The sequence below is a fragment of the Bos indicus x Bos taurus genome, unplaced genomic scaffold (genome assembly GCF_003369695.1).
Source record: "Bos indicus x Bos taurus breed Angus x Brahman F1 hybrid unplaced genomic scaffold, Bos_hybrid_MaternalHap_v2.0 tig00002614_arrow_arrow_obj, whole genome shotgun sequence".
Taxonomy (NCBI): domain Eukaryota; kingdom Metazoa; phylum Chordata; class Mammalia; order Artiodactyla; family Bovidae; genus Bos; species Bos indicus x Bos taurus.
Window position 1 is genome coordinate 6,511 of NW_020867554.1, and position 72,089 is coordinate 78,599.

General features: G+C 37.8%; 1 protein-coding gene and 6 pseudogenes across 1 annotated transcript; 2 read left to right on the plus strand and 5 right to left on the minus strand.

Moving 5' to 3' along the window:
• The first annotated feature begins 4,811 nt into the window (after positions 1 to 4,811).
• LOC113888863 lies at positions 4,812 to 5,753 on the plus strand (annotated as a pseudogene).
• A 4,296-nt stretch (positions 5,754 to 10,049) lies between these two features.
• LOC113888858 lies at positions 10,050 to 11,012 on the plus strand (annotated as a pseudogene).
• A 13,198-nt stretch (positions 11,013 to 24,210) lies between these two features.
• Positions 24,211 to 25,161, minus strand: LOC113888859 (olfactory receptor 5AL1-like). The gene has a single exon (XM_027535837.1). It carries the CDS (start codon positions 25,159 to 25,161, stop codon positions 24,211 to 24,213), a length of 951 nt encoding a protein of 316 aa, XP_027391638.1.
• A 3,142-nt stretch (positions 25,162 to 28,303) lies between these two features.
• Positions 28,304 to 29,331, minus strand: LOC113888864 (annotated as a pseudogene).
• A 14,118-nt stretch (positions 29,332 to 43,449) lies between these two features.
• Positions 43,450 to 44,401, minus strand: LOC113888861 (annotated as a pseudogene).
• A 14,792-nt stretch (positions 44,402 to 59,193) lies between these two features.
• LOC113888865 lies at positions 59,194 to 60,141 on the minus strand (annotated as a pseudogene).
• An 11,869-nt stretch (positions 60,142 to 72,010) lies between these two features.
• The window catches only part of LOC113888860, a 937-nt pseudogene continuing 858 nt past the window's right edge, over positions 72,011 to 72,089 (minus strand).

Below are 72,089 nucleotides of genomic sequence, written 5' to 3' on the forward strand. Positions count from 1 at the left end.
ATGTTTTGGTGAAACAAACAAATAAATAAATACATAAACAAGATCAGTATACTGAAAAGTACAAAGTGCTGAGTAACAAAACCAAAGACAAATTGAATGAGTTGGTAAACTTACTCACTTCACATAGTTTAATACTGAAAACAATCCACATGTCTTTCAATGAGTGAATAAGGTGTATCACCATGTAATAATATTCAGCCCTGGTAAAGAACAGGCATTGATATACAAAAAGTCTGAATGCACTTCAAGAAAATTATCCTGAATGAACACAACCTATTGGGAAAGATTACACGTGGTATTTTCTTTATAAAATATTCAATTGTTAAAATTATAGTGATGAAAGCTGCTTAGTATTTTAAGGTAAAATTTTTATTTTAGTATTTTAAGGTAAGTATTTTATTTTATCTTTAGGTTAAAGATAAGAATTAGAGGAGAGAATGGGCGTGACGATGAAGGAACGACATGAGCGATATCCATGGTGATGAAGTAAGTCTGTGTGCTGACAATAGTGTGGTTATACAACTGTGCACATATGATAACATTGAGGAGGGTATGTGATTATATAAATGAAGATACACAAATCAGTGCGTGCAAGTCTGGTGAAGTCTGAACAAATTTAGTCAATTTTACCAAAGATAATTTCATGGTTATGATATTGTAGTGTTTTATGCAAGTTGTTACCGCTAAGAGAACTAAAATGGACAGAAGTCTCCATGTTTTCTTTTTGAAACCTTCTTGTGATCCTATAATTACTTCAACATAATTTTTTTTTTTTAAATCAAGTTTAAGGCTGCTTGGAACAATATGGGATAAGAAAGAGTAGTCTATATTTCCATAACTCTGGGAGATGGTTTATATCAAAGAGTGCTCTGCCTATATTTTCTTCTAAAGGTTTTATAGTATCCAGTCTTACATTTTGACCTTTAATCTACTATGTATAGTGATAGAGAATGTTTTAATTTCATTCTTTTACACATAGTTGTCCATTTTCCCCACCACCATTTGTTGAAGAAACCATCTTTTCTTCATTGCAGTGTTATTTTCTACTTGGTTGTAGATTAATTGGCCATAAAAAGAATCAATAAAGAAAAAATCCATGAATTTTGAGTTTAATGAATAGTGAAAAGCTACAGCATAGATAAACCACAAATAGCTACTGAATTATATTCAACAATGCACATTTACAGCTCAATAACAAGTTATATTGTTGTAGAATATGTGGATTACATGAGACACATGAAAACATATGTCAAGGTAGACAAGCAGAATTGGAGAGGATTTTGGACATGATGGAAAAGCAAGAAATATTGAAATGTGTTAAAGGTAAATCCACTCCAGTATCCTTGCCTGGAGAATCCCATGGACAGAGGAGAGCTGGCTAAGGTCCATAGGGTCACAAAGAGTCAGACATGACTGCTCCATAGAGTTAAAAAAAGCAAAGAATATATATACAAAATTCTGCATATATATATATATATACACACAAAATTTATTATTTGTATTTCATTTAAACATTTTAAATAATGCCATAGAACAGTAATTTAGCACAGCATTTTGAAATCCACTAGAGAGACTTTTGGAGAGCTGAAGGAATACTGACAGGCTTGTCTTACAGATGAGATATATTAATCCAGATTCCTATATGGTCATATTAGAGTATTGCAGGGAATATAATATAGATATATGATAGACAGATAGATAAATAGATTTATTTAAGAAAGTGTACAATGTTATAATGGGGGATGGTAAGGCAGAAATCTGTGGGCCAGGGTGGCAGACAGCACTAAATGATGCTGAGCACAAATGCAAGAAACCAAGGCAGACTTTTTTTGTGGCAATCTGGAAAAATGATTCCTTTTTCTTTGGGGTTTCTCACTCTTAATTGAAAGAGTCTCACCATATTCTGGAGGGAAATATGCTGTACTCAAAATCTACTGCTTTGAAAGTTTATCACATCTAAAAAAGTATCTCTGCAGAGACACCTTGACTGTTTTTTTATTAAACATCTGGGTAGCATAGTCTAGCCACACAAACACAGAGAATAAACTTTAGGGTCATGTGAAGAAGAAAATTATTCAAGAGTAAAAGGTGAAACGGCACACAAAAATACCTGTAAATATTCTAACTCATTGGTGTGTATAAACAATCCTGGACCACTAACAAAAATATCCCCTCCCTTGTTTCTGTTAAGCTTTCAAATGCTTCAGGGTCAAGCAAGAAATTGCTTGTCATCTCCTCAGGGAGAGTCCCAGAGGATGGAAAAGAATCCATAAGTTGTTCTTACTATGCATGTCATGAAGCACACGAGGAAGCCAAGACAGAGGTTTCATGACAGGTAAGCAGTATAGCTCATGTAGTGTCATATTTTGTCAATATCCAGATAGTTCTGAAGATACTAACAAGGTAATATTTTTATTCTATGATAAACCACAGCAAAATAAGGGGATTTCTGTTTTAATTCTGTGTACACTTTGCTATTGTTAATATATAAGCAGAATAGGACGTCAGTACTTTTTCTTCAGACTAATTATACAAGTATTTTCACAAACACTAATGAGCATCTTTGAAACATCAGTGCCATGTTATGTAATATTTATATTTTTATAAATGCCTAATTATACAAATAAGAAAGGAAAAGTATAACACAAGAAGCCTAACTAAAGGGTTAAGAATAAAAATGAAAATCATGGCAGAATCATGAAGCTGCAAGTGGTTAGTTTCTAGCTAGATTTTATTCAGTCATTGTCTCTGTGCTCTTCTTATTTTCTTCTCAGAAATATTAATAGTGAAAGTCGCTCAGTCATGTCTGACTCTTTGGGACGTCATGGACTATACAGTCCATGAAATTTCCCAGACCAGAGTACTGGAGTGGGTAGCCTTTCCCTTCTCCAGGGGATTTTCCCAACCCAGGGATTGAACCCAAGTCTCCTGCATTGCAGGTGGATTCTTTACCAGCTGAGCCACAAAGGAAGCCCAAGAATACAGAAGTGAGTAGCCTACTCCTTCTCCAGCAGATCTTCCTGACCCAGGATTCAAACCAGGGACGCCTACATTGCAGGCAGATTATTTACCAGCTGAGCTACCAGGGAATTAATACAAATTTTTAAAAATCTGTAAATTTTATTTTTTTCTGGTATTTTAATAAGCAAAGATGGGCATTTCTACTTTACATTGACATGAAAAAACATTTTTGGTAGTTAGGAATCTCTTAAGTAATCAGGTTTATGGTGGTATTATGATATATAACATGTTAAGTTTCCAGGAGAATATGAAACAAATACATATATTTTTCTCAAAATGGATAGTTTTAAAAATAATAATCAGATAATCAACCCTCAAACACACTAAGAACACATTAAATACATGATATTTGAGGCATATTTCCAAATACTACTGACACACTGAAACATTTAATTCTCATCTGTCTTCCCAGAAACTGCAAAAAAGGAAGAGTTGATTTTTCCAATATGGAAAAATAGAGTAAGATTAGTTATATCATTTTTTTCAAAGTATTCCTTTACATATACCACAGTTGTATGTATAGCTGACTCTATCTACCCATGTCTATTTCCTGGAGTATTTCCCAGGATATATACAAGTAGTTTCTACTACAATCTGTTAGAGTTTCCTTTTGAAAGCTTATGTCCTGTATCAACAGTGTTAATTGCTTCATCCTGCACCATCTGCATTCACAAAGGGTCTCACATGACTTTTACTATAAACTGATTTAATGTTTCCATTGAGTATTAAAATTTGGGTTCAGTTTTTATTATGTAACTAACATATATTAGTTAGTGTTAGTCGTTCAGTTGTGTCTGACTCTGTGGCCACAAAGACTGTAGGGTCTGTCCATGGAATTCTCCAGGCAAGAACACTAGAGTGAGTACCATTCCCCTCTCCATGGAATCTTCCTGACCCAGGGATTGAACCCAGGTCTTCCACATTGCAGGCAGATTCTTTACCATCTGCACCATCAGGGACTGTTATGTGATAATGTAATTATGTTATTACTGATTTTTAGTCACTGTCATGTCTGAATCCATGGACTGTAATCCCATGGACTGTAGCCCAACAAGGCTCCTCTGTCCTCAGAATTTACCAGGCAAAAATACTAGAGGGGGTTGCCATTTTCTTCTCCAGGGGTTCTTCTAAACCCAAGGATCGAACTATGTCTCTTGCATTAGCAGAAAGATTCTTTACAACTCAGTCGCCTGGAATGCCCCAATTATGTTATCATTATATAAATGACATACTAAAAGTTTAATAATCATCTGTAAAATTAATATATAAAGTATTAACTATTTTTTTTTCATTTTTACCTCCTATATCTTTGTATCTATTTATATCTGTCTTTAAAAGTCTTTGTGAATCTTGGCCTTATTGATATTTTGGGTTTGGTAAATTTTTGTTTTTTATGCTGATGGGGGGGTGGTTCATTCCAGCAGCATCACTAGACTCTAACCATTACATGCCAGCAGTAGCCTCCCTCCAATATCTGCAATTCCTGCATCCAAATCTCTCAAAAGATTATCAAGGTTATTTGGAGGACAGCTTTTCACCAGTTGAAAAACCACTGATTTATTTCTATTGCCATCCCTATCTCTATCATCACTGATTATCTATAATCTATCTATCATTGTTATGTGTATTTAGTGTGACAGTTAGGATTATTTTAAAATACCATGAATTAGAAATTCAAATTTGTCATATTTGTACTAGCTTTGGGTACTAAACCCTACCAGATGATACTATATGATAACTACTGACTATGCTGATATCTTTATAGGGAATAGGTTTTCTGATAAACCTTGATGGAAAAGCTCAATAGAACAGTACTGAGTGAATTCATCCTCATGGGAATCACAGACCACCCTGAGCTGCAGGATCCACTTTTTGGGCTCTTCTTCATCATCTATGTGACCTCAGTGGTGGGCAACTTGGGCATGGTCATCCTCACTAAGGTGGACTCCAGGCTACAGACATCTATGTACTTCTTTCTCAGGCACTTGGCTCTTATGATCTCGGTTATTCAACAACTGTGGGACTCAAAATGTTGGTAAATTTTCTTGTGGATCAAAATAAAATCTTCTACAATTTTTTTGCCATTCAGGGAGCTTTCTACATTATGTTCATTATTAGTGAGCTTTTTATTCTGGCAGCAATGTCCTATGAGCACTATGTGGCCATCTGTAACCCTCTTCTCTACACAGTCATCATGTCAAAAAGGGCATACTCGATGTTGGTGGCAATCTCCTATGTCTATAGCACATTTGTGTCTCTTCTAATCACTATAAAAAATGTTTAATTTATTCTTCTGTGGCTACAATGTCATCAGACATTTCTACTGTGACTTTCTCCCTTTGATAACTTTGGTTTGTTCAAATACACATGAAATTGAACTGATTATTCTGATCTTTGCAGGTTTTAATTTAATTTCATCTCTGCTACTAGTTCTTGTGTCTTACCTGCTTATTCTTACAGCTATTCTCAGGATGAACTCTGATGAAGGAAGGCACAGGGCTTTCTCTACATGTGGATCCCACTTGACCGTGGTTACAGTGTTCTATGGGACTTTGATATTTATGTATGTTCAACCAGAGTCCAGCCATTGCTTTGATGGTAATAAAGTGACATCTATATTTTACATACTAATTACCCCCATGTTAAATCCCTTGATCTACAGCTTGAGGAAAATAGATGTAAAATATGCTGGCAATAGACTATGGAAAAAACTATATAATATCTTCTCTTAAGTTCATTTTGCTATGTGGTTCCTTGAATGAGGCTATGAACACTGAAATTTGTTATGAGTTTTCTCAGAGGGAAATGCAAGGATAAATGATTTCAACATATATTTAGAGATTGACTTCTGTGCACCAGTTAAACTGAGTGCTCTGAACACATTAATAAATGAACATATTCTAGTTGTTTTTTTCTATTTACATATGAAATCTCAGTTCAGTTCAGTTCAGTTGCTCAGTCATGTCTGACTCTTTGCGATCCCATGAATCGCAACAGGCCAGGCCTCCCTGTCCATCACCAACTCCCGGAGTTCACTCAGACTCACATCCAATGAGTAGTGATGCCATCCAGCCATGTCATCCTCTGTCGTCCCCTTCTCCTCCTGTCCCAAATCCCTGCCAGCATAAGAGTCTTTTCCAACGAGTCAACTCTTCGCATGAGGGGGCCAAAGTACTGGAGTTTCAGCTTCAGCATCATTCCTTCCAAAGAAATCCCAGGGCTGATCTTCTTCATAATGGACTGGTTGGATCTCCTTGCAGTCCAAGGGACGCAAAAGAGTCTTCTCCAACACCACAATTCAAAAGCATCAATTCTTTGGCACTCAGCCTTCTTCAGTATTCTTGCCTTGAGAACCCAATGAACAGTATGAAAAGGCAAAATGATAGGATACTGAAAGAGAAACTCCCTAGGTTAGTAGGTGCCCAATATGCTACTGGAGATCAGTGGAGAAATAACTCCAGAAAGAATGAAGGGATGGAGCCAAAGCAAAAACAATACCCAGCTGTGGATGTGACTGGAGATAGAAGCAAGGTCTGATGCTGTAAATATTGCATAGGAAACTGGAATGTCAGGTCCATGAATCAAGGCAAATTAGAAGTGGTCAAACAAAAGATGCAAAGAGTGAATGTCAACATTCTAGGAATCAGTGAACTGAAATGGACTGGAATAGGTGAATTTAACTCAGATGACCATTATATCTACTACTGCGGGCAGAAATCCCTCAGGAGAAATGGAGTAGCCATCATGGTCAACAAAAGAGTCCGAAATACAGTACTTGGATGCAATCTCAAAAATGACAGATTGATCTCTGTTTGTTTCCAACGCAAACTATTCAATATCAGAGTAATCCAAGTCTATGCCCCAACCAGTAACACTGAAGAAGCTGAAGTTAAACGGTTCTATGAAGATGTACAAGACCTTTTAGAACTAACACCCAAAAAAGATGTCCTTTTCATTATAGGGAACTGGAATGCAAAAGTAGGAAGTCAAGAAACACCTGGAGTAACAGGCAAATTTGGCCTTGGAATACAGAATAAAGCAGGGCAAAAACTAATAGAGTTTTGCCAAGAAAATGCACTGGTCATAACAAACACCCTCTTCCAACAACATAAGAGAAGACGCTATACATGGACATCACTAGATGGTCAACACCGAAATCAGATTGATTATATTCTTTGTAGCCAAAGATGGAGAAGCTCTATACAGTCAGCAAAAACAAGACCGGGAGCTGACTGTGGCTCAGACCATGAATTCCTTATTGCCAAATTCAGATTTAAATTGAAGACAGTAGGGAAAACCACTAGACCATTCAAGTATGACCTAAATCAAATCCATTATGATTATACAGTGGAAGTGAGAAATAGATTTAAGGGCTTAGATCTGATAGATAGAGTGCCTGATGAACTATGGAATAAGATTCGTGACATTATACAGGAGACAGGGATCAAGACCATCCCCATGGAAAATAAATGCAAAAAAGCAAAATGGCTGTCTGAGGAGGCCTTACAAATAGCTGAGGAAAGAAGAGAAGCAAAAAGCAAACAAGAAAAAGAAAGATATAAACATCTGAATGCAGAGTTCCAAAGAATAGCAAGAAGAGATAAGAAAGTCTTCTTCAGCGATCAATGCAAAGAAATAGAGGAAAACAACAGAATGGGAAAGACTAGAGATCTCTTCAAGAAAATCAGAGATACCAAAGTAACATTTCATGCAAAGATGAGCTCGATAAAGGACAGAAATAATATGAACCTAACAGAAGCAGAAGATACTAAGAAGAGATGGCAAGAATACACAGAAAAACTGTACAAAAAAGATTTTCATGACCCAGATAATCATGATGGTGTGATCACTGACCTAGAGCCAGACATCCTGGAATGTGAAGTCAAGTGGGCCTTAGAAAGCATCACTACGAACAAAGCTAGTGGAGGTGACGGAATTCCAGTTGAGCTCTTTCAAATCCTGAAAGATGATGCTGTGAAAGTGCTGCACTCAATATGCCAGCAAATTTGGAAAACTCAGCAGTGGCCACAGGACTGGAAAATATCAGTTTTCATTCCAATCCCAAAGAAAGGCAATGCCAAAGAATGCTCAAACTACCACACAATTGCACTCATCTCACACACTAGTAAAGTAATGCTCAAAATTCTCCAAGCCAGGCTTCAGCAATATGTGAACTGTGAACTTCCTGATGTTCAAGCTGGTTTTAGAAAAGGCAGAGGAACCAGAGATCAAATTGCCAACATCTGTTGGATCGTCAAAAAATTAAGAGAGTTCCAGAAAAACATCTATTTCTGCTTTATTGACGATGCCAAAGCCTTTGAGTGTGTGGATCACAATAAACTGTGGAAAATTCTGAAAGAGATTGCAATACCAGACCACCTGATCTGCCTCTTGAGAAATTTGTATGCAGGTCAGGATGCAACAGTTAGAACTGGACATGGAACAACAGACTGGTTCCAAATAGGAAAAGGAGTAGGTCAAGGCTGTATATTGTCACCCTGTTTATTTAACTTATATGCAGAGTACATCATGAGAAACACTGGACTGGAAGAAACACAAGCTGGAATCAAAATTGCCGGGAGAAATATCAATAACCTCAGATATGCAGATGACACAACCCTTATGGCAGAAAGTGAAGAGGAACTCAAAAGCCTCTTGATGAAAGTAAAAGCGGAGAGTGAAAAAGTTGGCTTAAAGCTCAACATTCAGAAAACGAAGATCATGGCATCTGGTTCCATCACTTCATGGGAAATAGAGGCGGAAACAGTGGAAACAGTGTCAGACTTTATTTTTCTGGGCTCCAAAGTCATTGCAGATGGTGACTGCAGCCATGAAATTAAAAGACGCTTACTCCTTTGAACAAAAGTTATGACCAACCTAGATAGCATATTGAAAAGCAGAGACATTATTTTGCCAACAAAGGTCCGTCTAATCAAGGGTATGGTTTATCCTGTGGTCATGTATGGATGTGAGAGTTGGACTCTGAAAAAGGCTGTGCACCAGAGAATTGATGCTTTTGAACTGTGGTGTTGGAGAAGACTCTTGAGAGTCCCTTGGACTGCAAGGAAATCCAACCAGTCCATTCTGAAGGAGCCCTGGGATTTCTTTGAAAGTAATGATGCTAAAACTGAAACTCCAGTACTTTGGCCACCTCACGCAAAGAGTTGACTCATTGGAAAAGACTCTGTTGCTGGGAGGGATTGGGGGCAAGAGTAGAAGGGGACGACTAAGGATCACATGGCTGGATGGCATTACTGACTCGATGGAGGTGAGTCTGAGTGAACTCCGGGAGTTGGTGTTTGACAGGGAGGCCTAGTGTGCTGCGTTTCATGGGATCGCAAAGAGTCGGACATGACTGAGCGACTGATCTGATCTGATCATCCTTTTTCACAGTCCAACTCTTATACCCATATGTTACCACAGGGAAAACCATAGCCTTGACTAGACGAAACTTTGTTGGCAAATTGATGTCTCTGCTTTTGAATATGCTACCTAGGTTGGTCATAACTTTCCTTCCAAGGCGTAAGCATCTTTTAATTTCATGGCTGCAGTCACCATCTGCAATGACTTTGGAGCCCAGAAAAATAAAGTCTGCCACTGTTTCCACTGTTTCCGCCTCTATTTCCAATGAAGTGGTGGGACCCGATGCCATGATCTTCGTTTTCTGAATGTTGAGCTTTAAGCCAACTTTTTCACTCTCCACTTTCACTTTCATCAAGAGGCTTTTGAGTTCCTCTTCACTTTCTGCCATAAGGGTGGTGTCATCTTCATATCTGAGATTATTGATATTTCTCCTGGCAATCTTGATTCCAGCTTATGTTTCTTCCAGTCCAGCGTTTCTCATGATGTACTCTGCATATAAGTTAAATAATCAGGGTGACCATATACAGCCTTGACGTACTCCTTTTGCAATTTGGAACCAGTCTGTTGTTCCATGTCCAATTCTAACTGTTGCTTCCTGACCTGCATATAGATTTCTCAAAAGGCAGATCAAGTGGCCTGGTATCCCCATCTTGATGGAAACCTTGATGGAAAAGCTCAATTGAACATTGCTGAGTGAATTCATCCTCATGGGAATCACAGGCTGCCCTGAGCTGCAGGCTCCATTGTTTGGACTCTTCCTCATCATCTACGTGACCTAAGTAGTGGACAACTTGGGCATGGTCATCCTTACTAAGGTGGACTCCAGGCTACAGACATCTATGTACTTCTTTCTCAGGTACCTGGCTTTTACTGATCTTGGTTATTCAACAACTGTGGGACCCAAAATGTTGGTAAATTTTCTTGTGGATCAAAATAAAATCTTCTACAATTTTTATGCCATTCAGGGAGCTTTCTACATTATATTCATTATTAGTGAGCTTTTTATTCTGGCAGCAATGTCCTATGACTGCTGTGTGGACATCTGTAACCATCTTCTCTACACAGTCATCATGTCAAAAAGGGCGTGCTGGATGCTGGTGGCAATCTCCTATGTCTATAGCACATTTGTGTCTCTTCTAATCACTATAAAAATGTTTAATTTATCCTTCTGTGGCTACAATGTCATCAGACATTTCTACTGTGACTGTCTCCCTTTGATATCTTTGGTTTGTTCAAATACACATGAAATTGAACTGATTATTCTGATCTTTGCAGTTTTTAATTTAATTTCATCTCTGCTAATAGTTCTCGTGTCTTACCTGCTTATTCTTACAGCTATTCTCAGGATGAACTCTGATGAAGGAAGGCACAGGGCTTTCTCTACATGTGGATCCCACTTGACCATGGCTACAGTGTTCTATGGGACTTTGATATTTATGTATGTTCAACCAGAGTCCAGCCATTCCTTTGATGCTGATAAAGTGGCATCTATATTTTACAAACTAATTACCCCCATGTTAAATCCCTTGATCTACAGCTTGAGGAACAAAGATGTAAAATATGCTGTTCATAGACTATGGAAAAAACTATATAATATCTTAAGTTCATTTTGCTATGTGGTTCCTTGAATAAGGCTATGAACATTGAAATTTGTTATGAGTTTTCTCAGAGGGAAATGCAAGGATAAATGATTTCATCATATATTTAGAAATTGACTTCTGGGCACCAGTAAAACTGAGTGCTCTGAACACATTAATAAATAAACGTATTCTAGTTGTTTTTGTCTCCTTACATATGAAGTCTACTCTATGACAAATAAGGGTCTTGCCTCTCTTTCATTTGGCTCACTTTCCACAAATTGGTTAAAATGTGTATCATGTTTTGATTAAGAGACATTGTATGACTATATGCATTTGATGATCTTACTTTGAAAAAGCAGCATGAGATGATTCTATGATTTGAATGGTGAAAGTGTAGTGCAATATTCTGTAATCTATAAGTCTGTCATGTCCTTTGAATATACTTCTTACATAACTCTCTTTAACTTTCCTAATTTCTTTTTTGCTTGCTTCAATTACTTTTTAACATTCAATAGATTTATTTGCATCATAGAGATACTGGATTGTCTTCTATGTACATCATCAGGAAATAAAATAATCAATGAACAAATCTAATTTGCATAAAAATAATTTATAAGAATAGTCAAGTGAGGATAATTATTACTTATACTTCATATGTCATTTTAAATTATTAATAAATGTGTATTTATATGTCTCATCTACTCATATATAAACATAAAAATGTGTGCATCTGAGATTATGTGTAATGAGCAGAAATACACAGGAATGCTAACAGCACATGGATTTGAGAAGGTAAACTGAATAAACATAACCTAATATCCCACTCCTAGAATACATATTAGAATACATTTGATTATCCCTCAGATTATAAAACAAAACAAAACAAAAATACTGAGTTACAGATTTGGATATTTTACATTCATTTAAAACTTAATCACATTATTAAGTTGATACATAATGTATCAGAAAATATTCTATTTTCCATAGAACATAAAAATGTAAAAATCCGGAAATGCTACATACCATAAAAAGTAGCTCAGTGTCATTACATATTGAATACTTTCAATTTAGATTTTAAGTAGATAACACTATATATCAGCTAGAATATCTAGTAGTTTGTGAGTATTTGGAGGAACCTAAACTTATACATTGTTAGTAGAAACTAAAATGGTATAAATATGTTAAATACATTTAAGATTCATTTTTTTTTTCTGCAGCAGCATATAGTAGCTCTATTTTCAGTTTTTTGAGGAACCGCCATACTGTTATTTGTATTGACCATACCAAATTCATTTCTATCAACAATGTGGAAGGGTTCTCTTTTCTCCACACCCTCTTCAGCATTTATTGTTTGTAGGTATTTAATGATGACTGTGTGTGAGATGGTATCTCATTCTAGTTTTGATTTGCTTTTTTCTAATAATTAGCAAAGTTGAGCATGATTTTATGTGCCCACTGGCCATGTGTATATCTTTTTTGAGAAATGTCTATTTAGATCTTCTTCCCATTTATATTGGTATATATATACAGAGAGAGTCCATGGAATTCTCTAGGGCAGAATACTGGACTTCCCAACACAGGGATCAAGCATAGGTCTCTTGAAATGCAGGCAGATTCTTTATCAGGTGAGCCACAGGGAAGCCCAAGCTGGTTTCCTGGGGAAGCCCTAGAAAATCAGTCCTGAATATTCATTGGAAGGACTGATGCTGAAACTGAAGCTCCAATACTTTGGCCATCTGATGCAAAGAATTGACTCTTTGGAAAAGACCCTGATGCTGGGAAAGATTGAACGTGGGAGGAGAAGGGGATGAAAGAGGATGAGATGGTTGGATGGCATCACCTACTCAATGAACATGAGTTTGAGCAAGCTCTGGGAGTTGGTGATGGACAGGGAAGCCTGGCATGCTGTAGTCCATGGGTCACAAACAGTCGGACATGACTGAGTGAATGAACTGACTCCAGGATTCTTACCTGGAGATCTTATGGACAGAGGAACCTGGTGGACTATAGTCCATAGAGTTGCAGAGAGTTGGACACAGCTAAAGCAACTTCACACACACACACAACTTATAAGCTGTTTGTGTGGTTTGGAGATTAATCCTTTGTTGGTTGTGTTGTTTGCAAATATTTTCTCCACATTCTGTATGTTGTCTTTCTGTTTGGCTATGGTTTCATTTTTTGGGCAAAAGTTTTTGAAAGTTTTAGGTCCCATTTGTTAATGTTCATTTTATTTTTGTTATTTTTATTTCTGTTATCTAGATGAATCTAAAAAGATATCGCTGTACTTATTTGTCAATGAGTGTTCTGCCTATGTTTTCCATTAATGGTTGTATAGTATCCAGCCTTACATTTAGGTGTTTAAGACTATTTGAGTTTATTTTTGTGTATTGTGTTAAAGAATGCTCTAATTTTATTTTAATTTTTTTACATGCACCTGTCGAATTTTCACAGCAGCATTTAATGAAGAAACTGTTTTCTCCCTATTCTATGTAGGTTTACTTCTGTGTTTTCTATCCTTTTCCTTTGATCTATATTTCTGGTTTTGTGTCTGTACCATACTGTTTTATTACTGTAGTTTTTGTAGTATGTTCTGAAGACTGATACTATGATTCCTTCAGTTTCCTTTTTTCTTTCTCAGGGTTACTATGTTTATCCAGAGTCTTTTTTTCCCCCTTAATTTCTTTTCTTAAATTAATTAATTTATTTATTTGACTTTACAATATTGTATTGGCTTTGCCATACATTGACTTGAATCTGCCATGAGTGTACATGTGCTCCCCATCCTGAACACCCCTCCCACCTCCATCCCCATCCCATCCCTCTGGGTCATCCCAGTGCACCAACCCCAAGAACCCTGTATCATGCAATAAACCAGGACTGGTGATTCGTTTCACACATGATATTTTACATGTTTCAATGCCATTCCCCCAAATCATCCCACCTTCACCCTCTCCCGCAGAGTCCAAAAGACTGTTCAATACATTTGTGTCTCTTTTGCTGTCTCACATACAGGGTTATCATTACCTTCTTTATAAATTCCATATATATGCATTAGTATACTGCATTGGTGTTTTTCTTTCTGGCCCTGTATAATAGGCTCCAGTTTCATCCACCTTATTAGAACTGATTCAAATGTATTCTTTTTAATGGCTAAGTAATATTCCATTGTGTATATGTACCACGAGTTTCTTATCCATTCCTGTGCTGATGGACATCTAGGTTGCTTCCATGTCCTGGCTATTATAAACAGTGCTGAGATGAACATTGGGGTACACATGTCTTCTCCAGCACAACACTTTGAAGCATAAATTCTTTGGTGCTCAACCTTCTTTATGGTCCAACTCTCACATTTATACACCACTACTGGAAAAAATGATAGCTTTGACTATACGGACCTTTGTCTTGGCTTTTTAATATGCCGCCTAGAACTGTCATAGCTTTTCTTCCAAGAAGCAAGCATCTTTTAATTTCAAGGCTTCAGGCACCATCCGCAGTGATTTTGGAGCCCAGGAAAGTAAAACTTGCCAGTTTCCACTTTTTCCTCTTCTATTTGCCATGAAGAGTTGGGACTGGATGCCATGATCTTAGTTTGTTTAATGTTGAGTTTTAAGCCAACTTCTTCACTGTCCTCTTTCACCTTCATCAAGAAGCACTTTCTGCCATTAGAGTGGCTCTTTGTGATCCAACGAATTGTAGCCCACAAGGCTTCTCTGTCCATGGAATTTTCCAGGCAAAGATATTGGAGTGGGTTACCATTTCATACTCCAAGGGATCTTCACAACTCACATATGTAACCTGCATCTCTTATGTCTCCTGCATTGACAGGCAGACTGTTTTACCACTAGTGCCACCTTGGAAGCTCCATTTATAACTTAACAAGGTGTAATCCACCTCTCTTTCCCATTAAAACAACAAAAAAATTCCCTCAGCATGTTTATTATCAACTTCCCTATTTTCAAATCCAATAAAACCTGTATTTTTTGGCAGCACTGTAGCACTGAACTCTATTGAATACAAGTTTGCATTCTAAAGCAGTCTTTTGAATTTATTTGTTCATTTGGATTCTCAACCTTGGAGTCTGTTCCTATTACTATGCTTTAGATGGCATGTTCTTCATGTTCTCGCCAAAGCTCCGTCTCTTTTTGGCACCTTCTTGATCAGTTAGCCAATCCTATGTGCTGAATAGGCATCTATATGCAGATTATGAGCAAATATATTAATAAATTAATTTTCCAATTATCTTTTTTCTGCTATAGCTTTATACATCTAAATATCTCTCAGAAATTACCATTTATCAAAAGTAAAAATACTTTCATCAAAAGTATTGCACACAGAAAAGAACTTGATATTTCTGCACATGGGACCCAAAACACAAGACTTGGAATATATATTTCCTAGCACGATGAACGGGCTTCCCAGATGGCGTTAGTGGTAAAGAATCTGCCTGCCAATGCAGGAGACATAGGAGAAGTGGGTTCGATCCCTGGGTAGGGAAGATCCCGTGGAGGAGGCAATGGCAACCCACTACAGTATTCCTGCCTGGAGAATTCCATGGACAGAGGAGCCTGGCAGGCTCTAGTCCATGGGGTCACAAAGAGTCAAAATGAATAGTGCCATTATCCATTTGCTCTCCAAATCAGAGAGCAGTTTCTTTTACTATGCTTTCCTGATCCTCATGCCCATGTTCAATTTGCCCCCCTACTACTGATAAAGAATCTGCCTGTCAAAGCAGGAGACCCAGTAGATGCGGGTTCAATGCCTGTGTTGAGAAGATCTCCTGGACGAGGAAATAGCAACCCACTCTAGTATTCTTGCCTGGGAAATCCCATGGACAGAGGAGCCCGGTGGGCTACAGGTGGGTTACTCCAACGAATCGGACACGACTGAGTGACTAAACAATGACAATGCTAACAATTTATCCCTTACACAATTTTCAAATCTGCTCTTATTTATTGCTTTATTGGTCCAAGCACAATGATGCTTTGTTTATTTATTTTTTGCAAATGAAACCTAACTTTTAGTCTTGTCTCCAGTCATTGTTCTCTGTTCCTCAGTTATCAGCTTATATGAAATTTTACAGAAACTTTATTCTTATTTTGTCCTGATGAAATCTTTCAGTGTCTTCCCATTGCCATTTGGATAAACTTCAAGTTCTTTCTAGCATAGCCCTTGAAAACTTCATTTCTGCATCTCAGATCAGGTGCCTCCTGAAACATTTTTTATCTAGTTTCTATGCCACAGGTATTCCAAATTAGTGTATATATTTAAATATGAGACAAAATTTTATACATCCTCTATTCTCTTCCTAGAACACTTTTCCTCTGCCATCATTCTATTTGCCTGATTATCCTTCTACTTAATTTTCTCTCTTCTATTGAATCACTTCCTCTTAGAGGATTTCAAAGCAGTTTAAGTCCTCCTCTTATATACATTTTTGCAGCCACTAATTCCTTCATAATACTTAAACCACACTATATTGAAGACAGCTATCAATATATCTATAACACATCCTAAGCGTCAACTCCTTTTGGAAAGCAATAATATTTCTGTCTCATATTCAATTTAATCATTACCTCCAACTGTACCTAGTATACAGAAGATGGTCAATAATTATCCTTAAATGATTAAGTGGATAAAAGTTATATTTTTGTATGTCCAAATTGTTTCCCCCAAAAAACGGATTGAACATATTTTTCTACAACCTGATGCCTTTCAATATTCAATATGTCATCATTCAGTTCAACAACAAACCCCTAAATAGTTCAGTGTACCTGAAAGGAATCTTTGTGAGGCCAGTAACATTTTAAATTACCTGGGTATTTATGAGACAACTTTGTATTCTGTGTATGTGGTCCCTCAGGGAGATTTCTTTCTGTACTACTCCTTTTTAACAAACATTGAAAGATAATATAATTATACACACAAGAACATAATTATTTAACGTTTAGTAACTGGGGGAAAAACTGTTTGCCTTGAAATGGTAGATCACTTTTTCAGCTATGTTTAGTTAAAGAATCCAGAGTAAAAAAATTAATGATCTCTTTTGGGAAAACAATTTGATTAGTTGCTATGTCTGCTTTGATTATTTGTTTTGAAGTCTGCTGCATTGGCTTTATATCAAAATTATAAATTTATTTAAAATAAATGTTACATCTATGGGCCTTGTATTTAGTCTTTGGAAACCATTGAATAAAAATGACTTTCCCAATAAATAACTTTTATTCCTTCCTTCTGAGATTAATGTTCAAATCAATATTATAATTGACATTTCAGTTCAGCTGCAAAGATTAAAATAGTATTCATTTCTTTCTCTTCAGTATCTAGAAGATAAAACATACAAATCATAGGTCAATTGACATTCACAGAAATATATGGACCACTCCATTCACAATTTGCTTTAGATGTCCAGCCAGATGATACCGCACATCTAAGAAGAAAAGATAATAAGAGTTTTGTTCACATAATGGGGCTTTCTAGGGAGAGGAAGGTGAATTCCCAGTCTGACCTGAAAATATGGCTAGGAGGAGCCAGTAATGGTTACGGGGCTGGAGGTTTTTTATTGTGATGAGTGAGTGGGACTGAGTGATTCCCATGTGCAGGAAAGACTTGCAGGGCTTGAATCTTCTGCAAAGGAAGGAACAGTGGGTTCCTTACTCCAGTGATGGACTAAAAGGACACAAGTGGTGAAGCTGGAAAGCTGTAACCGGTCAAACAGCCAGAGACAGAGGCAGACACTGCTCTCCACACCTCTTGGTTTCATCAGGCTCCCCTCCTGTGATATCAGAGATGAATTTTACAATCATGCACTTGAATACATCCTCTTCTGTCCCAAATAAGGAAGACTCTTTCTGTGATATAGGGTGAGATTATTTGTGTAATGAAACAAAGGGAAAGAGCCAAGGAAGAGTGAGAAACAAAATTCGATGAGCTGGGAGCTGACTGAGGTTTGGACAAAGGCACCCAAGAGGACGTGCCCTCGGGGCTGCCCCAGGCCTCTCTGGTGAGCACGCACGGCCAGTGGACACAGCGTCCTGACCACGAGTCCCTCAGGAGCCTGTACCAGGAGTGTGCGAGGTGAGCCTGGACAACAGTCTGACCATGTCCCAGCACAGAGTCTGTCAGCTTGTGAGCTGGAACCTCCCAGGCCATGCCCAGCACACGCTGGTCCACCAGTGGTCTGCCGTGGGAGGAAGGGATGGCACCCAGACTGAGGAACGGCAATACTCAGAGCCCACATCCAACAACCAGCCCTGAGCATGACCAGCTTCCTGAAGCTGCCCTGTCTGCAGGGTTAGGGAGGGCCCACCCATCCTCAAGGAGATGTGGGTGTAACCAACAACCAGCCCTGAGCATGACCAGCCTCCTGAAGCCACCCTGTCTGCAGGGTTAGGGAGGGCCCAGGAGGGCCCACTCATCCTCAAGGAGATGCTGGTGTCCAGGGAGCCTTAGTCAGGAGCTTGTTTTAAATGAGACATTCTGAATTCCTTAAAAAAAAACTTACTATGTATTAATTATTGTATTTTGGTTCCTGGGCTGTTGCCAATGGCCTAGCTGTTCAGCCTGCCACATGGAAAGTTGCACACAGAGAGATCTGTGGCCACACACAGTGGAAGCAAGTAGTGATTGCTGATAAATTTGTCTTAGACTTTCTCCAAGCGGGCTAAGGTGAAGTCCCTGAAATCTAACATATCCTGATGTACTGGATTAATGTCGTGAGGCAACAGGGAAGGTCACCGAAAAAATTTCAGGTGAAAAGACATCTGCCTTTCTCAAATATGCTACAAATTAGGGAAAATTTTCGGGGGCTTGGGTTGGATCCTGAAGAGCATGTTTGAGGTTTATATAAAGATTGAGCTCACCCTGTTTTTTGGATCTTGTGATTTTTTATATGCTTGCTCTGTTGTAGCCGGTTCTTTACAACCCCATGGAATTGTAATCCACCAGGCTCCTCTGTCCATGGAATTTTCCAGGTAAGAATACTGGAGGGGGGTGCCTATTCCAGTGGTAAAGAATATACCTCCAATGCAGGAGATACAGAAGTTATGGATTGGATCCCTGCGTTGGGAAGATCCCCTGGAGGAGGAAATGGCAACCCACTCCAGTATTCTTGCCTGGAGAATCCCAAGGACAGAGGAGCCTGGTGGGCTATAGTTCATAGGGTCAGAAAGAGACAGGACTAAAACAACTGAGCACACACGCAGGCATATATATGTAATCTCCCTTTTCTTGTGCTGTGTGTATGAAGATGTTGAAATATAATGTTGTACACTTGAAACTTATACAATATTGTAAACCAATGTTACTTTAATAAATAAAGAATGTAAACATGTCTGTTCTTTTTATGCTAATGGGAATTATGCCTTCAAGCAAGAGACTGTATCATAAACCATTTTTAAAACTTATTTCAGCTTTGAATTACCTTTTATAGATCATCACCATGAGTCTATAATATCTTGAAACATACTTGAGAAGACCCATCTTAGGAGTACATAGCACATAGTACATAGTGATGCAGGCACAGTGGAATCTGCGGAAGTGACCCAGAATCTGATAGGTGGTGGCCATGATTTAAGCCTTCTCTGCTTGGCCAGGAGGCACAATAAAAATGATACAGAGGTTGGTTTTCCTCTGTCATGCCTGCAAAGTACTTGACCTCCCAACATGAAGTAATGAAACTGAGTCTAAAAGAGCTGCATTTATCCTCCTAACTTAAAAGAGTTGAATACTTGAGAAGATACCTTGATATATTCATTATTTGGCTGTAATTTTAAGGCTGATCATAAAGTTACTAACAAATATACAGCCATTTAAAAATATTATACAAAATTGCAATTTAAAGTTTTCTTTAAAAGTATAGTATATTGCTTTGTGACAGACTGTGACAAATGAAAACTACAATCTTAGTAATAAGCCCTTATAAAGCAAAAGGCAATTGTGTTAAAATAAACTTTAGGGAAGATCCATGAATTGTTTTATTTATTTTCTTAAGGAAAGATATATTACTTTTAAGTATTACTGGCAAGAAGTTCAGAGAAGGCAATGGCACCCTACTCCAGTACTCCTGCCTGGAAAATCCCATGGATGGAGGAGCCTGAAAGGCTGCAGTCCATAGGGTCGCTGAGGGTCAGACACGACTGAGCGACTTCACTTTTGCTTTCCACTTTCATGCATTGGAGAAGGAAATGGCAACCCACTCCAGTGTTCTTGCCTGGAGAATCCCAGGGATGGGGGAGCCTGGTGGGCTGCCGTCTATGGGGTCGCACAGAGTCGGACACGACTGAAGCGACTTAGCAGCAGTAGCAGCAGCAGGCAAGAAGTTATAGCCTTTTAAAATTACAAAGGATTATGAATCAGAGCACCAAAATAAGATATGTGTTAAAAATATTATTCAATTAAAGCATTAAATTAAAATTAAATAGCAAGTGCTAGATGACTTAACTTTTTATTTTGACATAAATTCAGAATTTCAAGAAAAGTTGCTAATATATTACAAAGAATTCCAGTATAATCTTTGCCCATATTCCTTAAATATTAACCATTTAACACATTTTTTTCTTTGAACTCTTTGATTGTCAAATACATGATATCTCTTTATTTTTATATACTACTTTTTATAACATTTGTTGTCTTCTCTCTAATTATATAAGCAATACTTTTCATTGCCCACAAATAGGAACACAGAAAAGCCTAAAGTAAAAATTAACCATCACCTATAATCTCCATTCTCAGAGATAACCTTCATTTGCTTTTACCCCAGTGCCTACTTTTTTTCTTTCTTTCTTTTTTTTTTTGTTAAAGTTGAATTATAGAATACTCATTGAAAGGAGTGATGCTGAAGCTGAAGCTCCAGTGTTTTGGTCAACTGATGTGAGAGTTGGACCATAAAAAAAGCTGAGAGCTGAAAGATTGATGCTTTGAAACTGTGGTGTCGGAGAAGACTCTTGAGAGTCCATTGGACTGCAAGGAGATCAAACCAATCCATCCTAAAGGAAATCAGTCCTGGATAGTCATTGGAGGGACTGATACTGAAGCTGAAGTTCCAATAATTTGGCCACCTGATGCAAAGAACTGACTTATTTGAAAAGACCCTGATGCTGGGAAGGATTGAAGGCAGGAGGAGAAGTGGACGACAGAGGATGAGATGGTTGTGTGACATCATCGACTTGATGGACATGAGTTTGAGCAAGGTCTGGGAGTTGGTGATGGACAGGGAAGCCTGGCGTGCTGCAGTCCATGGGGTCGCAAAGAGTCAGACATGACTGAGCGACTGAAGTGAACTGAACTGATGCAAATAGTTGACTCATCGGAAAAGTCACTGATTTGAGTAAAGATTGAGGGAAAAAGGAGAAGAGGGCATCATAGGATGAGATGGCTGGATGGCATCACTGATGCAATGGACTTGAACTTGGGCCAACTCCAGGAGACGGTGAGGGACAGGGAAGCCTGGGGTGTTGCAGTCAAAGGGATTGCAAAGAGTCGGACACAACTGGCCAACTCAACGACAATAACAAACTAACTGACTTACAACACTGTGTTGGTTCCATCTGCACAACATAGTGACTGAGGACTCTTACACGTTACAAAACAGTCACCGTGGCTTGTCTAGTCACTGTCTGTTACCATACGCATGTGTTGCAGTGCAATTGATTATATTCCCCACGCTGGCTGCATTTCACACAGAGACTCATTCATTTTGTGACTGGAAGTTTGTTCTTCTTAAGGTCTCTCACCTCGTTCACACATCTCCCCACTCCACTTTCTTCAAGAAACTACTTATTCTCTGTTTTATTAAGTCTTTCTTTAGATTTCACATGCCGGTTGAATTGTACAGTATTTGTCTTTTTCCATCTGACATTTCACTTAGCATAATACCCTGTAGATTAACCCACGTTATCACAAATGACAGGATTTCGTTCTTTTTTTTTTTAATGGCTGAGTAAAATTCCATTTTCTTTGATGGATATTTATGATACTTTAATAAATCGGTTACTGTAAATAATTCTGCAGTGAACATAAAGGTGTATATATCTTTTCAAATTACTGTTTTGTTTCCTTTAGAACAATACCCAGAAATGGAGTTCTGATCACATGATATCTACTATTAGTTTTCTGAGGAGTCTCCTACTCTTTTCAGTAGTTGCTGTATCAACAGTGCACAAGGGTGTCATCTCTATTTTATTGGCAGCATTTGTTATTTGCTACATTTTTGGTAATAGTCATTCTGACAGATGTGAGGTAATATCTCATTGTGGTTTTAATTTGCATTTCCCTGCAACCTCATTTTACAAGGCAGGTATGGCCTTGATACCAAAACCAGATAAAGACACTACCAAAAGAGATAATTACAGGTTAACATCCATGATGGACATAGATACAAAAACCTTCAATGAAATATCTTCTTTATAGAACAGTCTTATGGACTCTGTGGGAGAGGGAGAGGGTGGGAAGATTTGGGAGAATGGCAATGAAACATGTAAAATATCATGTATGAAACAAGATGCCAGTCCAGGTTCAATGCATGATACTGGATGCTTGGGGCTAGTGCACTGGGACGACCCAGAGGGATGGTATGGGGAGGGAGGAGGGAGGAGGGTTCAGGATGGGGAACACATGTATACCTGTGGTGGATTCATTTTGATATTTGGCAAAACTAATACAATTATGTAAAGTTTAAAAATAAAATAAAATTAAAAAAAAAAGAAAGGAACAGTGGCAGATGATATGATTTTCTGTATAAAACATTCCAAGAGGTCACCAAAAAACTGATAGAACTCACCAATGAATAAAATTGATGGACACAAATTTAATAAATAAAAATCTGTTATATTTCTATATAGTGATAATGAATCATCATAAGAATTAAGAAAACAATCTCATTAACAATTGAATAAAAAGAATAAAATATCTGGGAACAAATCTAGCCAAAGAATTTTCTCAGAAATCAATGACATTTATGAATAAAATTAAAGACAAAATAAATGAAAATATATATTCTGCTCGTTAGTTTTGTTAAAATAATTATATTCTCCAAGGCAGTTTATATATTCAGTGTAATTGTTTTCATATGGTCATAGTTGTATGTTACTCAGAGCAAGGACATGCTTCAACGACCAAATAACTTCAGTAAAAATCAGCAAATTAACTGTATTATTGGATCTATAGACCTTACTCTTTGCAGAAGGACATGCTTCCCTTGTTAAAATTCAAGTTACTGTTTCAGTCTTTTTAAGTCAGAGTTTCTGTCAGTGTTGATATCAGTGTCCATGTTAGAGTTTTAGAATCAACAGTTCTTTTCAGATTCTTCTTACCCTGTGTGTGTGTGTATATGTGTGTGTGCATGAGTGTATTTTATACCATACTAATAATTGAAAGCTGCTTTAGTAATCTAAAGATGATATGATTTTTATCATGTAAAATTTATGAATTGAAGCATTCAAGTCAAAATTCCACTATTAAAAAAAGAGAGATTTTAAGTGATCTACAAAAGAAAATTTAACTCACTATTTGCAACTGAACTTATTTCAGCCTCATATCTTTCAATATTGCTGTTGTAGTTCAATCACTAACCATGTACAACCTTTGCAACCCCATAGACTATAGCACTCCAGGCTTCCCTCTCCTTCATTATCTCCTGGAGTTTGCTCAGACTCATGTCCATTGAGTTGAGAATGCCATCCAACTATCTCATCCTCTGTCGTTCTCTTCTCTTACTGCCTTCAATCTTTACAAGCATCAGGGTCTTTTCCAATGAATCAGCTCTTCACATCAGTTGACCAAAATATTGGAGCTTCAGCTTCAGCATCAGTCTTTCCAATGCATATTCAGCATTATCAGAAGTTATAATTTACAAAATAATAAAAATAAAATTAGAAACTAAATGTATCTTCTGTATTAATATTAACTTTCACTTGGTGGCTCAAGATGGTAAAGAATCTGCCAACAATGCGGGAAATTGGCTCCATCCCTGTCAGGAAGATCCACAGGAGAACGGAATGGAACTCACCCCAGTCTTCTTGCCTGGAGGAGTCCTTGGGCAGAGGAGCCTGGTGGGTTACAGTCCATAGGGTCGCAAAGAGTCGGACAGGATGAGACAACACTACCACTTTCACTTTTTAAACATTGCAGTGTTAGAAAGCATGTCACTAAAGGCATGATCATGCAGAAAAACTATTTGTTTTTTGCTTATTTGCTTTTTTTTGGGGGGGGGCTCCTAAATGTGAAGGCTTTCAGTTAAAGCATGGATCACTTATATTATACTAGAATACACTTTTTCCATAGTTCTCTTCAAAGCGTTTTTTACTTCCTTGTTCCTCAGGCTGTATATGAGAGGATTTAGCATGGGAATTACCACTATATAGAATACAGAAGATATTTTATCAGTATGCAAGGAATGGCTTGTTTCTGGTTGCATATACATGAAGATGATTGTTCCATAAAATATAGTGATGGAAGTCAAGTGGGAAGCACAAGTAGAAAATGCCTTTTTTCTGCCTTCAGCTGATTTAATCCTTAGAATGGCAAATAGAATGAATACATAGGAGACAAGGACAATAAAAAGAGAGAAAAAGATATTGAACCCAGCAAGTGTGAACAATAACAACTTTTTTATATATTTGTGATGGGTTTCATGACAGGCCAGGGCAACCAAGGGGACATCATCACAGTAGAAGTGATTTATTATGTTTGAATGACAGAAAGATAAGTGGAATGTAAGAGTTGCTTGTAGGAGTCCCACAGAAAAGCTATACAGATATGTGCTAAGCACCATCTGAATACAGACCCTTTTATTCACGACAATGGTATAGAGTAAAGGATTACAAATGGCCACATACCTGTCATAAGCCATGACTGAGAGCATATACAATTCACAAACCACAAACATGATAAAGCAAAACAACTGAATGGCACAAGCAGGTAAGGATATTCTTTTAATTTCTTGGAGGAAGTTCACCAGAGTGTTAGGAGTGACTGAGGAGGTATAGCAAAAATCAACAAAAGCTAGGTGGCTAAGGAAATAATACATAGCTGTGTGAAGCTGAGGACTGACACGAATTAGCATGATTAATCCAAGATTACCCATGACACTAATCAAATAGATCACTAAAAAGATCCCAAAAAGAAGGGCTTGAAGCTCAGGACTGTCTGTGAGTCCCAAGAGGATGAATTCAGTTACTTCTGAATTATTGTGTTTGGCCATGAATTGTATATAGAAGCATATCATACTGTTATGTGCAGAACATCTGTTGCAGGTACTCTTTCACGCTGTGGATTAAGGACTTCTCTCATGCTTATTTTATGGTGACCATATTGGAAAAAAAAATCTTCACTGGTCAATAGACCATTCTCAGATTTCAGTGCTGCCTGCTTTGGATTTGAAGGGACTTGCTGCAGGCAGGAATTCCAACACAATCAGTAGTCAGGATATTTGTTAAGGAAGACAGAATATCTTGAATTAAAATATAGGATATCATATATACAAAATTCCAGCATCATAGGTAGTATAGCAGGATAAATATTTCAAGAGTTAAAGAGATGGCCATGAATATATTAAGAGTAATATATTAAGATGAAACGCAAGGCATTTCAACTAGAATTAACACAATCATGACTCTTTCTAAATATTATTCTTAATGTGCTAGCCTTAGCAATGAAGGAATGCAATGAAGGAAAAGGTGAAATATAGTTATGTATAAAGTATGAAAGTGTATCTAAACCAATATGTTTAGTGAAAAGATGATATTTGATTTTTTTTATGATTGTGACAATGTCTTCTATTACATTAGAAGAATGCTATGTAATGAAAATTATAATTTTCACCAAAATGTGAAACTTCAAAGAACAGTGAAAGCATAGTTTTCAGAATTCCACTTCATATGATAAACAAAACATATAAACATAAAGCTTAATTTAATATTGAGCTTAGCAATATTAAATTGCTATATTCATCTTATATATTCATGTTATTTATGTTTAAGTCAAATAAATTCATAGTTTCACATTATTTTTGGTAGAATGACATTTAGAAAAGAAATTCATCTATGGTCTTGGTCTCATGACAATAGATTTAGGGTTTGGTATTTGTTTCACCTTCACACTGTTGAAGAGATGGAGGAGTACATAAGTGTCTGAGATGTTTTGATTCCTCGAAGGTCACACCTAGCATTCAGATTTGGGCTTTCAGACACCAAGGAATCTATGCTCTTTAATTGAAGAGCTGTATCATGGTAAAAGCTTCATCTTGACAAGACAGTACAGTGTGAATTCAAATATGTTAATGACAGGCTTTGAGTATACAGAATAGAGACTCAAAATTTGCTGCAGAAACCACTGAAATGTTCAAATAGTGGATAAATGTGTGTAAAGAAAGACAAAAAAAAAAGAAACTTTTGAGAACTGTAGATTAAGTCAACCCTGTATCTCTATGATTCACCAAAATATATACCCTATTTCCTTTCTCTGGTTATGTTTCATTAAACATTCAAATGGCATACACACACACACACACACACACTCTCTCACACATATGGTCTTCACAGGTGGTTCTAGTGATAAAGAATCTGCCTGCCAACTCAGGAGATGCAGCAGATACAGATTCAATTTTTTGGTCAGGAAGATCCACTGGAGTAGGAAATGACAACACACTCCTGTACTCTTGCCGGGACAATTCCATGGACAGAGCAGCCTGGTGGGCTACTGTCCATTGGGTTGCAAAGAGTCAGACATAACTGAGCAACTGAACACACACACACACACATACTATATACATTCATTAATATATATTAAAATGATATGCAAATTACAAACTCAAAACCATTTTCTGTGTAATTGCAAACTGTTCAATTATTATTACACTTATCTGAAATTATATATGCATACCTATATATCTATATCTATCTGTCTATATCACAGTTATCTGTTGTGTACATTAATCCTCATTTATAAATTGGCCTCTCACGTATAGTACAGTTGGGGCTAGAATTCAGGTTCTTTAGCAAAAGAGATGATGTGCAAATGTTTATGATTTATTATTACTCTTTTGTGTATTCAATATTTTAGAAGACTCCAAATTTTGTAATGTTGTCCTTATTTAATTGACAAATAAGCTACAGGAAGCCCACACACAGTTCAAGTCCATCCTTTGACTACAAGGCATGTGTTCTTTTCCAAGCTAGGCTTCATGGCCTAGTGTGCTCATCATATTATAAACTATATCTTATCCAGTGATGACCAACTTACCTGAGATCTGCCCAGTATAATTGCATAGGATCCTTGCTACTGAAAAATGATCTATGAAGTTTCAATTATTTTGTGTGTATTAATTATAATATATGATACCCCTGGGATTCCATTCTTGAGTTACACCTTTTTTAGATACCTTGAAAAAATATAACAAGATCTCATAGGTTTTAAAAAAAGAAGTTCACTTAAAAATTAATCTTCAGAGTGAAGTAAGCCAGAAAGAAAAACACCAATACAGTATACTAACACATATATATGGAATTTAGAAAGATGGTAACAATAACAATAACCCTGTGTATGAGACAGCAAAAGAGACACTGATGTATAGATCAGTCTTGTGGACTCTGTGGGAGAGGGAGAGGGTGGGGTGAAACATGTGTAATATCATGTATGAGACGAGTCACCAGTCCAGGTTGGTTCGATGCACGATGCTGGATGCTTGGGGCTGGTGCACTGGGACGGCCCAGAGGGAGGGTGTGGAGGGAGGGAGGAGGGTTCAGGATGGGGAGCCCGGGTATACCCGTGGCAGATTCATTTTGATGTTGGGCAAAACTAATACAATACTGTAAAGTTTAAAAATAAAATAAAATTAAAAAAAAAATTAATCTTCAGAGATCAGACCAGATGCCAGGCCATGTTAAATCAGTGACTAAGGTAAACTTCAGATGTATTATTCCTCTGAACAAAGACAATTAAAAAAAATAAAGGCAATTTGTTAAATGTATAAATATGGAGCAGTTTTATTAATTCATTCATTAATTTACAATTATTTTTCTTGAAGTATACTTAATTTATGGAACAGTTTTATAATGTTATATTTTTCTAGCAATTATTCATTTGAGAAATAAAAAACATTGGTATAAATTCTTATGGAACAAAGAATTATTTTTTTAATATAATTTCATCTGAAAATGAGACAATTGGCAAAAAATTCTAATGGGCACTTTTATATCTGAAATCTCATTCTAAGTGAAAATCTTTAGAAAATTTTACTGCACCATGAACATACATGTAGAAATCCAGTGTTAAGAATAGGCATTTTGGTAGCTTAAGAGAAAAAAATCAGACTGTGAAGAAAATTCTGTTTTTATTCATTCCAGTCACTTTCTTAATTCCATGAACATAAAAGCCTGGTTTCTTCTATTCATGATGACTTTTATCAGGGCATCTTTCACTTCCTTATTCCTAAGGCTGTAGATTAAAGGGTTCAACATGGGAATGATCACTGTATGGAAGACAGAGGCCATCTTATCTGTGTCAAGGGAATGATGAGAATTTGGCTGTAAGTACATAAAGATGAGGGTCCCATAGAATAAAGTTTAAAAATAAAATAAAATTAGAAAAAAAAAAGAAAAAAGTAAATTTAAAAAAAAAAAAAAAGAATATGGTGATTGCCAGCATGTGGGAGCTACAGGTGGAAAAAGCCTTGCGTCTGCCTTCAGCGGAGTGCATCTTCAGGATGGCAGAAATAATGTACATGTAGGAGATAAAGACAACAAGAAGGGAAGAAATGAGCATGAGGCCAGCACAGGCAAAAATCCATAGCTGCTTGGAGTGAGTGTCTGATCTAGTGAGCCTAAGAGGCATGTCATCGCAATAGAAATGATTGATGAGGTTGGAATGGCAGTAGGAGAGGCGGAAGGTGAGGATGGTATGATATAGGGCAACCAGGAAGCTGTAGTCATAGAGGGCAGCCACAAGCTGAATGCAGATGCCTGGGGACATTACAACCATATAGAGGAGAGGGTTACAGATGGCCACATACCGGTCATAGGCTATGGAAGCCAGCAGCAAACACTAGTTAGTCATGAAGGCCAGGAAACAGCCCAGCTGGGCAGCACATCCATTGAAAGGGATAACATTTTTTGTACAAGAAATTCCCCAGCATTTTGGGTGTAACGGCAGAAGAATAACAGAAATCAACAAAAGCCAAGTTACTAAGGAAGAAGTACAATGGCGTGTGGAGTCTTGAATCTGTTCTGATGACTAGGATCAGACCCAGGTTGCCTGCTACTGTGAAGAGGTAGATGGATAAGAACAGGACAAAGAGGGGCATCTTCAACTCCTCTTGATCTGTGAGGCCCACGAGAACAAATTCTGTCACCTGGCTGCAATTTATCTGGATCATGTGTCTTCAGTATGTCTGGATGAAGAGAGGATAATGAAATCCAACTTAATTAAATTCAAGTCTTAATATCCTTTAAAGCAATTGGTATTATCAAGATGAAAGTGCTAACAGTGAGAGTGCTAGCATCCTTGAGTCTGGCAATGGGACAAAGAGTAGATGGAGATGTTTTTATAGGAGAGACATATTTATCTCCCCCAAATCAAGTGCATTTTATGAAAGTAACAGCTGTAGATAGGATTCAGTCCACACTGACTCTTTGCTCAAAGCTCTTACGCTGTTTAAAATTTACCATTATGTTTTCAGAACATTAAAGCTATTGCTTTTATAAAAAAATCCTAACATTAATAATACAAAGGAAAATGAGCCCCCTGCAGTGACATCACTCTGACAGACTTGCATATGTGATACAGATCCCATGTTGTTGCAGTCCTGACAGAGCAATGAACAGCATGCTCTATCCATCTATTCTATTCTCAGTACTTATTGCAGGGAGGCCACCATTGATTGCTACATAATCTTCACAAGTGCAAATGTTGAAAATGGGCAACTTTATGAAGGACTATAGCTACCTCATGGGTTGTTTGCTATTTTATGAGTGCACTGAGGAAGACCAGGACAGTCAAATAAAAAAAAAATATATATATATATATTATAAAAAATAAATTATAATATAAAAATTTATATTATAGAAATATAATATAATTTTTTTACTTGACTGCCTTGGTCTTCCTCAGTGCACTCAGGCATTCTCGGCTTGCAGCGACCAGGGCTACTCCTCTGTGTGGTGCCCAGGCTTCTCATTTTGCTGCCTTTCCTTGTTGCAGAACACAGGCTCAGTAGTTGTGTCACATGGGCTTAGTTGCCCCATGGCATGTGGGATCTTCCTGAACCAGGTATCAAACCCATGTCCCCTGCATTGGCAGGTGGATTCTTAACCACTGGACCATGAGGGAAGTCCTATTTTGCTTCTTATATTCCCATCTTATAGACAGGGAAGAAACATTGAGAGGTAAACCACCTGAAGTAAGCTCAGACAGACTGTCTGTAGCACAGGGCTTTCAAACGAGTGTTCTTCTGATGCAGGAGCCCACTCACTATTAGATAACTAACAAGCATCTACCTTACAATGCAGGGTAGTCTACCCAATACTCCGAAATGGAAAAGTATCTACAAAAGATTGGATAGATGTATATGTATAAGTGAGTCACTTTGTTGTTCAGCAGAAATTGAAATATTATAAATCAATAAAAAATATGCTCCAATAAAAATTTTAAAGTCAATGTAAAATTTCTATTTTATTTCACTTATTCTATCTATGAGAAAAAAATACAATGGAGTCTCAGTCATGAACCATTGATTTTCTAACAGATAAATGTTGAAAAATGCCATTTCATTGAGGTTTATGCCAAGCAAGGCACAGCAGAAAAAACCCTGAATGAAATTGGGAGATCTTTATTTGAATGCTCTGTCACCCTCAAAATACATTAATTTTAGTATGTCAAAAATTCAGTTCGTTCCTCATTTTCCTAATTTAAAGTGGTGCCTATTTCATCAAAATCAAAAATAATTTTTAAGTGGGCATGTGTGAATGTTTCTACAACTTTCTATGGGAAGAAGATAATTTTTGATGGTATTGACCAATACATGAAGCAAGTCATCAGAGTGTTTAAAAGCCTAGTTTGTGGTCCCATGAAAAAATGAATTCCACTTTGAAATAATTAAGCAAGTATTTTATTGGAAGTTTGGTTTACTAGTTCCAAGACAGCAGCTAAGCGTTCATTGTTTAGCAACTAGACATGCTTCAGTATGCCATTTTATCTTATCTTAAAGGTAGCACATGCATATATTTGACAATATATTTGAAAGTATATTATATATGATCTTTTATGATCTAACTCATGATATTTTATATTCAGATTTTATATACTCACGTCTCTTATGCTGTAATCAACACACAGAATTATTTTGCAATCCTCAATTACAGTATGACTTTCCATTTTCCCTACTTCCTGTGTGTTTTATCCTATACTTATATCTACCAGGTGAATGGTAATTAAAGAGTTGGAAGAAAAAAGCTTATTTATTCTTCAAAGCCTATCAAAACTCAACCTTTCCTGAGAAGAGACTTCTGTAAATTCCAGTTCCTCTGTTACTTACCAGTTTTCATTTTTATGTTCTGGAAACATTTTATACATAATTTATTTACATATAATTCATGATTTCCGTCTGTTTCTATATTTATTCTTTTGATAGATTATCTACTCCATGGGTGGGAGTCATGAATTCTTTATTCATTTCTTAATATAGCCCTTTCTAGATGCTTGGTGATAATGAATTAAATATTAATTTTGTCACGCTATTTCATTTATGCCCCTGTTCATAATTCATACTTTTATTTGTATCAAATATGTTAAGGGTCACAATGATGATTTAATTTAATGTGCTTATCCCTCATTCTGGGTAAAATGACTAGATTTGCTAAAATGGAAAGGAGAGTCTTGACATAGTTTACAATCTAATCAGTTAAGTGCCTAACTTGTCTAAATGTTTGAATAGATTCTATCTCAGAGATTTCAAATATTTTTTTCATCCCAAACTACTAAAAATGCATTTTATACAATACCACATGTCTGCATAACTGAAATAAGATTAGAGGAGATATTCTTTCCCTTGTTTCCAAAATGCCATCCAAAATATTTTATTCTAAAATTTATTTTATTCTAACTCATTTGAAAACTGTCATTTGTATCCCAATTTTTAAATATACTCTGCTAAACTATACCTGGGCAGACTGTTCCTGTTTCTTCTCCAAACAGGTCTGGGCAGCAGCACACTGCAAGGTTTTGTCCCTGACGTGTCCCAGGGCTCTTTCTCACTTAGAGGAGGAGGCAAGGAAAATAGTCAGAAAGCTTAGCGCCCACACCCCAAAGGGATCCCAAGGCAGGCTGGAGATCAATTAGCATTATTATTCTGTTTTGAAGAACTTCAGGTGTACAGTTCTGCGTTTGATATCATTGCCCTAAGATTTTCTAGTTTTTGAGTTACTCTTATTTATTTGTTGCTTTAATTGTTATGTGGTTGTTGTTGTTCAACAAAAGGATTTAAATCTATCCTTGGAAGAAAGATAAAAATTACCTTGTGAATTTTCTAACTACATCTCTTTCAAAGAACTACATATATAACTCCTCCAAGAATCTGTTTCTGAACATCATTGTCTTATTCTTTGAAATGCTCATGAAGTGTTCATTTTCTCTTTAGGTTGTCTCTCTCCATCATTACTTGATTTCCTTGGTGACCTAGTCTAAATAATACTCTCGCAGAGAGCTTTCTTAGCTCTTCTGTGTCTACAACAAGGGTGTACAGAGAGAAAATGGTTTTAAAATTTACTTGGAAACAATGTGTCTGCTGTAAACTGAATTGTATCCTTCCCAAATTCATAGATCAAGGGCCCAAACCCAATGTGATGGTATCTGCAGATGGTCCTTAGGGAGAGAGGTAGGGTGAGAAGCGATAATGAGAATGGGATCCTCATGATAAATTAGTGGCCTTACAAGGAGAGACACTAGTTCTCTCTCTCTTTACACATGCTGCTGCTGCTGCTGCGTCGCTTTAGTCGTGTCTGACTCTGTGCGACCCCATAGACGGCAGCCCACCAGGCTTCCCGTCCCTGGGATTCTCCAGGCAAGAACACTGGAGTGGGTTGCCATTTCCTTCTCCAATGCATGAAAGTGAAAAGAGAAAGTGAAGTTGCTCAGTCGTGTCCAACTCTAGCGACCCCATTGACTGCAGCCTACCAGGCTCCTCCATCCATGGGATTTTCCAGGCAAAAGTACTGGAGTGGGGTGCCATTGCCTTCTCCTCTTCTCTCTCTTTACATATTAAACACACACAAACATCACACTCTCTGGTACACACACACACACACACACACACACACAGAAGAGGTCATGTGAGGAGAGCACAGAGAGCAGCCACACACAATCCAGCAAGAGAGTTCCTACAAAGAACCAAATGATCAGGACCTTGATCTTGGACTTACCGGCCCCACAAATTATGAGAAAATAACTTTCTATTGTTAAAAATCACTCATTTTTATAGTATTTTGTTATGATAGCTTGAATGGACAAAGACAGCATGTTTATGGAAACAATAATCCTCTACATTGAAACAGTTTTGTTGGGTTTGTGGGAGGGGGTGATGAGGGAGAAAGGAACTATGGAATTATCTTTATTTTTCCAATATAAAGCAATTTCTATTGCCTTCTCCGTAATTTTTTTAGTATAAATTTATTTATTTTAATTGCAGGCTAATTACTTTACAATACTGTATTGGTTTTGCCATACATTGACATGAATCTACCACGGATGAACATGTGTTCCCCATCTTGAACCCCTCTCCCACCTCCCTTCCAATACCATCCCTCTGGCTCATCCCAGTGCACCAGCCCTGAGTATCCTGTCTCATGCATCGAACCTGGACTGGCATTTTGTTTCACATATAATAATATACATGTTTCAAGGTCATTCTTCCAAATCATCCCACCCTCTCCCTCTCCCACAGAGTCCAAAGGCCTATTCTATACATCTGTGTCTCTTTTGCTGTCTCTCATACAGGGTTATCGTTATCATCTTTCTAAATTCCATATATATGCGTTAGTATGCTGTATTGGTGCTTTTCTTTCTGGTCTTCTCCATAATTTAGGGCATCCAGTAATTAACTGAGAATTCACCAGATACTTTAATTATATCTTCCAGAGGTTTCGGATAGGAGGTGAAAAACAAAACTTCAGTTACACATAGTGAACCTAAAAGACATAAATAAGAGGATCAGTAAAACATTCGATGTACACTGTGAGGCCCAAAGCAAGGAGAAGTTTGCATCCCTAAGGATTCTGGATTAATGATGGATAACCAGATTATCCTGCATATGGTTTGTGAGAATACAGTGAGGGATTAGTCTGCTTTGTACAGTGATTTTGAATATAAATTTTACCATGTAGTTTTCTATGAAATAAATTTCCAGTGATAACTATGGGCTTTAATATAATGGCTGCAGGGGAGTGTCAGTGTTAGTATCTAACACTGTTTGTACACGATGAATTAACATAAGTGGTTCAGTGAACAGGAAAAGCAGCAAATCCTTGCATTTCACAGCTTGACATGATCACAATTTGTCAGCATCAATCAAGATTATATGAATTAACATGAATTATGCTTAGTAAATTACATAATTATTCTGTATTTTATTTTAAATGTCAAACATGGTTAATGCAGTTGGAAAAATGTTCTGATCTCATTTATGTTTAACTGTAAAATGGCTTGACTTCTACTTGGTATAGGAATGTTGTAAAATTAACTAAGTAGAAATCTTCTGTATAAATCTCTGCATGCAAATACATTAGTTGAATTCAAGTGACAATCAGATCAGATCAGTCGCTCAGTCGTGTCTGACTCTTTGCGACCCCATGAATCACAGCACACCAGGCCTCCCTGTCCATCACCAACTCCCGGAGTTCACTGAGACTCACGTCCATCCAGTCAGTGATGCCATCCAGCCATCTCATCCTCTGTCATCCCCTTCTCCTCTTTCCCCCAGTCCCTCCCAGCATCAGAGTCTTTTGCAATGAGTCAACTCTTTGCATGAGGTGGTAAAGTACTGGAGTTTCAGCTTTAGCATCATTCCTTCCAAAGAAATCCCAGAGCTGATCTCCTTCAGAATGGACTGGCTGGATCTCCTTGCAGTCCAAGGGACTCTCAAGAGTCTTCTCCAATACCACAGTCAAAAGCATCAATTCTTCGGTGCTCAGCCTTCTTCACAGTCTAACTCTCACATCCATACATGACCACAGGAAAAACCATAGCCTTGACTAGACGGACCTTTGTTGGCAAAGTAATGTCTCTGCTTTTGAATATGCTATCTAGGTTGGTCATAATTTTCCTTCCAAGGAGTAAGCGTCTTTTAATTTCATGGCTGCAGTCACCATCTGCAGTGATTTTGGAGCCCAGAAAAATAAAGTCTGACACTATTTCCACTGTTTCCCCATCTATTTCCCATGAAGTGATGGGACCGGATGCCAATTCGGGTATGACCTAAATCAAATCCCTTATGATTATACAGTGGAAGTGAGAAATAGATTTAAGGGCCTAGATCTGATAGATAGAGTGCCTGATGAACTATGGAATGAGGTTCATGACATTGTACAGGAGACAGGGATCAAGACCATCCCCATGGAAAAGAAATGCAGTAAAGCAAAATGGTTGTCTGGGGAAGCCTTACAAATAGCTGTGAAAAGAAGAGAAGCGAAAAGCAAAGGAGAAGAGGAAAGATATAAACATCTGAATGCAGAGTTCCAAAGAATAGCAAGAAGAGATAAGAAAGCCTTCTTTAGCAATCAATGCAAAGAAATAGAGGAAAATAACAGAATGGGAAAGACTAGAGATCTCTTCAAGAAAATCAGAGATACCAAAGGAACATTTCATGCAAAGATGGGCTCGATAAAGGACAGAAATGGTATGGACTTAACAGAAGCAGAAGATATTAAGAAGAGATGGCAAGAATACACAGGACAACTGTACAAAAAAGATCTTCACGACCCAGATAATCATGATGGTGTGATCACTGACCTAGAGCCAGACATCCTGGAATGTGAAGTCAAATGGGCCTTAGAAAGCATCACTACGAACAAAGCTAGTGGAGGTGATGGAATTCCAGTTGAGCTATTCCAAATCCTGAAAGATGATGCTGTGAAAGTGCTGCACTCAATATGCCAGCAAATTTGGAAAACTCAGCAGTGGCCACAGGACGGGAAAAGGTCAGTTTTCATTCCAATCCCAAAGAAAGGCAATGCCAAAGAATCTCAAACTACCGCACAAGTGCACTCATCTCAAGTGACAATAAAGAGGAATTATTAACCACAACTTCTTAGGATTGAGTTTTTATAAAGCTATTTCAGCATTAGTTATATATATATATATATATATATATATATATATATCATCAAGAGCTCTTCCCAGGGAAAGGTTCATCTTTCCATTTCTTAAACTTTAGGAGAAGGAGTTCAGTTCAGTTGATCAAAGTTTTTGGGAAGGTTGAGTATTTGACTAGGAAATACATTAAGGGAATTTTTAAGGTGAAGGAACTGTTCTGCATGTTACCTAGGGGCTTGTTATTTAACTCTCTGCAATTATCATAAATTCATAGAACTTCATATTGCAAAGACTAAATTTTATATATATATATATATATATATATATATATATATAAATAAATAAATAGAAAAGTTAGTGACATTGTCAGACAATGCCAGGAAAAATTGCATACAAATGTATTTAACTGTATCATGAATGTATGACATAATCACACTTAAGATGGGAGATTTATTGTCATGAATAACTTTAGAAAATGGCTCTTTGATTAGTCATTGTAAAATTACAGAGAAAAGGAACTGAATATAAACTTTGCATTCTGGTTTATAAATATGTTTCTCATGGTGGTCCAAGTTAATTCTGAAAGGCTGTACATGTATATTGGTGTTGAACAAGTGATTAAATGGCTTTTAAGTAGTGGGACAAGGTTTTTCACTGCTGGAGAGAATCTTGATACATAAACTTGCAAATGAGATAAGCATGCTGTTGTGGCAGGAGTTTTACAAATAAACATGCAATTTAGACAGTGCTTCTGGCTGCTGTTCCCTGGAAAATAGTCTTCAACAATGGGATTTTCACTTGTAGAGAGAGAGTTTGGGATGTTTGTGAGTTTGCTTTTTTCTTTTTTTTCCCCTCTCCCAAGATCTTCATTTGAAAGCCTGGGAGAACCTGAAAAATGATTTCATGCCATCTCCATGAAAAAGTACCTTTGGGACTCATTTATCTCACATTCCTTTCTGAGTTGTCACAAGAGACTGATCTGTGAGAACTTGGGAATTGAACTTCTCTGTAAATAAAGCAAATGTATTACTACAGTTATTTAGAAACTTTGTAGAATAGATTATGACAAAAATTATAACAAATAATGATCATTGAAACCTCGAATCCCCAAACACATCAATAAAATTAACCTCATTTCAATAACACATTTTAAATCAGACCCACACAGCAATTTTCACCATTTCATGTTTTCCTTAACAGAATTATTAAAGAAAAGTTATACTTAACAGTTTGAAAATCACAACTGTTTTCCAAGCAATGCTAGTTACCTAGATCTCAAAGTTTTCAAGAGATAAGCTTTCTTGGATGTTCCCTGGTGATCCAGTGGTTAGGGCTCTGGCTTCTCACTGCTGAGCACCTGGGTTTAATCCTTGTTCAGGGAACTAAAAGCTCACAAGCCATGTGGCCAAAAACCAACAAACCAGAAAAAATAAATAAATAAATAAAGTTTCTTTTTCAAATTTAGGTTTTGCCATTTTCAGGCTGGTAGAAGTCCTGGTAGAATTTACACCCTCATGAATGATACTACATTTGAGAAAGTTTGTAATTGGAAGAACAACTGGACATTAATATTGTGAGGATTGGGGGAGATTTAGGAACAGGTCAGAAACAGCACTGGTGAGAGAGATTTCCCTTGTCAAAATAGAATTCCTATGATGCTTATGAAAAATTGGAACTCAAAGAACTACCAGGCAGCATGGGACCATAGATCATGTTTAGTCTCATACCTTTCAGATAGTGCTGTGAAAGCAACTTGGTCTTGTGGCAATGACTCAAGTTGTTTCTGAGTGACCAGAAGGAAGATCGCTGGAAAACGTGTTAAGAGGAAAAATTGGTCAGAGCTTTGGTTATGCCACCCCACTCCACCAGACTAATTTTAGTTATTATCGTTTATTGGAGCTTCCCAGGTGGTGCTACTGGTAAAGAACCCACCTGCCAATGCAGGAGATGTAGAGATGCAGGTTTGGTCTCTGGATGGGGAAGATCCCCTGGAGGAGGAGATCACAACCCACTATAGTATTCTTGCCTGAGAATCCCAAGGACGTAGGAACCTGGTGGGCTACAGTCCATAGGGTTGCAAAGGGTCAGACATGACTTAGCACCCATGCACACATTGATACTATTATTAATAACATAAAAATCTCTAACCAAAATAATTCTACAAAAAATAAAATCATATATCTAACACAACCCAATCATTTACCAATGAGAAAGCTCACATCTTAAACAGGAAATACAGTTAGTGGTTCTAACAGGAGTCAAATTCATGCCTCCTGATATCCACATCCATTCAGTTAGTTTTCTTTTTCCAGAAGAAAAGAAAGAAAATGAAGGTGCTCAGTCATGTCTGACTCTTTGAGACCCCATTGACTATAGCCTGCCAAGCTCCTCTATCCATGGGATTCTCCAGACAAGAATACTAAAGTGGGTTGCCATTCCCTTCTCAAGGGGATCTTCCTGACCCAGGGATCAAACCTGTGTCTCCTGTATTGCAGAAAAATTCTTTACCATCTGCACTACCAGGGAAGGCCCCAGAAGAAAAAGGACCCAGAATTTCATGGCTAAGAGCAAACTAGATTTGACAACATAGCCTAAATAATTCTTCAGACTTTTACTTTTTTAAACTTCTGAGCCCTTTTTGTGATAAGAAGAGGTGCTAGAAACACTTCCTATTAAGTAGGCTGATAAAAGTTGATGAATGTTAAACAATTTTAATGTTTCAATATATATGACTATCAAGAGGACTTTTCTTTCTGGAAAATTACACAAATAATATATTTCAAAAAATTATAATCCCATCTTAATTTGGGTTCCCCCAAAATGAGATACTGAATCAATGATTGGTATAAATGTGATTTGTTAAGAATTTTTCCCACGAATAGCTATTGGATTGAGTGGGAAGTGGCACCTGGTAAGAAAGTAAGCCAAGCAAGGATATAGTATCAAAGTCCCCATGATAGGAATTTTGGTTAGATTCCATGGAAGAGTTCTGGAGAGAGGTAGCTCAAGTTGATATGAGTGGGCAAAAGAGCTTGGATATAAACAGCTGACCCTGAACAACCCATAACCCATAAATGTATGTATTAATCTGTGTATAACTTAGCATTGGCCTACTGTATCAGTGATTCCTCCCTCCATTATTGGATTCAAACAATCAGCGACCTTGTAGTACTATAATATTTACTAATGGAAAATTATACATGTACAGGTAGACCTGTTGGAGAAGGCAATGGCACCCCACTCCAGTACTCTTGCCTGGAAAATCCCATGGATGGAGGAGCCTGGTAGGCTGCAGTCCATGGGGTCGCTAGGAGTCGGCACGACTGAGCGACTTCACTTTCACTTTTCACTTTCATGCATTGGAGACGGAAATGGCACCCCACTCCAGTGTTCTTGCCTGGAGAATCCCAGGGACGGGGGAGCCTGGTGGGCTGCCGTCTATGGGGTCGCACACAGTCGGACACGACTGAAGCGACTTAGCATAGCATAGCATAGGTAGACCTTGCAGGGTCCCAGGGCCCCCTGTATACCCCTGTGCTCGTATCAATCATTGCTAAGGGCTAGTCCCTGTGGGATGTAAATTTCCAGTTGCTTCTGTCTTACCTGGCCCACAGACATAACAGCTTCAGGGAACTTGATTCAGTTTTCCAATAAAGAAATGTAGGCACTGACTCTTAAGTGAGAAAAGCCACCAGAAGCTGAATATAGATATGATAAAGAGATCATTTGAGGCAATTGCTATAAAAGTGGAGCTCTGGACAAGCAATATCAAGATAACTTGGTATTGGTTTGCAAACATGAGAGTTTCCCAGGTGAAATCTGAAACTACACAAGCATACATGAAGGGCAGGGAGAAAAAAAAAAGAAAGAAGCAGATCAACCCATATTGGTCAGTGGCAATTTTAAACAACAAGGGAATATACCTATGAGTCTTGGCTTGGATGGCTATAAAATGAATAAATCTCTACAAAGGCCCCCTGGACTCCTACAAGACTTATGGGTTCACTCACACCTACCATGGAGAAGACAATGGCAACCCACTCCAGTACTCTTGCCTGGGAAATCCCATGGGCCGAGGAGCCTGGTAGGCTGCAGTTCATGGGATCGCTAAGAGTTGGACAACGACTAAGTGACTTCCCTTTCACTTTTCACTTTCATGCATTGGAGAAGGAAATGGCAACCCACTCCAGTGTTCTTGCCTTGAGAATCCCAGGGATGGGGGAGCCTGGTGGGCTGCCGTCTAAGGAGTCGCACAGAGTCGGACACGACTGAAGTGACTTAGCAGCAGCAGCATGCCTACCATCCAGATGGTTTCAACACCTTAGGCTCTCCAGGCTGCGTCCTTGACAATGCCTCCTGCTATGGAAGCAACAGGCAGAAAAGTGCACTCCAAAAGCATGGAGGCAGGGATTGATAGTGAGGACCCTCTGATTGTCCAGGTCCAGCTCAAGAGCCAACCAAAGGTCACATCCTCTCAGTAACCTCATTCAACACTTGGAGACTATAAGTAGCTGTTGAAAATGCAATTTTTTTTTTCTTGCTCTGAATCAGACCTCCATGAAACCTCCATGAAGTTGCTCAGTCATGTCCGACTCTTTGCAACCCCATGGATTATAGCGCACCAGGCTCCCCCATCCGTGGGATTTTCTAGGCAAGTATACTGGAGTGAGTTGCCATTTCCTTCTCCAGGGGATCTTCCCGACCTGGAGATTGAACCCGGGTCTCCCGCATTGTGGGCAGATGCTTTACCGTCTGAGCCACCAGGGAATCCCTCAAAGAATTAGACCTACTGATCTTAAACTCTGGAAGTTTGATCCACCAATACGTGTTCTAACAAGCCCTCCAGATGTCATTAAGTAGAAAGGTACTAATTACACCAATCAAAAGGCATATACATTTAGTTACTTTAAAAAGGCAAAATCCAACAACTGGCTGTCTAAGAGAGACACAATTTTCACTCAGTTTTTGCCGCTGCCAATGCAGGGGACATGGGTTCAGTCGCCGGTCCGGGAAGATTCCATATGCCTCAAGGCAACTAAGTCTGTGCACTGCAGCTACTGAGACCGCGCTCAAGAGCCATAACTCTGTATCAAGAGAACTCACCATAGTGAGAAGCCTGGATACTATAGCTAGAGAGTAGTACCACTCACCAAAGCTAGAGAAAACCAGTTCACAGCAAAGAAGACCCAGTGCAGCCAAAATAAAATAATAAATATGTATTTTTAAAGTAAAATGATAGAAAATGATTCCATGAAAATAGTAACTATAAGAGAGACTATAAGAGAGACTTTATATTAAAGTCATAGAAAAATAGGACTACAGTAAACAAAGACAAGTTTTTAATAATAATAACAGGAAAACACAGTAAATTTGCAATTATAAATTCATGAACAAGTGACACAGTCACCTCAAGATTTATGAAATAGAAAGTGACATATGTGAACAGAAAAGCATAATTCAACTGTGGATTTAATGGCACTTGATGGAAAAAAGATTGACTAGTTTTCTGTGGAAACAGTGTAAGGTTTTATTTTGGTGGGCTTCAAAATCACTGCAGATGTTGATTGCAGCCATGAAATTAAAAGATGCTTACTCCTTGGAAGGAAAGTTATGACCAACCTAGATAGCACATTCAAAAGCAGAGACATTCCTTTGCCAACAAAGGTCCGTCCAGTCAAGGCTGTGGTTTTTCCAGTAGTCATGTATGGATGTGAGAGTTGAACTGTGAATGCTTTTTAACTGTGGTATTGGAGAAGACTCTTGAGAGTCCCTTGGACTGCAAGGAGATCCAACCAGTCCATTCTGAAGGAAATCAGCCCTGGGATTTCTTTGGAAGGAATGATGCTAAAGCTGAAACTCCAGTACTTTAGCCACCTCATGAGAAGAGTTGACTCATTGCAAAAGACTCTGATGCTGGGAGGGATTGGGGGCAGAAGGAGAAGGGGACGACAGAGGTTGAAATGGCTGGATGGCATCACTGACTCGATGGAAGTGAGTTTGAGTGGACTCCAGGAGTTGGTGATGGACAGGGAGGCCTGGCGTGCTGCAGTTCATGGGGTCACAAAGAGTTAGACACAACTGAGCGGCTGAACTGAACTGATGGAAAAAAAAAAATAAAGGGCAAACGGCAAGTCTATAGGAGACTTTTCAGGTGGCTAGTGGTAAAGAATCTGCCTGCTAAGGCAGGAGACACAAAAGGAGGAAATGGTAACCCACTCCAGTATGCTTGCCTGGAAAATTCCATGGACAGAGGAACATGATAGGCTACAGTCCATGGGGGCCACAGGGAGTCAGACACGACTGAGTGGCCAAGAACATAGGAAGCCTTAGTAACACCATTCACCAGTATGACCAGGATGAAGTCTACAATTCTTAGAAAACAGCTGTTGAGGGAAGACTTTCCCAGCATTGAAACTTAGTGTTTAGGACTGTATAATTGTTTTGTGTGTAATGAATTTTTCATGTCCACTACAGTTTATGTAGCAGCCTCTACAGCCTTGGAGAAGGAGATGGCAATCCACTCCAATATTCTTGCCTGGAGAATCCCATGGATGGAGAAGCCTGGCAGGTTATAGCCCATGGGGTCACAAAGAGTCGGACACGACTGAGCGACTAACACACCCACACCCTTGATTGCCTACATAACAAGGCTACTCGTTTACACCACCTTGTCATGGTGAAAATCAAAAATATTTCCAGACATTGCCAAATAGCCCCTGGGAGAAAAATCAATTCAGATTGAAATCACTGATTTACAGTTTTCTCTTAGCATTTAATTGGGAATATATTACAAAAGCAGTCTAAGATACATTATTAAAGCATTCTTATAATTTTAAACTGGGTATTAAAGGGAACTCAGTTTTGTCTACCTTTGGCTTATATCTAGTTATGTTGCTATCAGATGAAATGGATTTTTATAAATATATAAATATACTTATATATAATTTTATGTGTAAATATATATATGCATATATAAAATTTGAGAAATGGCATGTAAGTTCCTATGATACTTTCTACATATAAATTATTATTCTAAGTCAAGTTTGATTACAAAGAATTCAGAGAATGAATTTATTTTAGTTTGAAGAAATCTTTATTGAACACCAAATAAGGTCATTTGACTAGTTTTTCATAGTCAACTAAAAAAAAAAAAAATGCACCATGAGAGAATGTCCACATTTATTTATTTGGATCATTTTTTAAATGTGAACACAGAAGCCTGGTTTTTATTGGTGATGATTTTTTTCAGGGCATTTTTAACATCCTTATTTCTGAGGCTGTAGATTAAAGGGTTCAACATGGGAATGATCACTGTATAGAAGACAGAGGCCATCTTATCTGTGTCAAGAGAATGCTGAGAAATTGGCTGTAAGTACATAAAGATGAGGGTCCCATAGAATATGGTGACTGCAAGCATGTGGGAGCTACATGTGGAGAAGGCTTTGCATCTTCCCTCAGCTGAGCGCATTCTCAGGATGGTAGAAATAATAAACATGTAGGAGATAAAGACAATAAGAGGAGATGAGAGTAACACCAGCACAGGCCAAAATCCATAGCTGTTTGGAACGTGTATCTGAGCAAGAGAGCCTGAGAAGAGGCATGTCATCGCAGTAGAAATGGTTGATGGTATTCGAGTGGCAATAAGAGAGACGAAACGTGAAGATGGTGTGAAACAGCGCCATCAAAAAGCCATAGCTGTAGGGGGCAGCTCTGAGCTGAATACAGATTCCTCGGGACATTGAGGTCAAATAGAGGAGAGGGTTACAAATGGCCACGTATCTATCGTAGGCCATGGAAGTCAGTAGCAAGCACTCGGATACCATGAAGGTGAGGAAACAGCCTAACTGGGCAGCACATGAGTTGAAAGAGATAACATTTTGCTTGTACAAGAAATTTCCAAGCATTTTGGGTGTAACAACAGAAGCATAACAGAAATCAACAAAGGCCAGGTTGCTAAGGAAGAAGTACATTGGCGTGTGGAGTCTTGAATCTGTTCTGATGACTAGGATCAGACCCAGGTTGCCTGCTACTGTGAAGAGGTAGATGGATAAGAACAGGACAAAGAGGGGCATCTTCAACTCCTCTTGATCTGTGAGGCCCACGAGAATAAACTCCTTTACCTGAGTGCAGTTGATCTGTGCCATTTCTCTTCCAGATATCTGCATGAGGAAGTAGAAAAAAAGAGTATAATTCAAGTTGCCATTATATAAGTGGTATTTTTATGCTTTGATATATTGTAAGGAGATTTAATGCTAACATATTGTTAGCATACAGGGATTCTGGGAATGGGATGGAGAGTAGAAACAGATAAACGTGAGAAAGGCATAGCTGTCCTCTCCCGGATTCATTGTTTATACAAAGAAGGGAGCTGTGGAACATTCTGGTTTCTGTTGAAAGTTCCTGAACATTAAGCTGTCTGCAACTTTAATCTGACTTATTAAAATGTTCAGCCATTCTTTAAAGTGAATTCATGACAATATTGCTTCTGCTTTATGTTTTATTTTTATTTTATTTTATTTTTTTGGCCTTGAGTCAAGTGCTATCTTACCTAATTAATCTGTTTTATTTTATTTTATCCAGTTATTGCTCAGACTCTCAGTCATGTCTGAATCTTTGTGATCCAGTGGACTGTATGTAGCCTGCCAGTCTCCTCTATCCATGTGATTCTCCCAGCGAGAATACTGGAGGGGGTTGCTATTTCCTCCTCTAGGGGATCTTCCCAACCCAGGGACAGAACCCACTTCTCTTGAGTCTCCTGCATTGGTAGGCAGCTTCCTTACCACTAGTGTCATCTGGGAACCTGTACCCCTGCATTGAAAGGCAAAGTCTTAACCACTGGAAGTCCGTAGCTATTTTTCTTTTATTGAGAAACTGTTAGCATTAATAGCATAAAGGAAATATTCTGCAGTGGTACGTGTCTTTGATGTATCTGTCATTGTACCTGTACAGACAGAACTCCATTTTATTCCAAGGCAGGCAGAAACATAGTTCTGCATTCTCTGTTTTCCTTTAATAATTTATCACTAAAAGGTCACTATCAATTATAGCCTATCTTCTTAGTTATGTTAATAATGCAAATACTGAAAATAGGTAAGTATGGAAGAAAACAATGAGTTTATTTACTTCATTTGTTTTACCAAAACTTTAAACCTAAAATCATATCATTACGCTCACTCTGCATATAAGGAAAAGGAGATCAAAACAAGCATCCCAAACAAAATCAGCAGGCTGGTCTGCATATGATTAGTTGTGTTGCAAATCTGTGAGTTTCTGACTTGAGTCCACACCTTATTATTATGCTATTACTATATCTTATTAGTTCTATGGTAAGAAGCAAATTATTTCCAAATTTTTTTTTGCTATAATATTGCACATTTTTATCTCTAAAGCAGGAATTTACATGATCAAAAGAAATGAAAATAATTTGCATTTTAAAAAACAAATGGCTGAGTAGGCTGATTCGTGTTGATATATGGCAAAACCAATAAAATATTGTAAAGTTAAAAAATAAAATTAAATTTTAAAAAAATGTAATTTTTGAATAAATAAAAAAAAAGAAAGAAAAAAAGAGACAATGTTTTTGTTCATAGAACTGCCCAGACCAAGCCACTTCTCTAGACAACTAGCTTTCAGACTCAAACTTTTTGACTACAAATCACAGAAATAAATACCTTTTACATGATGGTGTTGACTAATAAATGCATCTAGAATACTACTCTGATTACCTGGCATCACTTACCTGGCATGGTCCATTGTGTTGTACTGTAATCTGTTCTATTTTATTTTGTCCAAATTATACAGGCCAAGACTCTAAAAATTGAGTTCATTATACAGAGGCCATTACAAGCACAATATCAAAAACTATAATCTAGCCCATCCCCCACCATCAGCATTTTCACAAACACAGATAAACAACTTATCGATAAACAGGTCTAGGCTACACCTCCCACTCTGATCTATAGCCAAGACTGTGCACCTCCTATCCGTAACATTTGTCTTGGTTATGTCTAAAGGACTTCCTTGGTGGCTCAGACAGTTAAGCATCTGCCTACAATGTGGGAGACCTGGGTTCAATCCCTGGGTCGAGAAGATCTCCTGGAGAAGGGAATGGCAACCCACTCTAGTACTCTTGCCTGGACCGAGGGGCCTGGTGGGCTACAGTCCATGGAGTCGCAAAGAGTCAGACACAACTGAGCAACTTCACTTTCAGGGCTTTTCATGTCTAAATGTTGCTTCTTTAGGAGCCTATTTCAGTTCACTCATTCCCTCATTCAAGAATATATGTTGAGAATTATTAATTTCCAAATACTACTTAGAGTCTCAAAGAAAAGACAGTAGACTAGATCAGAAAGAAAAAAGAAAAAAAAAAAAAAAAAAAAAAAAGCTCTATTCACACGTTCTTTATTTTTCTGGTCTCTTCCTCTCAGTCATCTTTCTCTACTTCCAAAACACAAAACTTTGACATTTATACATAGATAGCATTTTGCTGTATATCAAAAATAAGGTGTAAATTATATTTTTCAATATATGTGACCTTTCATAATTGTGTCCCTGAATAGTCTTATTGTTCTGATTCCATTCAACTCTCCCAACCAATAAGGGATGCCCACTGATCTCTTTGTCAATAAAAACATGACTTGCTTTGTTTTTCTTCCACTGTCTTTGCCATTCCTAGTATACTTCCCTACAAGAAAAATACATAAAGGGAAAACTATTTACTTTTAAGGCCCATTTAATTATCACCTCTTCTTTGAAGTTGCTTCCCAAGTTTAGTTAACATATTTCATATTTGTGTTGTAAAATCAGTTCAGACATACTCTATTTATATTTTCTCTCACATTTATAAAACCAAATGTTTCCATAACTCTGTCCTTGATAGAGTTTCGATACTTTATGTTTGACAGCCTTGCCTTGTTCTCAGTCCTTTTGTTTTTGTTATTTTTTAAAATTATTTTTTAGTGAAGTCTCTTCTAAATGTTAGGTAAAGTGTTAGTCTCTCGGTTGTGTCCAATTCTTTGCAATCCCAAGGATTGTAGCCTACCAGACACCTCTGTTCATTGATTTCCCAGTCAAGGATACTGGAGTGGATTGCCATTTCCCCCTCCAGAGGAGCTTCCTGACCAAGGGATAAATCAAACTCAGGTCTCCTGTATTGGCAGGCAGATTCTTTTACCACTGAGCCACCAGGGTAAAGGGAAATTAAGTCTTATCTGGGTTAATTAAAGATTCATATCATGCTAATTGTATTTAACCATTTCGTCTCCTTATTCTTAAGTTATATTCTTCATTTTGGTGGCTATCTCTAAGCATATAATGATGACATTTATATAATCCTCCCAAAGTAGAAAGCATAGTTTTGACATAGATTGCAATGTGGTCAATCATATGTCTGCTTTTTTCAAATCTCTTCATAGAGTCAAAACTGTAATTTTTATTTTTTAATAATAAACATATACACATATATAAGAGCAACATAAGTCATTACTTTGCAATTTGAATGCATTAAAACATCTTTACTGACTCCATATTATTAAATATTTTTCTGTGCTTTGAGGGGACATCCAATAAAAGTCAGACTTCAGATATCAGGGAGTAAAAACAGGAAGAGAGCAATCAAGCCTATTTGGAATAATGTATAATAACCTAATGGAGCTCAGTGCTGTACACCAGAAACACATATGAGAGGAGGCCTGAAAACTAGAAGACTTTGAGGAGGGGACAGTTAAGGGAAGATTTCCCGGGATATGCATGTCAAAATTATCATGGAAAGATTTAAGACAAGGATGTTTCAAGCAGAGAATACATAAAAAAACAACTAGATGGTTCAGCTCAGTTCAGTCACTCAGTCGTGTCCAGCTCTCTGTGACCCCATGGACTGCAGCACGACAGGCCTCCCTGTCCATACCAACGCCCAGAGTTCACTCAAATTCGTGTCCATCCAGTCGGTGATGCCATCCAACCAACTCATCCTCCGTCATCCCCTTCTCCTCCTGCCTTCACTCTTTCCCAGCATCAGGATCTTTTCTTTTCTTTTTTTTTTACTTTACAATATTGTATCTTTTTAAATGAGTCAGTTCTTTGCATCAGGTGGCCAAAGTATTGGAGTTTCAGCTTCAACATCAGTCCTTCCAATGAATATTCAGGACTGATTTCCTTTAGGATGGACTGGTTGGATCTCTGTGCAGTCTAAGGGACAACAAGAGTCTTCTCCAACACCACAGTTCAAAAGCATCAGTCCTTCAGTGCTCAGCTTAGGAGCTTAGGCACTGAGCAACTAGTTAAGTACATGCATAATTTCTATAAATTCTAGACATATGCATACATCATGCGTATTCAACTTTACCTTCTAGACTTGGTTCTGTCTTTAATTAGTTACATGAGCTTGGGAAACCCACTTGAACATTTTGGAGTTCAATTTATTCGTGTATATATGTTGAACCAGTCAATCTTAAAGGAAATCAACCCTGAATGTTCATTGGAAGGACTGATGCTGAAGTTAAAGCTCTGATATTTTGGCCACTTGATACAAAGAGCTGACTTGTTGGAAAAAGCCCTGATGCTGGGAAAGATTGAAGGCAGGAGTAGAAGAGGATGACAGAAGATGAGATGTTTAGATAGCATCACCAACTCAGTGGACATGAATTTGAGCAAACTCCAGGAGATAGTGAAGGATGCGGGGACCTTGCATCTGCAGGCCACTGGGTCGTGAAGAGTCACTCACTACTTAGTGAGTGAACAACTAACAACAGCAATATATATTTTAAAAGGCACTAGACTAGGTTATCAGAGAAGGCAATAGCAACCCACTCCAGTGTTCTTGCCTGGAGAATCCCAGGGACGGGGGAGCCTGGTGGGCTGCCGTCTATGGGGTCACACAGAGTCAGACACAACTGAAGCAACTTAACAGCAGCAGCAGAAGCAGACTAGGTTATTGCTCCACTTCCTTCTAATTCTTTAGCTGTTTACTTTAAAAACTAGATGTTTCTGATACTTTTGCCAAAACTAATATAAATACAGATAAAGCACTATCTTTAGGTTACAAAATGTATTTCAAATTGTTTTTACTAGCCCATTGTATTAATATTATACTCTTTAATTTTAAAAATTCTTATCTTGAGCTACTATAGCAATGTTATTCCACATCTGTGACTCATAGCTTGCCATTTTAAAATGCATATATTTAAAAAATAAATAAATGAAATGCATTCTTCTAACCTACCTGAGCAGAGGCCACACAAATTTCTCTTCCTAATAGTTTGGATAACAGATTACTGCATGCTTTTGTCAGTATCTCTGTCCCAAAGGACTTTACCTCAGAGTAATGTAAGTGGGATCATCAAAAAAATTACAGTCTGTGCTCAGTTGGGAGGCAAAGGCTGACTGAAGATATATTAACACAAGTCCATTTTTGGAGAACTGTATATCTACAGCTAAAAATTTCACAAAATATCTAAAGTGTTGTTGTTCAGTCAGTCGTATCGAACTTTTTGTGACCCATGGACTGCAGCACACCAGGCTTCCCTGTCCTTCATCATCCCCTGGTGTTTGCTAGAAGGCAATGGCACCCCACTCCAGTACTCTTGCCTGGAAAATCCCATGGACGGAGGAGCCTGATAGGTTTCAGTCCATGGGGTAGCTAAGAGTCAGATATGACTGAGCGACTTTACTTGCACTTTTCACTTTCATGCATTGGAGAAGGAAATGGCAACCTACTCCAGTGTTCTTGCCTGGAGAATCCCAGGGACGGGGGAGCCTGATGGGCTGCCGTCTATGGGGTTGCACAGAGTCGGACACGACTGAAGCGACTTAGCGGTAGCAGCAGCAGCATGTCAACTGAGTCATTGATGCCGTCCAACCATCTCATTCTCTGTTGTCTGCTTCTCCTCCCACCTTCAATCTTTCCCAGAATCCAGGACTTTTCCAATGAGTCGGCTCTTCACCTCAGGTGGCCAAATTTTTGGAGCTTCAGCCTCAGCATCAGTCTTTTCAATGAGACATTAAATATTTAAAAGTGACGCTGATGTATGGAACAGTCTTATGGACTCTGTGGGAGAGGGAGAGGGTGGGAAGATTTGGGAGAATGGCATTGAAACATGTAAAGTATCATGTATGAAACGAGATGCCAGTCCAGGTTCAATGCACGATACTGGATGCTTGGGGCTAGTGCACTGGGACGACCCAGAGTGATGGTATGGGGAGGGAGGAGGGAGGAGGGTTCAGGATGGGGAGCACATGTATACCTGTGATGGATTCATTTTGATATTTGGCAAAACTAATACAATTATGTAAAGTTTAAAAATAAAATAAAATTTAAAAAAATGAAAAAAAATAGCAGCTTGATTATATTCTGTAGGTGATGATCAGGATAGGAATTGTATAGGCAGAAAGAGTATATTGGAGATATTAAATATTCTATGAATATACATAGAATATACATAGATAATTTATTTCATTAATTAAATTTATAAATGAATCTACATTTGAACAAATGTCCCATCTCTGCTTGTACCTTGATATCCCAATCCCCCTTATTTCCAAATAGTATTCCATTGTATGGGTGAATTACAATTTGTTTATGCATTCACCTACTAAAGGAGAAATGGCTGTTTTCACTATTAATTATGAATATGGCTGCAATAAATAAAATTGAATTTGAACGGTGTCATGAGGATCTACAGCTTTGCTGCTAGTATGGGCTAATTTAATATGATGTAGAGCTTGAAAACTCCATTTTTAGAGATGAATTTCAAAGCAAATGTGATCTCAGTGGCTTTTCTTAGAAACACTAAAGTTGTAGATAATGTGAAGTCACAGTACTGGTTGGTAAAACCAATAGACTAGCAGATCAGCTGCCTATTTAATAGCAATATCAAACTCAAAATCATCAGCCACTAAGGAAAAGCAAATTAAGACCACAGCACTGTTTCACTACAAATACACTAGAATGACTTTAATCAAAATGACTGTCAATACCAAGTGTAAAGACATTAAAACACTCATATATCTGTTAGAATAAAAACTTTGGAAAACTTTTATTTGTATTTTCATAAAAGATTTAACATAAGACTCTCCAATCACCCTAGCAATTCTGCTCCAAAATATCAATCCAATAAAAATATGAACATGAGACAGTTACACAAATATACATACCAACAATATTCATAATAAGCAAAAAATAGAATAATCCAAATGTCTACCAAATAATAAATGAACAAACAAAAATGGTATATGCATATAAGCAAATGCTATTCAGTAATAAAAAATAATATTTCTAACACATGTTACAACATGAATGAAACACAAAATCTTTTATTAGTGTAAGAAGTCAGACATAGAAGTTTGCACATTTTATGACTCTATTTTAATGAAAATTCCTAAAATGGCAAATATATGAGATAGAATGTAGATTACAAGCTGCCTGGAGATATGGATGGAAGTGAAAATTAACTGGAAATCAGCAGAAAGAAACTTTATGTGGTGGCAACATTAATATTTACAACTGGAACATGATTGCATATGCACAACTCTATAAATATATACTTTATAAACTTGCAACTTTGGAACTGAATCTGTATAATGATACGGTTGCATAATTACTATAAATTTACTCAAATAAAAGAATACTAATTCATGTAAAATTTATTTCCTCACAATAGGTGCATTTTATGTTGCATATGTATAATTTAATAAAGCTGTTAAAACATGATCAAATTCAATGTAGAGGATATTTTTTCATCTCTTGGCTAAGTCCCAATTTATCCAGTCATTATAAAATTTGTATGATCAATTATGTATATATTATAAATATTTATATTTAGTTGAATTTTGTGTAGTGAAAATATGAACTAAACATGATTTGATGCTATGCAACTGTGTTTAGTTCTTGGGAGTGTGAGCTTTTGAGTCAAATTTCCATTTTGAATCCCAACCTTGTCATTTATTAGTTGGAAGATTTTGGCAATTACTTTTCTCAAAGTCATAGTTATCTTATCTGAAAATCTGTTTCAAATTCAATGCTGTTTGATTTGAGTTAAAAAAAAACAAATGGATTTAATGTAACTACTGAGTAGTCAATAATGTCTATAAATTGCTTAACGCAATGTCAGAAATTGTATACTTCAAAAATTTATAGCAATCAAAAATTAGTTTTTTCCATTTTTGTTATTTATTTAACTATTTCCACATAAGTTAATTCACAAGCTGAAATGAACTTTTTGTTTCAAAGTGTGGTCATAATAGATGACATAACATTTTAAATTATCTTTTCTTATATCTTCTTATTTTAGGGACTGTGATGACTTTTTTTCCTTGTCTAAGAGTTGGTTCAACTTTGCTTTTTCATGGATTGTAATCTTATTCTTGTTGTACATTAAAGGTCTTTGTGGTTTGTCTCTATTGTCACAAATAAGTCATATAAACAATATCAGTCGTCACTGAATATCAGAAGCTACTAGGCTGTAGGAAAGTTCTCTAAGTTGGGATATGTTAGTTTCTAACTTTTTGCTTAAAAAAGGGTCACAACAAATACCCTCTTCCAACAACACAAGAGAAGACGCTATACATGGACATCACCAGATGGTCAACACCAAAATCAGATTGATTATATTCTTTGCAGCCAAAGATGGAGAAGCTCTATACAGTCAGCAAAAATAAGACCAGGAGATGACTGTGGCTCAGACCATGAACAACTTATTGCCAAATTCAGATGTAAACTGAAGGAAGTAGGGTAAACCACTAGACCATTCAGGTATGACCTAAATCAAGTCCCTTATGATTATACAGTGGAAGTGAGAAATAGAGTTAAGGGCCTAGATCTGATAGATAGAGTGCCAGATGAATTATGGAATGAGGTTCGTGACATTGTACAGGAGAGAAGGATCAAGACGATCCCCATGGAAAAGAAATGCAAAAAAGCGAAATGGCTGTCTGGGGAGGCCTTGAAAATAGGTGTGAAAAGAGAAGCGAAAAGCAAAGGAGAAAAGGAAAGATATAAACATCTGAATGCAGGGTTCCAAAGAATAGCAAGAAGAGATAAGAAAGCCTTTTTTTTTAAGTGATCAATGCAAAGAAATAGAGGAAAACACCAGAATGGGAAAGACTAGGGATCTCTTCAAGAAAATCAGAGACACCAAAGGAATATTTCATGCAAAGATGGGCTCAATAAAGGACAGAAATGGTATAGACTTAACAGAAGCAGAAGATATTAAGAAGAGATGGCAAGAATACACAAAAGAACTGTATAAAAAAGATCTTCATGAACCAGATAATCACGATGGTGTGATCACTGACCTAGAGCCAGACATCCTGGAATGTGAAGTCAAGTGGGCCTTAGAAAGCATCACTACAAACAAAGCTAGTGGAGGTGATGGAATTCCAGTTGACCTGTTTCAGGTCCTGAAAGATGATGCTGTGAAAGTGCTGCACTCAATATGCCAGCAGATTTGGAAAATTCAGGAGTGGCCACAGGATGGGAAAAGGTCAGTTTTCATTCCAATCCCAAAGAAAGGCAATGCCAAAGAATGCTCAAACTACCGCACAATTGCACTCATCTCACACGCTAGTAAAGTAATGCTCAAAATTCTCCAAGCCAGGCTTCAGCAATATGTGAACCGTGAACTTCCTGATGTTCAAACTGGTTTTAGAAAAGGCAGAGGAACCAGAGATCAAATTGCCAACATCCGCTGGATCATGGAAAAAGCAAGAGAGTTCCAGAAAAGCATCTATTTCTGCTTTATTGACTATGCCAAAGCCTTTGACTGTGTGGATCACAATACACTGTGGAAAATTCTGAAAGAGATGAGAATACCAGACCACCTGATCTGCCTCTTGAGAAATTTGTATGCAGGTCAGGAAGCCACAGTTAGAACTGGACATGGAAAAACAGACTGATTCCAAATAGGAAAAGGAGTTCGTGAAGGCTGTATAATGTCACCCTGTTTATTTAACTTACATGCAGAGTACATCATGAGAAACGCTGGACTGGAAGAAACACAAGCTGGAATCAAGATTGCCGGGAGAAATATCAATAACCTCAGATATGCAGATGACACCACCCTTATGGCAGAAAGTGAAGAGGAACTAAAAAGCCTCTTGATGAAAGTGAAAGTGGAGAGTGAAAAAGTTGGCTTAAAGCTCAACATTCAGAAAACGAAGATCATGGCATCTGGTCCCATCACTTCATGGGAAATACATGAAGAAACAGTGGAAACAGTGTTAGATTTGATTTCTGGGGGCTCCAAAATCATTGAAGATAGTGATTGCAGCCATGAAATTAAAAGATGCTTACTCCTTGGAAGGAAAGTTATGACCAACTTGATAGCATATTCAAAAGCACAGGCATTACTTTGCCAACAAAGGTCCATCTAGTCAAGGCTATGATTTTTCCAGTGGTCATGCATGGATGTGAAAGTTGGACTGTGAAGAAAGCTGAGGGCCAAAGAATTGATGCTTTTGAACTGTGGTGTTTGAGAAGACTCTTGAGAGTCCCTTGGACTGCAAGGAGATCCAATCAGTCCATTCTAAAGGAGATTAGTCCTGGGTGTTCATTGGAAGGACTGAGGCTAAGGCTGAAACTGCAATACTTTGGCCACCTCATGCGAACTGTTGACTCATTGGGAAAGACTCTGGGCTGGGAGGGATTGAGGGCAAGAGGAGAAGGGGACGACAGAGGATGAGATGGCTGGATGGCATCACCGACTCGATGGACATGAGTTTGAGTGAACTCTGGGAGTCAGTGATGGCCAGGGAGACCCCGTGTGCCGCAATTCATGGGGTCGCAAAAAGTCGGACACGACTGAGTGACTGAACTGAACTGAACTGAACTGATGGTTCATATAATAAAGCCTCTGATCCTGGGAAAGACTGCAAGCAGAAGGAGAACAGAGCAACAGAGGATGAGATGGCTGGATAATCATCACTGATTCACTGTACATGAGTTTGAGTGAGCTCCGGGAGTCGGTGATGGACAGGGAGACCTGGCATGCTGCGATCCATGGGGTTGCAAAGAGTCAGACAAGACTTAGCTACTGAATGACAAGTGGTTAACATGCTCAATTCACCACCACACAGTCTCCTTGTGTCATACTACATGTCCTTGTAGTACGTTTCTCTTGCCTTACATCTTTCTAATTATACACGGTCCTTAAAAATGTTTGTTTGTGTTAGTCACACAGCCTTGTCTAACTTTTTGCAACTCGATGGGCTGTCACCCTCCAGGTTTCTCTGTCCATGGGATTCTCCAGACAAGAATACTGGAGTGGATTGCCATTCCCTTCTCCTAAGAATGTTTAGGCTTTGAACCTATAGAATGTTTCCCCTGTAGGTTGTGAATGCACATAACATCAGTTCAGCTCAGTTCAGTTGCTCAGTCATGTCTGACTCTTTGAAACCCCATGCATTGCAGCACGCCAGGCCTCCCTGTCTATCAGCAACTCCCAGATTTTACTCAAACCCGTGTCCATTGAGTCAGTGACACCATCCAACTGTCTCATCCTCTGTTATCCCCTGCTTCTCCTGCCTTCAATATTTCCCAGCATCAGGGTCTTTTCAATGAGTCAGCTCTTCACATCAGGTGGCCAAAGTATTGGAGTTTCAGCTTCAGCATCAGTCCTTCCAATGAATATTCAGGACTGATTTCCTTTAGGATGGACTGGTTGGATCTCCTTGCAGTCCAAGGGACTCTCAAGAGTCTTTCCAACATCATAGTTCAAAAGCATCAATTCTTCAGTGCTCAGCTTTCTTTATAGTCCAACTCTCACATCCATACATGACTACTGGAAAAACCATAGCCTTGACTAGACGGACCTGTGTTGGCAAAGTAATGTCTCTTGCTTTTTAATATCCTGTCTAGGTTGGTCATAACTTTTCTTCCAAGAAGTAAGTGTCTTTTAATTTAATGTCTGCAGTCACCATCTCAGTGATTTTGGAGCTCCCCCCCAAAATAAAGCCTGCCACTGTTTCCCCATCTATTTGCCATGGAGTGATAGGACCAGATGCCATGATCTTTGTTTTCTGAATGTTGAGTATTAAGCCAACTTTTTCACCCTCCTCTTTCACTTCCATCAATATAACATAGTGCACATTATACTATAAAGTCTTCATGCATTCTGTGTTCTCCTCATTCTATTTTGATTTCTTGTCTTACTGTATTCATGTTGGTACCTCACTTATTTATCTGTGTTGCTACTTTTGCCTGTTATATCACACTGTTTGACCTGAAACAATGTCAGTTCTTTTTTTTTTTGAATGTGTTGTGTGACATAAGGGATCTTAATTCTCAGTCCAGGGATTGAACTTGCACCCCCTGCATTGTAAGTGTGGGGTCTCAACCACTGAACTGCCAAGGAAATCCCACAGTATCAATTTTGAGTGCCTGGTTAGAAGCTACTCTCTTTCATTTTCTTTAATAAATAGCATTTTCTAATAAGATCACACATTTCTATTTACAATGATAGTATTAATAGTTCAGTTTTGTCGCTCAGTTGTGTCCAACTCCCTGCGACCCCAAGAACCACAACACGCCAGGCCTCCCTGTCCATCACCAACTCCCAGAGTTTACCCAAACTCATGTCCATTGAGTCAGTGATGCCATCCAACCATGTCATCCTCTGTTGTCCCCTTCTCCTCCTGTCCTCAATCTTTCCGCACATCAGGGTCTTTTCAAATGAGTTAGCTCTTCACATCTGGTGGCCAAAGTATTGGAGTTTCAGCTTCAACATCAGTCCTTCCAATGAACATGCAGGACTGATTTGCTTTTCTTTTTTTTTCTTTTTAATGTATTTAGTATATATTTAATATTTAATAGAAAAGGATAGAGCCTCCCAAAAGAATAAGATATGGGGAAATAAAACCAGAGCAATGATCTAAAGTTATTGATATCTTGGCTTCAAGAAGATATCATTGGATGAATTTTTATTTATTTTTCTTTTTTTTTTATGATATTATACATGTTTTAATGCCAGAATGGACTGGTTGGATCTCCTTGCAGTCCAAGGGACTCTCAAGAGTCTTCTCCAACACCACAGTTCAAAAGCATCAATTCTTCTGTGCTCATCTTTCTTTATAGTCCAACTCTCACATCCACACATGACTACTTGAAAAACCATAGCCTTGACTAGACAGATCTTTGTTGACAGTGTAATGTCTCTGCTTTTTAATATGCCGTCTAGGTTGGTGATAACTTTTCTTTCAAGGAGTAAGCATCTTTTAATTTCATGGCTGCAATCACTATCTGCAGTGATTTTGGAGCCCCCAAAAATAAAGTCAGCCACTGTTTCCACTGTTTCTCCATCTATTTTCCATGAAGTGATGGGACCAGATTGCCATGATCTTAGTTTTCTGAATGTTGAGCTTTAAGCCAACTTTTTCACTCTCCTCTCTCACTTTCATCAAGAAGCTCTTTAGTTCTTCACTTTGTGCCATAAAGGTATTAATAGTGGTATTACACATGTACAGATACAGCAAATTCACTGTGCAGTTTCTTTGTATTTTAAATGTGACATCTTTTTAAAGACAAATGATAAATAGAAGTAAGTGAAAAAACAAATTTATTCTGGTCCACAGAAGAGAGGTATCAAAGAGACACAATTGGGAAATATTTACCCAATGATGTTGAGAAGAAATTTCTGAAATTAAAAAAGGATATTCAGAGATTTGCTTCCAAATGAAGTTATACCCATAGGACTATTAGTTTGTACAACATGATTTTTTTTTTAAAATTAACCTGATACATTTTTATCATGAAACACTGAGGGTTTTAATACTCTCTATTTGAGGATCCGAATGAAACTCACCTTTTTCAGGGATACTATTTGTGTACCAGGTACATAGCTAGTCTAGAAATCCAGACATTTTTAGTAAATTAGTATCAAACAAGACTTACTGTTCTTCTTCACTGGAAATGCCCAGCTTGGTTACATGTACTATATAAATAATACTCCATTAATTTATCCTCATATTGGTTAGGATATCCTCATATCCTCCATATTGGTTAGGATATTGGTTATGATATCCTCATATCCTCCATTCTGATTTGATAAATCTGAGATACAGTCTGGTCACCTGCATATATGCAAGTTGTATGATAAATTTTGATATGCACTCAAAAACTATCAGAAATCAAAAAATTACAAAAACAATTAAATTTTTTTCTTAATGATGCAAGGAACTTTCAAAAACATGATTCACTGAATGCTTACTTATATCAAAACACAGTACATTTATTAAACATAGTGGAGAAAACTGATACCTAGAGTAAGAAGAAAAAATTCTTATAAACTCCACTTAAATTATCATACAGTAGTACTCAGACTGAAAGCCATCAGTGATGATGCCTTGTGTTCTTCATTAATAAGTTGTATAAATTGCATTCATTGCCATAAAAATAATTTCAACTGCATTTTGGTTATCATTCAAATTACCAATGTATCAGGAGTGTGTAGATTTTCCTTCAAACCATACTAAGAAAGAGTTAGGGATTGTTTAAAATATATTTGTCAGTTTAATTTTGCTACTTAATGATGAAAAGGATTTAGGCCATCTGCAATTCCAGATGCAGTGATCTGCTACATGCACAGAAAGTAAAAGAAAGCCAAAGAGTGAGAAAAACCCACTTACTTCCCTCAGCTATTATTTTCCTTCTTCTGTTTTGACTTATTTAAAACTTTCAAATTCATATCTCTCCTGAATCCTGGAAATATTTATTTCAATGTAGAGGTTTGCATAATCCTTGAGAAAATAGGTGAATAATGCTTTGTTTCTGTATTAAATTCATACATCCAAGAGCTTCAGATTTTTTTTTTAAATCAGTGCATCCCAAATTCTAGCACCTTTTAATTCCCAGAGTAGGCTGCATACCTATTAATCAGTCATCTAACCATTGCTTTTTCTGACACAATGGCAATTTGTCTTAACTCTATTTATTTACCGATTTCTAAAATTACATCACCTTAAAAGAACAGCATGTATTTGTCAGAAATGTCTTTAAGGCAGCCTTCACATCCTTGTTCCTCAAGCTGTAGATCATGGGTTTCAGCGTGGGAATCACCAGAGTATAAAACACGGAGGCCACTTTATCAGTATCCATAGAATGGTTAGTTTGAGACTGCACATACATGAATATCATTGTGCCATAGAAGACAGATACTGCCATCATATGTGATGCACAGGTGGAAAAGGCTTTTTTCCTTCCTTCTGATGAATGTATTTTGAGAATGGACAAAACAATGTTGAAATAAGATACAAGAACTATAATTATGGAAAACAGCAGATTTGTAGCTGCAGATATAAAAACAAAATGTTTCTGGAAAGGAAATATCAGAGCAGGACAATGCTAGCAGAGGGGCAATATCACAATAAAAATCATTGATGATATTGCAAGAGCAATAAGTCACAGAGAATACAGAAGATGAGGCCACAATAGCTGTGGAAAAGCTATAGAGGTATGTGAGGGAAACTAGCAGAAGACAGATCCACGGAGATACAACCACCATGTAGAGCAGGGGGTTACAAATGGCCACATAGCGGTCATAGGCCATCACAGCTAACAGGAGCACCTCAGCTACAATGAAAACCAAGAACCCTCCCAGTTGGGTGGCACGTTCATAGTAGGAGGTGGTATGTTTCTTTACTAAGAAATTGATCAGCATTTTAGGGGCAATGACAGTTGAATTGCCAAGATTGATGATGGCCAAGTGCCAGAGGAAGAAATACATGGGGGTCTGAAGTCAAGAGTCCACACTGGTGAGGGTGATTATGCTTAGGTTCCCTGTCACTGTCAGTCCATAGATGACCAGGAAGACAAAGAAGAGTGGGATCTGGAGGTCTGGACGTTCCGAGACTCCTGTGAGAATAAATCAGTGACTCGGGTGAAATTTCCATTAGCCATGTAAGAGTGTAGAAAGTCATCTGGGAAAGAAAGGAGAAGTGTTTACAGTTTTTAAAAATTTCTAGGACTATTGTTATATGTCAAGGGCAACTTCTGGGGTAAGATTTCCTGGAATCATACTTTGAAAATACATCCATTCCCTTGAGTAAGTGAAAGTCACTCAATCGTGTCTGACTCTTTGTGACCCCATGGATCTTACAGTCCATGGAATTTACCAGGTCAGAATACTGGAGTGGGTAGCTGTTGCCTTCTCCAGGGGATCTTCCCAACCCACGGATCAAACTCAGATCTCCCACATAGCTGACAGATTCTTTACCATTTGAGCCACCAGTGAAGCCCATCAGTTCCCTTTCTTCTGCTAAAATCAAGCGTGCTGATGGTTTATAACTTCCCAGGGGGTGCAGTAGTACAGTCTATCTGCCATTGCAGGACACATGGATTCAACCCCTGGGTCAGGAAAATCCCCTGGAGGAGGGAAAGTCTACCTACTCCAGTATTCTCCCCTGGAGAATCCCATGGACAGAGGAGCCTGGAGGTCTACAGTCCGTGGCATCGCAAAAAGTCGGACACGAGTCAGTGACTGAGCACACACAAGTTGTTTATATACTCTTCTTAAATTGCAAAACTAAATGTTGAAAAGCAATCATTTAAATCACAAACATTACATTTTTTCTCTAAGTTTCTTTTAAAGCTCTATGTTGTATTTTTTGCCAATTTCCATATTTCTTTGCCATCTTAAGCACCCCCTCTCCTACTTCCTTAGGTCAAGCTGTTATTAACACTGTCATGGACTACTATATCCTTCTCTTCTTCAGGCTACCATTCTGTCAGACTTGTTGATAAGCAAGTAGGAGTCATTAAAACTTTCTGATCAATGAAACATGTAATCTGAGATATCTTTTAGAATAATTGAAAAAAGCCTTGATCTCATATTCAATGCATTCCACACTCAGGTCTGTATCACTTTACTAGTCATATTGTTTCACCAGACATGCACTTAACCCTAGTCCCTCTGTTTCCCTGCTGCTAAGTCACTTCAGTCGTGTCCGACTCTGTGTGACCCCATAGATGGCAGCCCACCAGGCTCCCCCATCCCTGGGATTCTCCAGGCAAGAGCACTGGAGTGGGTTGCCATTTCCTTCTCCAATGCATGAAAGTGAAAAGTGAAAGTGAAGTCACTCAGTCATGTCCAACTCTTAGCGACCCCATGGACTGCAGCCTACCAGGCTCCTCCGCCCATGGGATTTTCCAGGCAAGAGTACTGGAGTGGGGTGCCATTGCCTTCTCCGTCTGTTTCCCTACTGATACTCAAAGATACCAGTTGAGCGAAGAAAACCAATCTAGAAAATAAACATTTTTTTCCCCTCAGATTTTCTTTTCTCTTTAAGATACTACAGAGGTTCTAACTTAACAAACCAGAAATCTAGTCTGATCCAAGGAGTCGAGTTGAGAAGGAAAGACAGTGCTGTAGATTGCTGAGCCAGTTCTGTTCCTTCTTTCTAGATGGTGTTGTCTGCTGTTTCTCTACTGAATCCCATTCTGATTTCAGTCTCCTTCTTCATGTACAGATTAGAACCAGGGGTAACATGGCTTGCTATCTTTTATTATTATTATTTTAGAAAGAGAGACACATTGGATGAAGCAGTGGAATTCAGATTTATAGTATCTGTTTTACCACTTGGAAGTCTTCATTTCTACTAAGAATCATCCTTATGTTTATTAGACATGTCTTCATTTTCAGTGTCAGCTATTACATTCTTCTACATTTCCAGATCCTTGCACCTTGCCCATCCTTTTAAATTTTATTTTAACAATGTGGTAAGAATACATAACTTGAAATCTGCTCCATTAAGAGATTTATGGCTGAACAGAACAGTATCGATAATTACGACACAACGCTGTGCAGCAGATCTCTAGATCTTATTCACCTCATGTAGCTGAAACTTTATACTTGTTGATTAGCAACTCTCTATATGGTCCAGCTTACAACTTCCAGATATTTATCAAAAGGAATTGCTATAGGATATTTAATAGAAAGTGAAATCCTATCTATTCTGCTAATTTGGAAAATGATACCTCTGGTCATTTTCTAATATCCTGATGAAACACTTTATATACTTTCATTTAGGGCTAACCATTAGAGGAGAATCCCATGGGCAGAGGAGCCTGGTGGGCTGCAGTCCATGGGTTTGCAAGAGTCAGACATGACTTAGAAATTAAATCACAGGGTACAAAATTATGCAATGGGATGACTGACTTTTCAATCTTCAGACTTGGTGATAGCAGTTAGGAATTATTTGAGGTTCATAGCTTTCTCCATAACTCTTTAAAAAACTCCATAACTCCATAACATTTTTTATTCATTCTATTCCTTTGCCAGTCTATTCACTCAGTTTGTAAATATTTGTATGAAAAGAAACAAACAAATGAGCAAACATAAGCATAAGCAATTAGTAGGAAAAACAACTAAAACGTCTCTCAATTTAAGCATGGGGGTTTATTCACATATATAAGGAATAATATAGTAAAATTATTCAGTTCATAAAGTGATTCATGAGTAACACATATCTTAAAATATTATTTTTCTAAGATTGCACTGGGTATTTGTTTTTGTTGTTGTTCAGTTGCTAAGTCACATTCAACCCCTTGCAACCCCATGGATTGTAGACCACCAAGCTCCTCCACCCATTGGATTTTCCAGGAAAGAATACTGGAGAGGGTTGCCATTTCCTTCTCCAAGGGATCTTCCTGGACCAGGGATCAAATCTAAGCCTCCTGCATTGGCAGGAGAATTCTTTACCACTGATCCACCAGGGAAGACCTGTGTTGGGTGTATTTATAGAAAAAAAATCAAATATTACAGGCTGCTGCTGCTAAGTCACTTCAGTCATGTCCAACTCTGTGTGACCACATAGATGGCATCCCACCAAGCTCCCCTGTCCCTGGGATTCTTCAGGCAAGAATACTGGAGTGGGTTGCCATTTCCTTCTCCAAATGAGCCACATATTAAAATGTAGTTATTATTTATCTGAAATTTAAATTCAACTGAACATCCTGTATTTTATCTGGAAATCTTAGCTTTACTAATTTTAACAGATTAATTTGCTGATGATTTTCAGATATTCCTAATTACTTCTGCACTTACAATATCCAACTACCACTTTTCATTTTCACAAACCCGATGAATATATGACCTCTAGTCAATTCATAGGATTTATGTCCTAAAACTGCTATGCTTTTCCAGGGAAACCAGTTAACAAAAGAGATAATGAAATTTTTGTGATGTAAGAAATAAGCTGTCAGTGACTGAAAGAGTATCCATAGTTAAGAATTAAGTGAAATTACCAAAATCGTGGTGTTAAGCAACATCTACAATTCTTATTTACTCACCTTTAATGAAGAATTCGAATTTCTGCTCTCAAATTACTCTGACTCGTCTTTGGGTAGGGGCAATTTATATGTTCCCTCTCTCCTTGTGATGTTCCCTGAGGAAGTAGTATGAAATTTATTCAGATGATTCTCCCCAAATTATATGAGTTTTTTTTTTTTTTTAATTTCCCGTGATGTCTTCAAATTACCTAGGATAACCTGCATATTCCCTAGTGAAAAATTGTAAGGAACAGTTTAAGGAAAGGAAGAAGACAGTATAATTTATCTGTACAGTTCCAGGGAGACACTTACTTAAAGACAGCTATTACAGTAACAATGAAAAACATGGATGTGCTTTCTCACAGTAAAACTACAACTGTTTCAGAAGTTATGATAAAATTGCAAGCAAATCATCATCATTGGATAGGATTATTTTTACTTTATTTTATTTTAACTTTACAATATTGTATTGGTTTTGCCATATATCAAAATGAATCTGCTTATAAATGGAAATAGAGATGAAATTATCTAATTGTGAGTTTAATTTTCATTTACTTAATGACTAATGATATTGGACATTTGTCAATGTATTTGCTGGTCATTCATATATATATATATATATACACACACACATTTTAAAGTGTCTAAATTTTGTCAATTTTAATCAATATTTTATTGATTGTTTGGACTTTTTATAAGTGTGTTACATGAAACTGCTTTTGGAGAGTTTCTTCTAGAAGTTTCCTTAATTTATTTCATATTAAGGGAAATTTGCTTTACAGTGTTTTGTTATTTTCTGCCATATAGCAATGCAAATCAGCCATAATTATATATGTATCACATCCCGCTGAGGTTTCCCTCCCCTCCACCTATTCCACCCCTCTAGGTCATGACAGAGTGCCAGTCTGGGCCCCTGTGTTATATAGCAACTTCTCACCAGCTATCTGTTTTACATGTGGCGGTGTATATACGTAAGTGCTACTTTCTCCATTCATCCTTTCTCCTTTTCCTCCACTGTATCCACAAGTCCATTCTCTATATCTGAGTTTCCATTCCTTTTCTGCAAATAGATTCATCAATACCATTTTTTTCTAGATTCACTCTCTCTCTATATATGTGTGTGTGTGTGTCTGTGTGTTTGAGTGTGTGTATGTTAATACGCAACATTTGTTTTTCTCTTTATTACTTACTTCACTCTATATAACAGATTGTAATTTCATCCACATCCATAGAATGGAATTAAATCCATTCTTTTTGAGGCTGAGTAATACCATTTCTGTCCTTTATTGAGCCCATCTTTGCATGAAATATTCCCTTGGTATCTCTAATTTTCTTGAAGAGATCTCTAGTCTTCCCCATTCTGTTGTTTTCCTCTATTTCTTTGCATTGATCGCTGAAGAAGGCTTTCTTATCTCTTCTTGCTAGTCTTTGGAATTCTGTATTCACATGTTTATATCTTTCCTTTTCTCCTTTGCTTTTTGCTTCTCTTCTTTTCACAGCTATTTGTAAGGCCTCCCCAGACAGCCATTTTGCTTTTTGCATTTCTTTTCCATGGGGATAGTCTTGATCCCTCTCTCCTGTACAATGTCATGAACCTCATTCCATAGTTCATCAGGCACTCTACCTATCAGATCTAGGCCCTTAACTCTGTTTCTCACTTCCACTGTATAATCAAAAGGGATTTGATTTAGGTCATACCTGAATGGTCTAGTGGTTTTCCCTACTTTCTTCAGTTTAAGTCTGAATTTGGCAATAAGGAGTTCATGATCTGAGCCACAGTCAGCTCTTGGTCTTGTTTTTGTTGACTGTATAGAGCTTCTCCATCTTTGGCTGCAAAGAATATAATCAATCTGATTTCGGTGTTGACCATCTGGTGACTAGAGATCTTTTCAAGAAAATTAGAGATACCAAGGGAACATTTCATGCAAAGATGTGCCGGGAGCCGGCATATTGCATATTGAGTGCATATTGCATATTGCATAATGAGTGCAGCACTTTCCACAGCATCATCTTTCAGGATCTGGAATAGCTCAACTGGAATTCTATCACTGCCGGGAGCCAGCGTGAGAAACTCTGCCCATGACAAAGGTCATGAGGAAGGAGGCTCGGCATACGCAAAGGCGGGATCGAGCCTCAGGAGTCCCCCTGGAAATTCTTGAGCATCAACCCCCAAAACCAGAGTCTGCCTACTTTCTGCTTTGTGTTTTCACCTACACCTCTGACTTTATGGGGGGCTGTCCCCCACTATCTCTCTCTGAAAAAAGAGTTAGCTTACAGCTCCAGTTAATAATTCCTGGGTGTGACAGTGTTTCAACCTACAAACTCCTTTGGAAGTCCTCTAGCCTGCCTGAATAGGTTTTTCCGGCCACATGTGATTGTTCAGAGCCTCCCAACTGTGAGAGGCGGGAGATGTTCTAAACTGTCTAAACACAGAGTCCTTTGAGTAGTTAAAAGATTGATTAGAAATTGTATTGGTGAAGGGTTTTTCACTTATTGGGCCAATGTTTGCTGCTAAGTCTCTATACCCCTTACCTACTGTGTCCTTGGAAGTGTATTGATTGATATAATGGGTGTATAGAAATGTAAGTAGTAGCCTCAATGTTTGTAAACTTGGACCCTTGAGTTAATTCTTTTCTTTATTGAGCCCACCACACCTTTGCCCTATAAGAATGCAACTTTATCTAATGCTTGTGGAGGGTGGCTCCTGACTTTGGAATAATCACCTTTAGAGAAAAATACATTTCTTAAAATGTTAACAGGCCTCCTGGCCAGAAGATGATGTAAATCACCTGAACTTTTGCATATGATAAGTTTGAAAGTCTGGCTTCGTTTAGGATCAGGAACTGCTGTCCTTGCATGACTCTACCCCTTCCCCCATTATCCTCTATGCACAACTTAAGGTATAAAAACTACTTTGGAAAATAAAGTGCGGGCCTTGTTCACCGAAACTTGGTCTCCCCATGTCGTTCTTTCTCTTACCTTCTGGCTGAATTATTCAGCCTCTTTTCTTCACTGAATTTTCCTACTGAGCTATCCTTATTTCAGCCTCTTTTCTCCACTGAATTTCCTCACTAAGCTATCCTCATTCTATTACTTTTTATATCCTTAATTAACGTTTAATTAAGCAGTTGTTTCCTGATCCTCGCTGATGCCGTCTCTCCTTCGAATACCCTGCATCAGCTGGGGCTGGACTCCCACAAAGATGGGCTCGATAAAGGACAGAAATGGTATAGACATAACAGAAGCAGAAGATATTAAGAAGAGATGGCAAGAATACACAGAAGAACTGTACAAAAAAGTTCTTCACGACCCAGATAATCATGATGGTGTAATCACTGACCTAGAGCCAGACATCCTGGAATGTGAAGTCAAGTGGGCCTTAGAAAGCATCGCTATGAACAAAGCTAGTGGAGGTGATGGAATTCCAGTTGAGCTATTTCAAAACCTGAAAGATGATGCTGTGAAAGTGCTGTACTCAATATGCCAGCAAATTTGGAAAACTCAGCAGTGACCACAGGACTGGAAAAGGCCAGTTTTCATTCCAATCCTAAAGATGGGCAATGCCAAAGAATGCTCAAACTATTGCACAATTGCATTCATCTCACACGCTAGTAAAATAATGCTCAAAATTCTCCAAGCCAGGCTTCAGCAATATGTGAACTGTGAACTTCCTGATGTTCAAACTGGTTTTAGAAAAGGCAGAGGAACCAGAGATCAAATTGCCAACATCTGCTGGATCATGGAAAAAGCAAAAGAGTTCTAGAAAAGCATATATTTCTGCTTTATTGACTATGCCAAAGCCTTTGACTGTGTGGATCCCAATAAACTGTGGAAATCTGAAAGAGATGGGAATATCAGACTACCTGATCTGCCTCTTGAGAAATTTGTATGCAGGACAGGAAGCAACAGTTAGAACTGGACATGGAACAACAGACTTGTTCCAAATAGGAAAAGGAGTACGTCAAGGCTGTATTTTGTCACCCTGCTTATTTAATTTCTATGCAGAGTACATCATGAGAAATGCTGAGCTGGAAGAAACACAAGCTGGAATCAAGATTGTCGGGAAAAATATCAATAATCTCAGATATGCAGACGACACCACCCTTATGGTAGAAAGTGAAGAGGAATTCAAAAGCCTCTTGATGAAAGTGAAAGTGGAGAGTGAAAAAGTTGGCTTAAAGCTCAACATTCAGAAAACGAAGATCATGGCATCTGGTCCCATCACTTCATGGGAAATAGATGGGGGAAACAGTGGGAACAGTGTCAGACTTCATTTTTTTGGGCTCCAAAATCACTGCAGATGGTGACTGCAGCCACGAAATTAAAAAAAATTTACTCCTTGGAAGGAAAGTTATGACCAACCTAGATAGCATATTCAAAAGCAGAGACATTCCTTTGCCAACAAAGGTTCGTCTAGTCAAGGCTATGGTTTTCCTGTGGTCATGTATGGATGTGAGAGTTGGACTGTGAAGAAGGCTGAGTGGGGAAGAATTGATGGTTTTGAACTGTGGTGTTGGAGAAGACTCTTGAGAGTCCCTTGGAGTGCCAGGAGATCCAACCAGTCCATTCTGAAGGAGATCAGCCCTGGGATTTCTTTGGAAGGACTGATGCTAAAGCTGAAATGCCAGTACTTTGGCCACCTCACATGAAGAGTTGACTCATTGGAAAAGACTCTGATGCTGGGAGGGGTTGGGGGCAGGAGGAGAAGGGGACGACAGAGGATGAGATGGCTGGACGTGAGTATGGGTGAACTCCATGAGTTGGTGATGGACAGGGAGGCCTGGTGAACTGCGATTCATGGGGTCACAAAGAGTAAGACACGACTGAGCGACTGAACTGAACTGAGTATTCCATTGTATATTTGTATGACATTTTCTTTTTCCATTCTTCTGTCAATGGACATCTCAGTTGCTTCAACATCGTAGCTATTGTACATAATGCCACTATGAACATTGGGGCACATGTGTCTTTTCCAATTATGGTTTTCTCAGGGTATATGCCCAGTAGTGGGATCACTGGGTCATATGGTAGTTTTATGCCTAGTGTTTTAAGGAGTTTCCATACTGTTCTCCATAGTGGCTGTATCACTTTACATTCCCACCAACAGTGCAATAGGATTCCCTTTTCTCCCACATTCTCTCCAGCATTTATTGTTTGTAGATTTATTAATGATGACCATTGTGACCTGTGTGAGGTGATACCTCATTGTGGTTTTGATTTACATTTCTCTAGCAATAAGCAATGCTAAGCATTCTTTTTTTCCATGTGTTTATTTGTAATCTGTATGTCTTCTTTGAAGAACTGTCTATTTAGGTCTTCTGCCCATTTTGGGGGGGGGGTGGTACAAAAACAGAAATATAGACCAATGGGATAAGATAGAAAGTCCAGAGATAAACCTGCACACCTATGGACATCTCATTTTTGACAAAGAAAGCAATGATATACAATGGAGAAAAGATAGTTTCTTCAATATGTGGTGCTGGGAAAATTGGACAAGTATGTGTAAAAGAATGAAATTAGAACAGTTCCTACCACCATACACAAAGATAAACTCAAAGTGAATTAAAAAACAAAACTAACTAAATGTAAGACGAGAAGCTATATAATTCTGAAAGGAAATATAGACAGAATACTCTTTGATATAAGTTACAGAAAGGTCCTCTTTGACCCACCTACTAGAGTAATGGAAATAAAAACAAAAATATACAAATGGAACCTATTTAAACTTAAAAGTTTTTGCACAGCAAAGAAAACAATAAACAAGATTAAAAGACAATCCTCAGAATGGGACAAAATAGTTCCAAATGAAACAACTGACAAAGTATTAATCTCCAAAATATATAAGCAGCTAGTATAGCTCAATATTAGGAAAACAAACAACCTAATCAAGAAAATAAGCAGAAGACCTAAACAGAGATTTGTCCAAAGAAGACATCCAGATGGCCAATAAACACACAGAGGTTTTATTATTTTGATGTCTCTGTTTAGTTCTTTGGCTCAAAATCCTGCAGTGATACAAAGCAAAAAAATGCACCAGTAGGGACGGAGAAGGCAATGGCAACCCACTCCAGTGTTCTTGCCTGTAGAATCCAAGGGACAGGGGAGCCTGGTAGGCTGCCATCTATGGGGTCACACAGAGTCAGACACGACTGAAGCGACTTAGCAGCAGCAGCAGGGAGGGCAAAAAAATCTTCTCCCCTCAGACAGCTTCTCATGTACAGAACAGATTGGGATGCAGGAGATGGAGTGGTTAGGAGAGGCCATAAAGCTGATAAAGTCCCATCTCAAGGTACACAGACTAACACTCTGAAGACTGAGAAGTGAGAGGGAAAACTAGAAACTACTCTCTGTTATCAATTCAAGGATTGTGCTGTGTTAGAGAACTCCGGAGTCGAAATGGAAATTGTGATAGGATGCTCTGATGATATCTAAATATTGCTATATTCTTCTTAAGAGGGCTGAATTAATTTTTCTTGTAGTTAATTATTTTTGCAGGAAATTAACAAAGTTTGTGTCAAACTGCAAACTCTGCCTCATGGATGGTAATATAAATGTTCGTGCACATTTTTAGCTTTGTCTGGTGTCTTCAACCTTTCCCCCACCTGCATGGCTCAGGTTTGAGTTGGACAGAGCCCTAGGCATTCAGTGAGTCTTCCCACTAGAGTTTGACAGAATTTTGATGTGTTTCAATCCTGTGTGAAGTGGTAGTCTTCATCATCCAGACCTCCAGCCATTTCTCACTCCCTGGTAGCTGTTATTGACCTGGCCTTATGGAATCTCACCTTAATAGGTATGGTTCAGAAGTCACTGGACTTCTCAAGCAGAATTCAGGCTGCTGGGTAGTCACTGTGTCTGCTTAGATGTCTCCACTCTAGTTCCCAACTCACATATCCCAGGCACCTCGGCCCTTCTGGTCTGACTGTGTCTTCAACTTTACCTGAATACTGTGTTCTCTTCACGCCCACCATCACCCTATGTGAAGGACAGTTAACTGTACCCTTTACTGACATCACAGTCCTGTGCTGCCAATTGTCGGATATCTGAAAACACTCATTACATATGTGTCCTCTCTGTTTGCCAATTTTCCAGTAATTTTGCACACAGTGGATTATGCCTCTTCCTCTGCCCCTATCTTATCTCTCTCCTCTTCCTTTTCCCCACTAGTCTGCTCTTTGTTCCTATGAATCTATTTCTATTTTGTTATAGTCATTAGTGTGTTTTATTTATTTTTTTATTTCACATGTGTAATGTTCAACTATGCCTAAAACTAATATAGTATTGTACATCAACAACACTTTGTGATAAAGTGTATCCAAATTTCCCTTATTTCCCTGATTTCATTTCCTCTCATTTGCTTTTCAGTCCTTTCAAAACGTTAACTTCTGATATTTGGACATAAAACCCATTTTATATTGCATTAAAAATAAAGTGTGAATTGTATTTGAAAACTTATATGTTAATGTGAGTCTCTACAATCTTATCTCTGAATATTTTTGTAACCTCAACTCCTTTCAACTTTTCTTAAAATATGGTTTTAGTAATCTTTATTTGGTGATCTGATTTAATAAGTCTGTGATATTGTCTGGTCATCCCTATCCATTCACAGTTGGAGAACAGATTTTAGTGTAAGCTTACTGATCAAAAACTATCAGAAAACACAACAGAATATTTTTGGAAAACAAATTGTTTTTGTAATGGTATAAAGAACTCTGAAAAAGATTGTTCATTGAATGTCCATTGTCTCACAATAAAGTGCATGTATTAAATGCAGTAAAGAGGACTATACTCAGTAAGGAGAAAGGAAAATCTTAATGGTATCCACTAACCTCATGAATAAAATGAGAGCATATTAAAAAATTTACTATGTTTTTATGTTGATGTATAAATTATATACATTTATAACAAATTCAAAATATATAAAATATATTAACAGAATAAAATAGTCATATTTGGGTTGACATTCAGAATGTAAATTCACTCCTACTAAATATTTTATCAAACAAACAATATTAAGAAAGAGTAGGGAGTTTTACTTTAAAGATAACTGGCATAATTTTGCTAAAAAGAGTAAAAAAGATTTTAGCCATCTCTAATTACAATTCTTCAAGATGTAGTTATCTACTATACCCATACACATCCAGGATAAAAATAAAAAGAAACAAAATAATAAGAATGATCAGCTTGCTTGTTTCATTTATAGATATTGCTCTGTTCTAGTTTACTTATTTCTTAACATATCTCTCCTGACTCCTGGAAACATTTCTTTCAATCTAGATTACTGAACACTAAGCAAAGTTAGTGAATATTCTTCATTTCTATATTTATCTGAGAATTCCAGGAGAGTCAGGTTATTTTTAAAATCACCATTTCCTGGAAACATAATCCTATTTAATTTCCAGGGTTACTTGAGAACCTATAAACCAGACATCTAATCTCAGCTTTCTCCAACCAATGGCAGCCTACCTTCATTTATCTACAGAGTTTTAAAACTAGAATGACTCTAAAAACAGCATGGATTTCTAATAAATCTCTTCAATGCAGCTTTCATGTCCTTATTCCTCAGGCGTAGATCATGGGGT

Bases quoted from the DNA above. Each gene is read 5' to 3' on its own strand.
- LOC113888859 (XM_027535837.1), bottom strand. From the start codon at position 25,161: ATGGCCAAACACAATAATTCAGAAGTAACTGAATTCATCCTCTTGGGA.